Here is a 61910-nt window from a genome sequence, read left to right on the forward strand (position 1 = left end):
GCCTACAGTACCAGCCAATGTGTGGTGTTCAATGTAGGCCTACATTCCATCAGACTTTTGAAAAAAATATACAGGGCTTGACATTAACCTGTTTATCCACTTGTCCTTCAGATGAGGTGACTGAAAATGTTGTGTTTGATACAAGAAACTACTTTACAAAATAAAATGCATTATTATTCTCATTCCATTATTACAAAGAATCAAACAAATTATGCTACTCTCTGCCTATTGGCTACTTAGCTTATTTAAGCCTGCCTCAAAATACAACACTGCCCCTTTAAGACATAACAAAGCTCTTTACCAGACTGGCTTTTCAAAGATGTCTAGAAATGCACAAGTTGTGTGCTCTTGTAGGAAGCAATTACTCCCCTATTGTTGACTATTAATGATCTATAACTGGGTTAATAAATAACTAACTAGCAAAGGATATAAACAAATGTACACACGTGGCTACATGCAGCTCTCGCTTTGATCTGAAAACGAAACACATCTACTCAAGACCACTCATGCTGTAAACACAGTCCAGTTCAAAGTGAACGGCACAGATCCATATATGGCAATGGTCTATTTGCATGTAGGCCTACTGGCAGCTCTGATTGGTTAGGCCTCACCGGTCTGTGTGTAGAGTATGGGCGGAGTGGTGCTTGTCAATTAAATAGAATCCTACACTGATGTGTTCTGCCTACAACACAATGTCTTGACTAGTTAATTTTGTTTCGGTATGTTGCATTGAAAGTGGCTAATATTGCATTGATTCAATCACAATTCCCACAGTAAAGGGAAATGTTGATAGTGTTAACTAAGGGAGTAAACTTGACAAAAGTTGAGTGAAGTTCAATCTCATGCATCTCTGCGCAGGCTGTATGGCAGTCATGGGGAGTGGGGCGCCCGCCCACGCGCGCAGTTTAGAGGGAACATTGGTTATGGGTACGCTTGTCGTCGGCAAGTACTAGGGACTTTTTTTAGGATAAAAATAAATGGCCAAATATATACGGGAGTTGCTTACCGAAGGTGGGAGAGTAACAATGGAAGCGGAGGTGATGATTAATTATTTTGGCGTGAGTGAAGATGGAGGAAATCACCGGAATACTGTAACATCTAATGGAGATAAAAGGCCTGAAGTAGTAAATCAATATAAGCCATGGTATGATAATGCCTCATTCCTTGTTCGAGTGCGATTCATGAACAAGGATGTTTTTTTTTTGGGGGGGGGGACCCATTTATGGTCACAAAGTAGATGAAGGATGCATTGGGAGAAGTCGAGTCAGTCAGAGTGACCAGGAGTGGTGTGTTGTTGATTTCATTTGTGTAAAAAGAACAAAAGCAGAAAGCACTGTGAATGCTATGATTATTGGAGTAGGACACTGATAAGCAAGATGGCGCCGATAGAGATGGCAGCTTCGCTTGAAGTCCATATAAGCATTTCGCTACACTCGCAATAACATCTGCTACCCATGTGTATGTGACCAATAAAATGGGATTATTGGTGTCATATCTGGTGTGTCGATGGAGATTGAGGCTTCATGGTTTAAGATGAACATGCCAGGCATAGTTGATTCACGTCTCTTAACCCACACTGTGAATGGAAAGAAGGAGAAAGGGCTTTGTATTATTGATGTTTGATGAAGAAGTTCTCCCGAACCATGTAAGGCTGGGATATATGAGATATGTGGTGGGTCCTGATGTACAAAATACACTTTAATGTCGTAAATGTAAAAAAATAAAAAAAAGGCCTCTTGTCAAAGGGTTTGCAAACGGAATAGAGTCTGAGGATGCACGGTGTTGCCTTTGTGATGGGAATCACGTTCCAGGGTTCCCTGAGTGCCCTGTTAGGGTGAAGGTGGTCAAAGTAGGAAGGGCCAGGGCTGTCGAGAAGGTGTCCTGTGTAGAGGCCGTGAAAATTGTCAGAGCAGCGGGTAGAGATGATGTAGCTATGGCAGAGGATGATCTCCAACAGTCTGTGGATGTCGGTCAATTGAGAAATCCTGAAATACTAATCGTATAGAAGGTGGATTTGGTTGTGTTTATTGAGCAGGTGATTAATTGTACATGACAGAATAACAACAAAAAATTCGAAGAAATTGTGAAAGCGGCTAATAGGTTCTTAGATCTCCAGGATTTCACAGCTGACATTTCCCAGAAGGGAGCGGGATTATCCAGTGTTGACGAGTGGGAAGGATGTGGCAGTAACAGATGAGAAGAAGGCAGAGATGATGGCCAAAGCATTTGTCCAACTGCAAAGCTCTGTAAATGTGTCAGAGGATGAGGCGAGAGAGAACAAGAGAGTGCTGGATAGGAGGGAGGATGTAAAGGATGAGTTGAATGCACCATTTACCATGGCAGAGGTGAAAAGGGCAATAAGTAATGCTGGGTTAACTTCACCTAGGAAAGATGAGATGTGCAATGTTATTTTTTTTAAACCTTTATTTAACCAGGCAAGTCAGTTAAGAACAAATTCTTATTTTCAATGACGGCCTAGGAACAGTGGGTTAACTGCCTTGTTCAGGGGCAGAACGACAGATTTGTACCTTGTCAGCTCGGGGGTTTGAACTTGCAACCTTCCGGTTACTAGTCCAACGCTCTAACCACTAGGCTACCCTGCCGCCCCATGTTGGCCCATCTTAGTGATGAAGCACTGGATAAGGTATTGGTGTTGTTCAACAGAGTGTGGGAATAGGTGAAACTACCAGACAGCTGGAAGGAGCACTAGTAGTACCAATCTGGGAATAGGATAAACTACCAGACAGCTGGAAGGAGCACAAGTGGTACCAATCTGGGAATAGGAGAAACTACCAGACAGCTGGAAGGAGCACGAGTAGTACCAATCTGGGAATAGGAGAAACTACCAGACAGCTGGAAGGAGCACTAGTAGTACCAATCTGGGAATAGGAGAAACTACCAGACAGCTGGAAGGAGCACTAGTGGTACCAATCTGGGAATAGGAGAAACTACCAGACAGCTGGAAGGAGCACTAGTAGTACCAATCTGGGAATAGGAGAAACTACCAGACAGCTGGAAGGAGCACTAGTAGTACCAATCTGGGAATAGGGGAAACTACCAGACAGCTGGAAGGAGCACTAGTAGTACCAATCTGGGAATAGGAGAAACTACCAGACAGCTGGAAGGAGCACTAGTAGTACCAATCTGGGAATAGGAGAAACTACCAGACAGCTGGAAGGAGCACTAGTAGTACCAATCTGGGAATAGGAGAAACTACCAGACTGCTGGAAGGAGCACTAGTAGTACCAATCTGGGAATAGGAGAAACTACCAGACAGCTGGAAGGAGCACTAGAGGTACCAATCTGGGAATAGGAGAAACTACCAGACAGCTGGAAGGAGAACTAGTAGTACCAATCTGGGAATAGGAGAAACTACCAGACAGCTGGAAGGAGCACTAGTAGTACCAATCTGGGAATAGGAGAAACTACCAGACAGCTGGAAGGAGTACTAGTGGTACCAATCTGGGAATAGGAGAAACTACCAGACAGCTGGAAGGAGCACTAGTGGTACCAATCTGGGAATAGGAGAAACTACCAGACAGCTGGAAGGAGCACTAGTGGTACCAATCCGGAAGCCAGGGAAGGACAGGACATACTGGGTCAGCATTTGTAGTGCAGGAATGTGGGGTGGCAGTCAGGAAACGCAGTACAGATATTCTGTCAGAGCTGATGACCATACTGTTGGCCTTTCAGTGGGTGGAGGAAGACAAGCCAGACAGAGTAGTTATTTGCTCTGATTCATGTGCAGTGTTAATGAATATTCAGTCCTTTAGGTCATGTAGAAGACAAGACCTGCTGTATGAGGTGCCACAAACCCCATGGCAGGATTAAACAGATGGGAATACAGATAAGATTTACTTGGTCCCAGCCCATGTGGGGGTGGAGGGGAACGAGGCAGTTGATGTACTGGCTAAACAAGCATTTAGTAGTGGGGGATGTTAATGTTGTAGTTTCAATGAGCAAGGCAGAGGCAAAAAGCCTGATATGGACAGTGATGGTGTAGAGATAACAGGTTAAAGTCTGATATGGACAGTGCTGGTGTAGAGATAACAGGCTAAAAGCCTGATATAGACAGTGATGGTGTAGAGATGACAGGAGCAGGTTAAAAGCCTGATATGGACAGTGATGGTGTAGAGATGACAGGAGCAGGTTAAAGCCTGATATGGACAGTGATGGTGTAGAGATGACAGGCTAAAAGCCTGATTTAGACAGTGATGGTGTAGAGATGACAGGAGCAGGTTAAAAGCCTGATATGGACAGTGATGGTGTAGAGATGACAGGAGCAGGTTAAAGCCTGATATGGACAGTGATGGTGTAGAGATGACAGGCTAAAAGCCTGATTTAGACAGTGATGGTGTAGAGATGACAGGTTAAAAGCCTGATATAGACAGTGATGGTGTAGAGATGACAGGAGCAGGTTTAAAGCCTGATATGGACAGTGATGGTGTAGAGATGGCAGGTTAATAGCCTGATATGGACAGTGATGGTGTAGAGATGACAGGAGCAGTGGAATAGAGATACTAAGGGCAAGCATTTATTTCAGGAAAGTCGGGGGAGGGGAGGATGGCAGGAAGGGACAGAAAATAGCAGGCTATTTTTACAAGATTACGGGTGGGCACAGCCGGTTGAATAAGACCTTAAACGTGATGGCATCCTGTTGGATGAAAGCATCCAACAGGAAAGTGTGATTATTGCCAGGAAACAGAGACCGTGGAGCATGTATTGCTAGTGTGGGCAGTATCAGAGGGAAAGAGAGGCTGAGATCTAGTATGAGGGAGAAGGGGATACAGGAAATTAGTTTAAAGAGTGTATTGTGTAGAACATCATTAGATATAGTCTCAAATATTTTCGATTTTTTTTTTAAAGAGTAATGGGGCTGGCAGGTAAGATTTAGTTTCTCCGTCTCTGGCTCACACTCCAGTACAGTAGGTGGCGGTAATGCATCATCATGTTGGATGCCAACTGTCGATAAACCCCCACAGAAGAAGAAGAAGAAGAAGAAGAAGAAGAAGAGCTGTGACTTGGCCTCACACTTCTGTACAGTGGGTGGCGGTGATGCACCTTAAAAGTTGGATGCGATCTGCCAACCCGATCTCAAAAAAAAGAAGAAGAAAGAGTTGCTTACAAGACGTCAATGAATCAAAGAACCCTCTCGTTTCCAATGGGAACAATTGAGCCAAGCATGAGCTAGCGAGATCCTATTGGCGTGTTCTTGCACACATCTGCATTATTTCGGTTAGGGACCCACTACCCTGTGAGGTGCGCGTGTGCCCCTTCTAAAAAACGCAATTTAAAAAAAAACTTTTGCAAAGGGCAAAGTCTGCAAAACCTAGGACACTCTTTTCATAACATATAGTTTTGGGAACAAAAAACTGTATTGAGATCAAACGTTTCATCGATAAGAAAATGTGTAGAATATCGGCTAAAATCCATCTGGTTCCATCTTCTCCCGCTGCCCGCAATCGGGCTTCCTTACTACCATATATTGTACAATCCAGGTGTGCAAAACTCTTACAGATTTACCCAGAAAGACTCACAGCTGTAATCACGTCCAAATGTGATTCTAATTTGTATTGACTCAGGGATGTGAAGATTTATGTAAATGAGATATCTGTATTTTTATTTTCAATACACTTGTAAAAATGTCTTAAAACATGTTTTCATTATGGGTATTGTGTGTATAAAAAAAAAAGTTGACAAAATCAAGCGGTATGAATACTTTCTGAAGGCACTGTATGTTTGTCTGGTTGAAGCTAGTTGCAACATTGTTCATCAGGAAATTACAATTTATAGTTATAGATGTAATACTATTTTGAAAAAAAAAAGAAAAATAATCTATTCAGTACTTTCAACTACTGACATATGAAGAGGCGAGACAATCTTTGCTGAACTGAAAACATTGCAAAACACAGCTACAGGTCAAATCAAGACACTGACTGCTGTGATATTTGATACCATGTCGGCCACCGTAGAAGACGATAAACATCCAGGATTACGTTGGGAGTGCCCGGTGGTTTTCTACATCATTTGTAAACTAGAAAGATTGATAATCATCAATTCCGACGTAAGTATTTTATATGAAGATATGGGGGTACTAACAATATAGTGTTCGAATATATTTATTCTAGCTTTTAGCTAGCTTGCTAGATTTATAAGCTGAACGACACGTCTGCATGATTTAGCTGTCAAGCTCTAGCAGAAGCCAACGACACGTATCGGTAACTAGCCTAGCTAGCTACCATTAGCTAACTAAAGAAACTGGTTGAACCAGGGATGGTTTATAGCTAATAGCTCAACCAGCATGAACTACCTATCTATTTATAGAAAATATACATTACGGCGAAGAAAAGCCGTTGTCAGACGTGTATTACTAGCTAACCAAATTATTTATGTTAGCTAGCTCAACGTTTTCTCATCACCCAGCAGCTCTCCATCTAACGGCTCGCTTCCTTCTCGTGTTGTTGATTCATGAGACGTGATTGAAATTGATTCTTCTAACGTTTAGTAAATTGTTTCAGCTTATTAACCATCCCGACATGTTACGTAGCTAGCTACTGTGACGCCCTACGATATGTTGTTTTGATTATTCAGAAACTTAACGTTTGCTAGTTAGCTGTAGGTAGGTGGGTTCATAGTGTTTAGAAATCGGCTATCCCCATATGACGTCCATTACTGCCCAATGCAATGCGCTTACCTTGGGTTTATTCCTTACGTCTTGCAACGGAAACTTTGTACCGTTTACGAAGTCAACTGAGACAGACCTACCTGAGTTTTTCAGATAGAATCTCTCATTTTCGTTGCAAAACTTTTTCAGTTTGGAGGAAACGTTTTGCAACAGAATTTGCGTAATGAATACACTCAAGGGTTCATAACGTATGTTTAATATGACAAAACTTTGTTCAACCTAGCCAAAATATTTCGAAATGTTTTTGGCTATGCTCAACGTTTTAGTCAATGGAAACGGTGCTGAAGAGAAGAACGGTGGCTCAGAGGGCTATTGTGTATGGTTGGCTGCACAATATTGTGCGATTAGCTACAAATGGTCACACTGGTGATTTATGTATCTCAATGTGTCACACCCATATTGATCAGGGTACACCCACCAAACAGAAGCAAACAGACCTCAAAAGTTGTTGAAGAATGCTGCACACGTTGAACTGAACTGAATGCACCCCAGTATTGAAACGTAATTAAAAGTGCTTGTTTTCCATTTTTTTTAGGACTTTGATAGAGGCATCCTAGCCCAATAGAGGAAAGATGAGGCTGAAAGAGATCCAGAGGACCGCTCATCCAGCATGGAGCCCTGCCCCCCACCACCCTATCTGCCTGGCTTTAGGTAGGGCACAAATGTTACCTGTATCAGGCCTGTCCATACCTGTCCTACACTAACTCTAACCCTTCTACCTAATCTTAGGTAGGGTATAACTGTTACCTGTATCAGGCCTGTCCATACCTGTCCTACACTAACTCTAACCCTTCTACCTAATCTTAGGTAGGGTATAACTGTTACCTGTATCAGGCCTGTCCATACCTGTCCTACACTAACTCTAACCCTTCTACCTAATCTTAGGTAGGGTATAACTGTTACCTGTATCAGGCCTGTCCATACCTGTCCTACACTAACTCTAACCCTTCTACCTAATCTTAGGTAGGGTATAACTGTTACCTGTATCAGGCCTGTCCATACCTGTCCTACACTAACTCTAACCCTTCTACCTAATCTTAGGTAGGGTATAACTGTTTTATGTATCAGGACTGTCATGCACTTATACAGTAGATAGTTCCAGATGTTTAGGCATTCTTGCCAGTATCCTCCCAGATCTGTTTATATTATCTAGCCAACTTGCCTAACTTGGCAAGCATGCATAAACAGACTTGGGAGCAAGCTTCTAAAAATCAGGAGTTGTGTAACTGATGATAACAGGCTTCACTTTTAATTCTGAATAAATATACTTCTTGAGTTCTTGTGATTTATTCGATTTCTTTGTTGGTCTGTTATTTGTTGTTGTTGAGGAACAGGCACGTCAGCTCAGCAGCTGGATGCGTCATTCAACACCACTGCCGCCTTGGAAATATTCCAGGTGGATTTTGCCGATCCTTCCCTGGGCATGAAGCTCAAGGGGTCCCTACCTACTTCTAACAGGTAAGCAACAACAATGACCTGCTAACCCAATACTATACGAGTTATCAAGTTAATATATTATTCTATCAATACATACGATTCAACCTATAACATTTTCATTTTTGACATCTGTGCCTTAGGCTCCATAGTCTGGTGTGGGTAAACTTTGGAGCAGGAGAAGACGGTTTGGGAGGGAGACTGATTGGAGGCAGTGATAATGGCACGGTAACGGTGTATAGCCCAGAAGCCATCGTAACATCAGGGGCAGAGGCAATAATAGGACAGTCTGACAAACACACTGGGCCTGTCAGAGCACTAGACTTCAACCCCTTTCAGGTAATGCTGGTAGCAGCCAGTCAAGGCTTTGGCCCATTTCTCACTTGTACTTTGACCTGCAATTTAAAATGGCTACTAAATTACATTAAATTAAGCTTTTAATATGAACACTTAAAGGATATGTTCAATCCAATGTTCTGTATCATATTCCTCACCTGTATTTTTTCTCTCATTTGAATGTTCTCTCTCTCTCACACTCACACACACAGAGTAATCTGTTGGCGTCAGGTGCAAACGATTCAGAGATCTACATCTGGGATTTGAACAATTTCAGCAATCCAATGACACCCGGTACGAAGTCACAGGTAAATGTCTCTGGGGGGAAGTTTGTCCCGTTCTCTTCTATTTCCATTCAACTTCTTCTCTAAATCAAAATGGTGGGTAATTCCAGGTGATTTAAATCCCTGGAATGAGTCTTAATTTAATTTTGAACCATTTTCTCCATGTTTTCCCCTCTTTGTAGCTTTGTGAGGTAAGCGTGAAAGCCTGTGTGTGTGTGTGTGTGTGTGTGTGTGTGTGTGGTTGTTGTATGGTGTGTGTGTGGTTGTTGTATGGTGTGTGGTTGTTGTCTGGTGTGTGGTGGCTTTAACATGTGTGGGCTGATGGGAAGGTTAAATAACCTAACACTTCCCCCTATCAAGATATTACTGAAGTCTCAGAGGAATAGCCTGTGACGGTAGTCTTCCACAGTGTTGGGAATTTTGGCTTTGTTTTTTGATGTTTTGTTAATCTCTAAAATGTGTGCCGTAATATTCTCCACTCAATAATTCCTGTTACAAATCTATATTTGTAACAGTGCTGTTCCTTCTCTCCCCATCCACCTAGCCTCCTGAAGATATCAGTGTAGTGTCGTGGAACAGACAGGTGCAACACATCCTGGCCTCTGCAAACCCCAGTGGGAAAGCAGTGGTCTGGGACCTGAGGAAGAATGAGCCCATCATCAAGATTAGTGACCACAGCAACAGGGTGAGTACAGTAGACTAGTGAGTACAGTAGACTAGTGAGTACAGTAGATTGGTGACCACAGCAACAGGGTGAGTACAGTAGACTAGTGAGTACAGTAGATTGGTGACCACAGCAACCGGGTGGGTAGAGTAGACTAGTGAGTACAGTAGACTAGTGAGTACAGTAGATTGGTGACCACAGCAACAGGGTGAGTACAGTAGACTAGTGAGTACAGTAGATTGGTGACCACAGCAACCGGGTGGGTAGAGTAGACTAGTGAGTACAGTAGATTAGTGACCACAGCAACAGGGTGAGTATGGTCTGGTGTGTTGTTGTAGATGCTCTGGTGTGTTGTAGATGCACTGTTCAGGGATGCTCTGGTCTGATGTAGTGTGGTGTTGTAGATGCACTGTTTAGGGATTCTCTGGTCTGATGTAGTGTGGTGTTGTAGATGCACTGTTCAGGGATGCTCTGGTCTGATGTTGTGTTATAGATGCACTGTTCAGGGATGCTCTGGTGTGTTGTAGATGCACTGTTTAGGGTTTCTCTGGTCTGATGTTGTGTTGTAGATGCACTGTTTAGGGATGCTCTGGTCTGATGTAGTGTTGTAGATGCCCTGGTCTGATGTAGTGTTGTGTTGTAGATGCACTGTTCAGGGATGCTCTGGCACCCTGAGGTGGCCACCCAGTTGGTCCTGGCCTCAGAAGATGACCGCATGCCAGTCATTCAGATGTGGGACCTGCGCTTTGCCACGTCCCCTCTCAAAGTTCTGGAGAACCACACAAGGTGAGCCTCTGGGACATTGTGCCACACATCACTTTAACTGGGATTGTTATGTGTGATGATGATGGTGATGATATGGTCTGTTATGGCAGGTGGAGCTAAGTACTTCATGTTTCTAGCTCCAACAGTGCAGTCATATCTCACCATAGTAATGCACATAATCAAACATCATTATTTTTTATTATTTTTATACGTTGGTGTTGTGCCACTTTAATTGTCTGTATGTCGTTGGTTGTGTTTTTATTGGTGTTGTATGTGCTACGTGGTTCTATTGGTGTTGTATGTGCTACGTGGTTCTATTGGTGTTGTATGTGCTACGTGGTTCTATTGGTGTTGTATGTGCTACGTGGTTCTATTGGTGTTGTATGTGCTACGTGGTTCTATTGGTGTTGTATGTGCTACGTGGTTCTATTGGTGTTGTATGTGCTACGTGGTTCTATTGGTGTTGTATGTGCTACGTGGTTCTATTGGTGTTGTATGTGCTACGTGGTTCTATTGGTGTTGTATGTGCTACGTGGTTCTATTGGTGTTGTATGTGCTACGTGGTTCTATTGGTGTTGTATGTGCTACGTGGTTCTATTGGTGTTGTATGTGCTACGTGGTTCAATTGGTGTTGTATGTGCTACGTGGTTCTATTGGTGTTGTATGTGCTACGTGGTTCTATTGGTGTTGTATGTGCTACGTGGTTCTATTGGTGTTGTATGTGCTACGTGGTTCTATTGGTGTTGTATGTGCTACGTGGTTCTATTGGTGTTGTATGTGCTACGTGGTTCTATTGGTGTTGTATGTGCTACGTGGTTCTATTGGTGTTGTATGTGCTACGTGGTTCTATTGGTGTTGTATGTGCTACGTGGTTCTATTGGTGTTGTATGTGCTACGTGGTTCTATTGGTGTTGTATGTGCTACGTGGTTCTATTGGTGTTGTATGTGCTACGTGGTTCTATTGGTGTTGTATGTGCTACGTGGTTCTATTGGTGTTGTATGTGCTACGTGGTTCTATTGGTGTTGTATGTGCTACGTGGTTCAATCACATTTTCCTTTTTTTTATGGATTAATAAAATACAATGAGTTCTTCTAGCTCGGTGGCTGTTGTTGTTTCATAGTTGAAGTTAAAAGAGAGAGCCTCGACCGTCGGTGATGAAGGTGTTTGTCCTCCTCAGGGGACTTCTGTCCATAGCGTGGAGCCAAGCAGACCCAGAGCTGTTGCTCAGTAGTGCTAAAGACAACAGGATCCTCTGCTGGAACCCAAACACTGGAGAGGTACCTGCTTTTCTGCTCTGTTCTATAGGCCTCATGGTGTCATGTGGTGCATATGGCCTCCCATCACAAGGTCCCCGCCATCTTTCCCTGCCCAGGGCTTCCTCAGATGCCTCTGTTGTCTAGGTGATCTGTTTCTACAATGTCGTGGTGATCCAATCTCTCTCTCTCCTGTCTCTCTAGGTGATCTATGAATTACCAACGACCAATCAGTGGTGCTTTGACATTCAGTGGTGTCCCAGGAACCCAGCGCTGCTGTCGGCGGCCTCGTTTGACGGCTGGATCAGTGTGTACAGCGTGATGGGAGGAAGCCTGGAGGCCCAGCAGCAGAGCAGGGCTGATCAGGTAGAGAGCCTCCATCTGTCTTACAGCTCTATCTGTGACCCATGTCTGTTTACTGTCTAAAGGAAACCACCCACAATCCAGTGTTGCCACTGGGAGTCGTTCTGGATAAGAATGTCTGCTAAATGCTAAAACGTCAAAGGCTTCCTGTTTCCTATGTAGTGCACTACTTCTGACCAGGGGACAAAAGTAGTGCACTATTTATGGAATCGATATGATTGTAGTAACATTTTGGCGTAGTCAGGTGTCTATCCTGGTATGGTTGTAGACCTCATTTGGGCGGAAGCGTAGCCTAGTGGTTAGAGTGTTGGACTAGTAACTGAAAGGTTGCAAGTTCGAATCCCCGAACAAATCTGTACAAATCTGTCGTTCTGCCCCTGAACAAGGCAGTTAACCCACTGTTCCTAGACCAGTTAACCCACTGTTCCTAGACCAGTTAACCCACTGTTCCTAGACCAGTTAACCCACTGTTCCTAGACCAGTTAACCCACTGTTCCTAGACCAGTTAACCCACTGTTCCTAGACCAGTTAACCCACTGTTCCTAGACCAGTTAACCCACTGTTCCTAGACCAGTTAACCCACTGTTCCTAGACCAGCTAACCCACTGTTCCTAGACCAGTTAACCCACTGTTCCCAGACCAGTTAACCCACTGTTCCCAGACCAGTTAACCCACTGTTCCCAGACCAGTTAACCCACTGTTCCCAGACCAGTTAACCCACTGTTCCCAGACCAGGTAACCCACTGTTCCTAGACCAGTTAACCCACTGTTCCTAGACCAGTTAACCCACTGTTCCTAGACCAGGTAACCCACTGTTCCTAGACCAGTTAACCCACTGTTCCCAGACCAGTTAACCCACTGTTCCCAGACCAGTTAACCCACTGTTCCCAGACCAGTTAACCCACTGTTCCTAGACCAGTTAACCCACTGTTCCTAGACCAGTTAACCCACTGTTCCTAGACCAGTTAACCCACTGTTCCTAGACCAGTTAACCCACTGTTCCTAGACCAGTTAACCCACTGTTCCTAGACCAGTTAACCCACTGTTCCTAGACCAGTTAACCCACTGTTCCTAGACCAGGTAACCCACTGTTCCTAGACCAGGTAACCCACTGTTCCTAGACCAGCTAACCCACTGTTCCTAGACCAGCTAACCCACTGTTCCCAGACCAGTTAACCCACTGTTCCCAGACCAGTTAACCCACTGTTCCTAGACCAGTTAACCCACTGTTCCCAGACCAGTTAACCCACTGTTCCTAGGCCGTCATTGAAAATACGAATTTGTTCTTAACTGACTTGCAGAGTTAAATAAAGTTAAAAATATAATAATAATTTAAAGACCTCTGCTCATTTATCTTTCCTTTTATATAATATTTAGATTGGAATGCAGTCTTTCTGTGGTACTTTCCCACAGATCTCCTCGTCCTTTGACACTATGGATCCGTTTGGGACAGGCCAGGTGCTGCCCCCTCTGCAAGTTCCCCAACCCACCCCTCAGACCACCCTCGTCGCTCCGCTGAAGAAGCCCCCCAAGTGGGTTCGTAGGCCCGTAGGAGCCTCATTCGCTGTAAGTGCAATGTACTTGACCTTTTTTTAATACACACTTTTTTTGTATTTCAGAAGGTAAATAACATCAGTGAATGCCTATTGTGAGGAACCCCAATATGTTTAAGCAGTAAGGCATGACAACCCGTGGATTATGGTGGAAACATGCGGTTAAAGTCTATTCTTAGGCATGACAACCCGTGGATAATGGTGGAAAACACACGGTTAAAGTCTATTCTTAGGCATGACAACCCGTGGATTATGGTGGAAACACACGGTTAAAGTCTATTCTTAGGCATGACAACCTGTGGATTATGGTGGAAACATGCGGTTAAAGTCTATTCTTAGGCATGACAACCTGCGGATTATGGTGGAAACATGCGGTTAAAGTCTATTCTTAGGAATGACGTAAAGTGCTACTCTTTGGTCACGCTCTACTCTTAAAGGGACAATAAGTGCTTATGACAAGTCTTACAATGTATTATAACTGCATCATAGTAATAGTACCCCCCCCCCCCCCCCCCATCCTCTTCTCCTTGTAGTTTGGTGGGAAGCTGATCACCTTTGAGAGTCCTAAGGCTCCAGTCCAGAGCCCACAGCCCGTCCCTGTCCCCAGGCAGGTGTTTGTGAGCCAGGTCACCACGGAAACAGAGCTCCTTCAACGTTCCAGAGAGCTGCAGGCTGCTCTGCAATCTGGATCCTTGTCAGACTACTGCCAGGCCAAGATCCACAAGGCCCCCACAGACTCTGAACAGGACATATGGAGGTTTCTCCTGGTAGGTGTTATCACACTGCACAGTGGCACGAAAGGTTCATTTTAAAGGAATAATGGACGATTTTGGCAATTAAGCAACTTTTCTACATACCCCAGGGTCAAACAATGTAACATTATAGAGACAGTGTGACATTTTTGTCATTTAATCCCTTTTCTACTCACCCAGAGTCATATGATCTCATGGATACCATTTTTTGCCTCTGCATGTGGTTTTGAAGGTAGTTTCGGAAGCCATTGCTAACTAGCGTTAGCACAATGACTGGAAGTCTCCTGGAACTGTTAGCATGCTAAAATTAGTATCCATGAATTGATCTGACCCTCGTTAAGTAGAAAAGTTGCTTCATTGCCAAAATGTTTTTAAAAAAGTCCAGTTATCTGTGACATCTGTGTCCCTGTCTGTCCTTCTGACTGGACAGTAGTAGGACTCACAGAACACCTATGGAGATGGCGCATTTCCATGAACAGTAGGCTTCTCTGTACAATGTATTTGGATAGAAAGGCACTCAGGAGCCAAGACCGACATATGATGAACACCAAGTTCTGCAAGTGTTGTTTAGGTTTCTAATGTTGTCCACCTCCTGATGTTTGCAGGTCAACTTTGAAGATGAAGCCCGGGTCAAATTCCTGAGACTTTTGGGTTTCAGCAAAGAGGATTTAGAGAGGAAGATATCCACCTGCTTGGGGAAGAACCTGCAGCCTAACGGACACGGAGTGGATGCCAACGATCTGGCTGAGAAGATACAGCTGCTCTCTACTCAGGTCAGTCCAGGAACAAACCTCTTCATAGCCCATTCTCTTTTATAGTAGTCCTACTTCTCGTCTAGACTGCAGTTCTTCCACCGTCCACTAGAGGGCAGTGACTAGTTTCCGAAGTGATATGTGGTCTCTGTTCATAACAACATGAATCCTGTCACCTTTTTTATATTATTATCACCACCAACCTTCCATAAAAGTACGTTGTCCTCGTTTCGTTTCCAGAGGTCAGAAGAATCCGGGGATGAGGTTGACTCCACCAAGACTCCGGGTTCATCCTCGCCCTCTGACTTTTTCAGTCAGATCCCACCACAACCACAAGACAAGGAGAAGAAGATCAGCTTCCCGATCCCTGTCTCAGCAGGTACTGCTAGTCTTCTGTTCAGTATCCCAGCAGTAGGATGTAACTTCAGCTCTCTCTTCCTGTGAAATCTAAACAGTACGGACTGGTTTCCCGGACACATAACAAATAGAATGTTCAACGTAAAACCTTCTTTTTTTGTCTTAATATGAATCTGTTGTCCTGGTAACTGGCCCTGTGTATGACTGTAACTCTCCCGTATCTCATTCAGTTGCTTTATGCTCCTGTTGTATTAGATGCAGATGGTCTGATCAGCCAGGCTCTGCTGGTGGGAAACTTTGAGGGAGCGGTGGATCTGTGTCTGAACGAGGGGCGCTACGCTGAGGCCATCCTGCTGGCGATCAGTGGAGGACAGGAGCTACTGCAGAAGACCCAGCAGACATACCTGGACGAGCAGAGGAACAGCATCTCTATGGTAAGACAGGGGGGACCAGCATCTCTATGGTAAGACGGGGGGGGGGACATACCTGGACGAGCAGAGGAACAGCATCTCTATGGTAAGACGGGGGGGGGCATACCTGGACGAGCAGAGGAACAGCATCTCTATGGTAAGACAGGGGACATACCTGGACGAGCAGAGGAACAGCATCTCTATGGTAAGACGGGGGGGGACATACCTGGACGAGCAGAGGAACAGCATCTCTATGGTAAGACGGGGGGGGGGGGGGCATACCTGGACGAGCAGAGGAACAGCATCTCTATGGTAAGACAGGGGACATACCTGGACGAGCAGAGGAACAGCATCTCTATGGTAAGACAGGGGGGACCAGCATCTCTATGGTAAGACAGGGGGACATTTGGGACTTACCCTCACGGCTATTTTGATTTATATCATATTTGTATGACTTGATTACTAGCTAGCAAAGTTACTTTAGTTCAGAATATAGTTATTTTATATCAACAGTGCAAAATAATCTGATTTTACTGAGTCCGCATGAATACATACAACCTGGTTAAGTTTACTATCGACCGTCCTCAGCTGATCTCATCCGTGGTGACCCAGAACTGGGGAGACATCGTGCAGAGCTGTGCCTTGGAGAACTGGAAGGAGGCTCTCGCTGCTCTCCTAACCTACGCTCACCCCAAAGAGTTTGCTCATCTGTGTGGTAAGAACAAGATGTTGAGGATCGTAAACAAAGGCATCAGTAAACCCCGGCTTGCTTTTACCTTGAGTTCAGCACTTATTTCTGCAAGTCACTAGAAATCTATTTCAGAAAAGAGACCTGATTGTACCTGATGGTCTCTTCTACTTCCTGTTCCTAACCCCTCCCTCCCTTTCTCCTGGTAGGACTATAACTGATCTCTCTGCTGTGTAGCTCTTCTGCTTCCTGTTCCTAACCCCTCCCTCCCTTTCTCCTAGTAGGACTATAACTGATCTCTGTTACATCTTCTATCTAACCTCTCCTCCTCTCTCTCCCTCTCCTCCTTGCTCTCCCACCCTCTCCTGGTACTGTAGAGACCCTGGGGTCGCGTCTGGAGGGGGAGAGGACAGAGAAACGCTGTCTGCAGGCATGTCTCTGTTACATTTGCTCTGGGAACATTGAGAAACTAGTGGAATGCTGGGCCCTGCAGAGGGACTGCTCATCTCCCCTGGTTTTAGAGGTAAGAAATCTTTTTTTAATTTTTATATCTATCTATATATTTATCCTTAATTTAACCATGGAAGTCACTTTTCCAAGTGAACCCAAGCGTTATGATGATGTGATCTGATAACTGGCCACAGATACCATCTGTATTGACGTGGTAGTAACCAGATGGTAACATTATGTCGTCTGTGTGATTGACCTCCAGGACTTGGTAGAGAAGATGATGGTTCTGCGTAAGTCTGTGGAGCGTCTGAGGAACAGCGAGGTGGCTGTACAGAGTCCTATCCTGGCTGACAAGCTGACTCACTACGCTGGTCTCCTAGCTTCACAAGGCAGCCTGGCTACAGCCCTGTCCTACCTGCCAGACACCTCAGACCAGGTAAACACAACCTCCCACTCCTCTTCAGATACCTTATCAACCAGGACGTGTTTTAAATGTGTCCTCGTGTTCCAAAGACACTGTGTTTTCTCTCTCCTGGATCGTGTTCAGACCTGCAGTTTAATATGTAAGTTGTGCTTCGTTGATCTTGCCTGGTGAAAGAGAACTTAATGTTGTTGTCGTCCAGAAAGTTTTTTTTTTTCCTACCATCTGTTACTCCAGAGGGCTGTACTGCAGAGCAGGATCAATGAGTTAGCCAGCTTACTTTGATAAACAACCAGAAATTACTACACATTTTCTGGTTCATTAACAAAGCTAAACATCCATGTGTTCTTGGCTGTTGAGTCAATAAAACCATGCCTAAAATATTATTATTTATTATTATTATTATTATTGTGGTTTTTTTGATAAGCTTGAAATGGGCAAGTTAGCCTGCTAACTCCCTGGTTTATAGTTTACCCCCTCAGGCAGGCTGACGCATCAAACTGTTTGGTTTCCAGTACTATTTATAACTGTGTTGTTCTGTGGTGTTTGTCTTCCTGCAGGCTTGCATCATGATGATGAGAGACCGGCTGTTCCACGCCCAGGGAGAGGGAGGAGCTGCAGGGGGGCAACAGCCCCCACCGTTCCCTTACAACAGAGTCAGGGTGACTGGCGGCGACCCTGCCCCTGCTCAGGCCCCTGCTGCCCCCGTCCAAGCACAACCACCAACACAGACACCGGTATTTAGGAATGAATGCATTTTATTTGACACTTTTGCCTCAGCTTTGAGAATGCAACAATAAACACACACAAAAATGATTGAGGATTATAAAACACAAAGTAAACAGATCTATTTCCATTGATTTATACATCGATGAATCTAATCTCCACTTGAAGATATCATAGCAGTTGCTAGAGTTCATGTTGTGAAACATCAGCTTGGTATATTGTTATTCTCTCGTGTGTGTTTCTGTGGCTGCGTTCCAGTCTACTGTTGAAGTAGTTCACTATAAAGGGAATAAGGCACCGGCTGTGTGTAAATGATGTTCCTCTCCAGGGGCCCTACCAGCCTCCTCTTCCTGTGATGTCAGTGGGTGGCCAGCCTCCTCCTCCTGTGATGTCAGTGGTTGGCCAGCCTCCTATGACGACAGTCTTCACTCCTCAAGCTGCTGCTCTCTCCAGAGGGCCACCTCCTCCTTCCTATGGCGGTCTGCCACCCTCCTCCCCTGCTCCTCCACCTAGTGGGCTGCCACGTACAGGACTACGGCCAGCCTACCCTCAACATCCTGCCACTGCCCCAGGTAGGCACTCTCCCTCCGTCCAGGGCCGTGTTCAGCAGGTTCTGTCTGGAACTGACCCTGTGTGTAGTATGCTTACTGACTTCATCTTGTTGTTTTTCTATCCTGTGTTTTTGTTCTACCGTGTTATTTTTAGTGCTACATTTGATATTGATTGTTGTATTGTTGGGTTTTGAGCTTGTAAGAAAGGCATTTCACTGTATCAAATCAAATTTATTTATAAAGCCCTTCGTACATCAGCTGATATCTCAAAGTGCTGTACAGAAACCCAACCTAAAACCCCAAACAGCAAACAATGCAGGTGTAGAAGCACTGTACTTGTGTATGTGACATTGAAACGTGTTTGTTCTACATAATATATTTCTATCTGAACGTAATATACAAGCTGTGCCCTGCTGAACCAGGTACTACTCTGTCACCTGCCAGACACTACTCCAGACTGGTCTTGATGTAACATGTCTGTCTCCTGTCTGCTCAGGGTTCTCTCCACTCCAGCCATTCCAGCCACAACAGCATCCCATGTCTGCAGGACTAGGTGGCCCCGGCCTCTCTGCCTTCCCTCCAGGACCTGCTATGCCAGGCTCCAGCCTATCTGGACCCCCCCTGCCTCCGTTCTCTGCCCCTGGCGGCCTCCCCACCATGCCCAGCCCAGGGCCACCTCCGTCAGGCTTCACCCCCACCTCGCTCCCTTCAGGCCCCATGCCACCCAGCTACCAGCAGCCTGGGGCCCCTGTCGGCATGTACCCACCAGGGGGGTCTCACCTCCACAGCCAGGGCCCACCTGCAGGTCCCCCTTCTGGGCCGTACCCACCCCTGGGACCTGGGTACCCACAAGGAGGTCCTGGAGCCCCGGCCGTCAAGTCCTTCTCTGCTCCGTCGGTTGCTCCTCCTCCTACAGGTACTGACCATGATGCAATTCATGTGTTGCGTCCCAAATGCCATCCTATGCCTGGTATAGTGCACTACTGTTGACCTGGGATCGTACGGTCAGTAGGACCCTACTGTTGACCTGGGATCGTACTGTCAGTAGGACCCTACTGTTGACCTGGGATCGTACGGTCAGTAGGACCCTACTGTTGACCTGGGATCGTACGGTCAGTAGGACCCTACTGTTGACCTGGGATCGTACGGTCAGTAGGACCCTACTGTTGACCTGGGATCGTACGGTCAGTAGGACCCTACTGTTGACCTGGGATCGTACGGTCAGTAGGACCCTACTGTTGACCTGGGATCGTACGGTCAGTAGGACCCTACTGTTGACCTGGGATCGTACGGTCAGTAGGACCCTACTGTTGACCTGGGATCGTACGGTCAGTAGGACCCTACTGTTGACCTGGGATCGTACGGTCAGTAGGACCCTACTGTTGACCTGGGATCGTACGGTCAGTAGGACCCTACTGTTGACCTGGGATCGTACGGTCAGTAGGACCCTACTGTTGACCTGGGATCGTACGGTCAGTAGGACCCTACTGTTGACCTGGGATCGTACGGTCAGTAGGACCCTACTGTTGACCTGGGATCGTACCGTCAGTAGGACCCTACCGTTGACCTGGGATCGTACCGTCAGTAGGACCCTACCGTTGACCGGGGATCGTACCGTCAGTAGGACCCTACCGTTGACCTGGGATCGTACCGTCAGTAGGACCCTACCGTTGACCTGGGATCGTACCGTCGGTAGGACCCTACTGTTGACTTGGGATCGTACCGTCGGTAGGACCCTACTGTTGACCGGGGATCGTACCGTCGGTAGGACCCTACTGTTGACCGGGGATCGTACCGTCGGTAGGACCCTACTGTTGACCGGGGATCGTACCGTCGGTAGGACCCTACTGTTGACCGGGGATCGTACCGTCGGTAGGACCCTACTGTTGACCGGGGATCGTACCGTCGGTAGGACCCTACTGTTGACCGGGGATCGTACCGTCGGTAGGACCCTACTGTTGACCGGGGATCGTACCGTCGGTAGGACCCTACTGTTGACCGGGGATCGTACTATAAAGGGAATGGGGTGTAATTTGGGACACAGGCCTGTAACACCACTGTTTATCTGTTATGATAGTATCTTTAATCATATCTTTATTCATTTATGCTTAAACAAGAATCCACCATTCCTTCTTTAACACTTGTCTCTTTTATAAATACTAAATCATGTGTAGTGAGATTGGAGACGTGAATAACGTTAATTTATAAATGCTTCTGATTGAGCTGTCCCCCTTGTTTAACTTTCAGGGTACTTCCCTTGGCTGAGTACTCCCCTTGTTGACGATGATGAAGGTGACAGTGAGAGTGACAGACAGGGATAGGTTTGGATGTGGTGGGATAAGACTGTTAATGCAGACAGGGATAGGTTTGGATGTGGTGGGATAAGACTGTTAATGCAGACAGGGATAGGTTTGGATGTGGTGGGATAAGACTGTTAATGCAGACAGGTTTATGGTGGGATAAGACTAATGCAGACAGGGTTATGGTGGGATAAGACTGTTAATGCAGACAGGGATAGGTTTAGATATGGTGGGATAAGACTAATGCAGACAGGGTTATGGTGGGATAAGACTGTTAATGCAGACAGGGGTATATGGTGGGATAAGACTGTTGATGCAGACAGGGATAGGCTTGGATATGGTGTGATAAGACTTAATACAGACAGGGCTAGGTTTAGATATGGTGGGATAAGACAGGGCTAGGTTTAGATGTGGTGGGATAAGACAGGGCTAGGTTTAGATGTGGTGGGATAAGACAGGGCTAGGTTTAGATGTGGTGGGATAAGACAGGGCTAGGTTTAGATGTGGTGGGATAAGACAGGGCTAGGTTTAGATGTGGTGGGATAAGACAGGGCTAGGTTTAGATGTGGTGGGATAAGACAGGGCTAGGTTTAGATGTGGTGGGATAAGACAGGGCTAGGTTTAGATGTGGTGGGATAAGACTGGGCTAGGTTTAGATGTGGTGGGATAAGACTGGGCTAGGTTTAGATGTGGTGGGATAAGACAGGGCTAGGTTTAGATGTGGTGGGATAAGACTGGGCTAGGTTTAGATATGGTGGGATAAGACTGTGTTAATGCAGACATGTAGAAAGGTGTTTGCTTGTGCCGTCACATGATTTTACAGGAACGTGTTAAGCCGGTCTTTGATTTATAACAAACAATGTAACAATGTAGTGAAATAATCCATGCTAAATCACTGGTGTTGGTGATTTACATTTACTAATTTAATACCGAAATATCTGTTTTAAGTTTATATTTGAGTACTAAAAAAATGTAAATTTACCACAGTATTAGGCTATGCCAAGTAGTGAAGATAATGCAACAACAATAATGTGTTATTGTCAGTCAGTGTGTCCAATCTAACTGCACTGTGATGCTGCCTGGCCGTGGCCTGCTGTCTGATGAAGTGACCTGCTGCCTGGCCGTGGCCTGCTGTCTGTTGAAGTGACTTGCTGCCTGGCCGTGGCCTGCTGTCTGTTGAAGTGACCTGTTTGTTGCTACTCAAGTGGAAATACCTTTTTTGTTTTTCAGAGTTGAAAGTGATTTTTAAGACTAATTTATCCTCCTAAGAGATTGAGAAATAACCCTGCTCAACTTAATGTTCCAGAACTTTCCATGGATCTCCAGGGCTCTTGGCTTTGGCTGTTGTCTGGATTCTTAAAAAGCATCAGGTATCTTGTGGCTGACTATTCATCTTTCACTATCTATAGGACAAGATGGCTGGAATGACCCACCAGCAGTACGAGGGGGTTCTAGGAAGAAAAAGGTATCTCCTCTGGATAAATGACCTTCATACCGGATTCCCCATCCTCTCTGATAACCTGGACTAGCTCAGACTGGAGAAATGTGGACCAGTTCCAATTTGTCCAACCCAGTCCAGGACCAGTAGACCATCTTGGAAATGTTAATAGCTACAATCTTAGTTGTATGTAAACCAGTAATCAGTGAATCTATGTTCTCCAGATGTTGTAGACGGTCTTGGCTATTTCAGTATCACGTGTTTAAACATGCAGTAAGATGTTAGCTTCACTGAATACTGGTTAACATACAGCTATGTTCTCCAGATGTTGTAGACGGTCTTGGCTATTTCAGTATCACGTGTTTAAACATGCAGTAAGATCTTAGCTTCACTGAATACTGGTTAACATACAGCTATGTTCTCCAGATGTTGTAGACGGTCTTGGCTATTTCAGTATCACGTGTTCTAAACATGCAGTAAGATCTTAGCTGTATGTTAACCAGTATAAGGTGAAGCTTTTATGTCTGTAATAAACATGCTAGTGTGTGAATCTGTGTTCTGTCCACGTCTCAGGTTGTCCCAGACAACTACACCCCTCCGGCTCCCATCACCGCCCCTGTTATGGGGGGTTTCCCCATGGAGGGCCATCATCATCAGCCCCAAGGACAGCAGGGCCACGACCCCAGCCACACGCAGCAGTTCCCCCCAGGGGCCCCTCAGGAGCCCAACGTACAGGTCCGTGACAACCTCGTCTGTGTTTCTCCATGCCAGTTCTGGAGCCAGAATACAGTGGGATTTCTGGTAGCATGAGACTAGTGCCAACCTAACCCAGTACCATTTACTTTCTTATTAAAGGCCTGGCAGCCTGACCTCTAACCCCTAAAGTCGGGATGCCATTTACTTTCTTATTAAAGGCCTGGCAGGCCGACCTCTAACCCCTAAATTCAGGCTACCATTTACTTTCTGGTCGGCCTGCCAGGCCGACCTCTAACCCCTAAAGTCAGGCTACCAGTTACTTATAGGTAGTCAGATCTCTAACCCCTAAAGTCAGGCTACCAGTTAGTTATAGGCAGGCCGACCTCTAACCCCTGTGTGTCCCTTCAGCTCCTCCAGGCGCTGCCGGCTGAGAGGGTGGAGCAGAGAGAGATCCCTACAGAGCACATGGTCCTCAAGCAGACCTTCGACAGCCTGGTTCAACGCTGCCAGCTAGCCGCACAAGACCCAGTAAGTCTTTACACAAGACGGCAGTATCGGCTCTTGTGATTCAAAAGACAGAATTTCTACCCGCCTATCTGCATAAGACACACAGAGCCATTCTGAAGGTGCTGCTGTTCGAGTCTGACGTCCTAATATTCAATATATTTATTTATTTTCCTCAGCAAACAAAAAGGAAACTTGAGGATGCATCGAAACGCCTTGGGTACCTGTATGACAAGCTGAGAGAGCAAACGGTGAGAACACAGAGCAGATACTCTACCACAGGGCCCCAGCCTTAGAGGTCACAAATCTGCTGTTTCAAAACACACACCTTCAAAAAAAAATCATCTGTGTTTTTTAAAACATTTCACCTGCGTTTTTTATATTGAAAGTCGGCTGTTTTTTTTTTTTTTTTGCTACAATAAAGTGATCAGGGACATGTAGCTATAGTTTTCCTTCACAGAAAATACATTAGTGCAACACGTTCTGGCAGAAAATAGCTTCGTTTTCATCAGATGACAACAGAAGTGGAACGCCATTTGCCTGGCAGCCACACAAGTAAATGAGTTTACAATTAAAAAGCACTGTCTTTTTTTTTTTTCAAAAACGATGCATGGCCATCATATATTTCTGTTTAGCATAGAGACAATGTAGCCAGCTACATTTCCCAATGTTTTGCTTGAAGTTAATCTGGTATTTTACCAGAGAAAAGTTGGCTACACGGAAAAGTAGCTACACATCAGTCAGAACGCTATCTGCTGATAGAATGATGGAGAACAGTAGCTACACATCAGTCAGAGTGCTGTCTGCTGATAGAATGGAGAACAGTAGCTACACATCAGTCAGAGTGCTATCTGCTGATAGAATGATGGAGAACAGTAGCTACACATCAGTCAGAGTGCTGTCTGCTGATAGAATGATGGAGAACAGTAGCTACACATCAGTCAGAGTGCTGTCTGCTGATAGAATGATGGAGAACAGTAGCTACACATCAGTCAGAGCGCTATCTGCTGATAGACTGCCGTTCCTGAAGTCTCATCCGAGTGGAGAAGTGCAACTGAAGCACAAAATTAGTCTGATGCAGAGCAGAAATTACAATAACAAGCATTTTAGATTTGCTGTACAAAACACAGCAAGATATTTCTTTTTTTTCTACAATTCTGTATTAACGCGACTCCTGTACCATGATGTCAGTTAGTTCTCATTTTAATCCAGTCAAGTTATTCCACTACATAACAGACCCAGTCATGGTGCTCCACTCCATAACAGACCCAGTCATGGTGCTCCACTCCATAACAGACCCAGTCATGGTGCTCCACTCCATAACAGACCCAGTCATGGTGCTCCACTCCATAACAGACCCAGTCATGGTGCTCCACTCCATAACAGACCCAGTCATGGTGCTCCACTCCATAACAGACCCAGTCATGGTGCTCCACTCCATAACAGACCCAGTCATGGTGCTCCACTCCATAACAGACCCAGTCATGGTGCTCCACTCCATAACAGACCCAGTCATGGTGCTCCACTCCATAACAGACCCAGTCATGGTGCTCCACTCCATAACAGACCCAGTCATGGTGCTCCACTCCATAACAGACCCAGTCATGGTGCTCTACTCCATAACAGACCCAGTCAAGTTGCTCCACTCCATAACAGACCCAGTCATGGTGCTCCACTCCATAACAGACCCAGTCATGGTGCTCCACTCCATAACAGACCCAGTCATGGTGCTCCACTCCATAACAGACCCAGTCATGTTGCTCCACTCCATAACAGACCCAGTCATGGTGCTCTACTACATAACAGACCCAGTCAAGTTGCTCCACTACATTACAGACCCAAAGGAAATGTGTACATGCCTATAGTAACTTTAAATTCTCCCCTCATCCTGTAGCTGTCTAACAACATCCTGGGGGGTTTACATGAGATCAGCCGCTGTGTGGCGGGCCAGAACTACCAGCGTGGCCTAGAGGTCCACACTGCTGTGGTCACCAGCAGCAACTTCAGCGAGATCCAAGCCTTCATGCCCATCCTCAAAGTGGTCATGACCATCGCCAACAAGCTGGGCGTCTGACCACTGATCCCACACCAAGGCAGGCTTCTAGAATAAACCTGATTTCCTATAATGCTCTACTTTTGACCAGACCCTATGGGCTCTTTACGGGCCCCGTGGGCCCTATGATTTATGAGGGCCCCGAGGGGTCTATGAGGGGCCCCCGAGGGCTCTTGTCAAAAGTAGTGCTCTATATAGGGAGTAGAGTGCCATTTGGAACACTCAAAAACACACCAAGATAAAAACAGCCTTCAGTGTTATCATATGGATGGATCACAATGTTATAGATTACATATTTATTTCTTTTTCAGCTGTTGAAATGTGCTTTGATAAAGAGAACATGATTGCAGATGTGTGGTTTTCGCTTGACTAAAGCCGACTCATTGAAAAGGTTTCAGACTTGGCTGATGACGAGAGGTTCTCTCTGAGAAGACGAGTCACTGTGGTGGTTATCAACAGCAAAACACCCAATAGTATTAAAGAAGTTGAGTCCTTTTAGCTTTTCGATGGGAAGATACCGGATGTTAAATATTAAAGAGGTGGGGGTTACTGGTGTGGGAGGATTGTAAGATAGTTGAGGATTTTAATGTCATATGTTTGAGAGTGGAGAAAGATACGCAAATGTCTCTGAACAATGTGGGCTTGGATTCTCTGGCTGTCAGTAGTTCTTAACATGGTAACACATCCAACTAAGGGAAGACTTTGGAGAGCGAGGTTGTTTTTGTCCACCTTCCTACCTCATCTTTCCTTAACAAACCACACAACGTCCAGCTGATTTTTACAATAGTTAGGAAGAGTGAATGAGTTATATACACTTTTGTAATGCATACTGTACCACAGCGCTGAAATTGTTACTTTTTTCACTGACAGACCAGTGTGTTCTAGAGACCAGTGTGTTCTAGAGACCAGTGTGTTCTAGAGACCAGTGTGTTCTAGAGACCAGTGTGTTCTAGAGACCAGTGTGTTCTAGAGACCAGTGTGTTCTAGAGACCAGTGTGTTCTAGAGACCAGTGTGTTCTAGAGACCAGTGTGTTCTAGAGACCAGTGTGCTCTAGAGACCAGTGTGCTCTAGAGACCAGTGTGCTCTAGAGACCAGTGTGCTCTAGAGACCAGTGTGCTTTAGAGACCAGTGTGCCATCTCTTACTTTGTTTTACATTTTCAGGCCAAAGCACTGCAACGACTAGCTCTGATCCAGGGTGTTATGTGCAGCTTGTTGACTCAGAGCTGTGTCAGAGCCTGCACATTACACCCTGGTCCAGAGCTATGCAACAACAGAATGTCATTGGATGATTCTTGTGGAGTTGCTGGATGTTTTTATAGTCAGTCCGCGTTAGTCACTATAGAGCGGCCCGCTGCTGTCAGCTAGCTTGTGTGATTGAGATACTGTATGAGAACTGTGTGTGTCCTGGTTGTTGGCTTCGCCCCCTGTTTATAGTGTGCTGGCTTCTGTTGTGTATAAACTGTAATGAGCACACCAATGTAAACAGCTTCGACGTGGTTACACTTGACATTTCATGCTGATTGAAGAACGTGGCAGTTATCGACTGAAATATGAATTATGGCAAAGAAACCCATGAATAAATCTCTTGAAATATTTTTGTGAATTGTAAGTGGTGCGTAAGCTACACTCCCCCTATTTTTTTGTTGTCAAGGTTGACGATTTCCCTGTTTAATAATTAATTCATATTTCCCCATTTTTAATCATGAATTAGTAATTCCCTGTGTTTAAGGAATTAGACACTTCTTATGTGACTTGTTGCATCCTATATTTAGTTTCTAATTGTGCGTAGCCATAGAAACGACCTTCCCACGCCACCTTGTTCTTTTTCAGGAGGGGGGGGGGGGGGGGGGGGGTTGTGCACACCAAAGCTAATCCATTCTAGTGTTTTGTTCTCATTGGGAGTGGTCTATGCTTACGTATGTACTTAATATTAGTCAAGATCTAATGTGCTAAATCAAATGTTTGAGAGCTGGAGCAGTGGAAATGTGTTCTCTAGAGTGATGAATCACGCTTCACCATCTGGCAGTCCGACAAACGCATCTGAGTTTGGCGGATGCCAGGAGTACGCTACCTGTCCTACTGCATAGTGCCAACTGTAAAGTTTGGTGGAGGAGGTATAATAGTCTGGGGCTGTTTTTCATGGTTCGGGCAAGGCCCCTTAGTTCCAGTGAAGGGAAATCTTAATGCTACAGCATACAATGACATTCTAGACAATTCTGTGCTTCCAACTTTGTGGCAACAGTTTGGGGAAGGCCCTTTCCTGTTTCAGCATGATAACAAAGCCCCTATGCATAAAGCGAGGTCCATACAGAAATCGTTTGTCGAGATCGGTGTGGAGGAACTTGATTGGCCTGCACAGAGCCCTGACCTCAACTCCATCAAACACCTTTGAGAAAAATTGGAACGCCGACTGGGTGCCAGGCCTATTCGCCCAACATCAGTGTCAGACCTCACTAATGCTTTTGTGGCTGAATGGAAGCATGTCCCCGTATTAATATTCCAACATCTAGTGGAAAGCCTTCCCAGACGAGTGGAGGCTGTTATAGCAGCAAAGGAGGGACCTACTCCATATTAATGCCCATTATTTTGGAATGAGATGTTCAACAAGCGAGTGTCCACATACTTTTGGTCATGTAATTTACTATCTGATGTGCTATGTTACACCCTGTTGTGTATTGGTTTAGTTCTGTACTATAGGTTGGTTGAAGAGATGTCAGTCAGTTAAACAGGTTGGCCAGAGAGAGCAAACAGAGAACATCATGTGGCAACAGAAGGCATTGAAGTACCTCACCCAGTGCTCATTATTTGTTGCACAAATCCATTGATGCTTACATTGCCATCCTTTGCTGTATATATTTTTGTTTTGAAATAAATAAATAATTCAGACTTGTATAAATAAGGAAGTGTCAATGTTTAATGCAGAAAGTGTATAAAGGGATTTATGATTGTGTAAGGTTGATTCCTCAGCAGAGTAGGCTGATGTACATGTGGGCCTACAGGAGAGAAGGCGAATGAATGAATGGCACGAGAGACTTAATAACAGCAGGTCAGGCTGAACTGAGTGGTGAGTATGGAGCAGACCAACAGCATGGAACCAACCAGTGTGGAACCGACTAGTGTGGAACCAGGCAGTGTGGAACCGCTTGTAGTGTGAACTTAACATAAGGAATATATTTTTTTCTTTAAAAAATAAAATCCCCAAAATTGACCTGAGGACAATGGAAATGCCCGTAGTTGCAAAAAATGATACTACGAATGTTCTGCCTTGTCATGTTGTGTCTTGCCAGGTAGGTGGCGCCAAAACTCAGCTATAGCCATACAACAAAGCTGGAGGTTTTAAGGTGGGAACACGTCACCCCACTATCAAAGATTTCTATAACTAACCCAAGATATACCAGAGCCTGTCCTTTCCAATGAGAGCAAATTAATCATAGTGGGCAGAACAAGGAAGGAGGTGGCCAGAGCCAAGCACGAGCTAGTGAGATCCTATTGGCGTGTTCTAGAGTTTATTTGCATATTTCTGTTAAGGGAACGCCTACTCTGACGTGTACGTGTACAATATCAAAATTCGCCCTTGCACTCCTTTTAAACAACGCAATTTTTAAAACATTTGGCAAAGCGTAAAATCAACAAAACATCTACTATGTTTGTTACAGACTCTAGATTTGGAAACAGAAAACCGTATGGAGATCAAATGTTTCATCGATGAGAAAATGTGCAGATTGTAGGCCAAAATCCATCTGGCTCCATCTTCTCCCACAGCCGGCTATTGGGGTTTCCTCTTATCACCATATTTGGTAGTGAGTGGAAACTCCAACCTGTTTCTTCACATTTATACAGCCAGTGAAAGATCTGGCTCATTGTTCCATCTGTGCCACTATCATCTAAGGGGAATGTAAATTATAGGTAAAGTTCGGGTTTAGGGTAGGGACGTCCCAATGAGCTCATATAGGAATGACCGTAATTTATAGGTTGGATTCTTTTTTCATTTACTTCAGACGTGATGCCTTGCTAAGGTTTTCACTCACTTTGAAAGCATGTCGTAGGATTGGTCAGAGGGGAACACATGTTGAATAACTGCATGCTGATTGGTTGTGTTGAATCAGACGACGTAAGCTGTTGTGCGGGTGATTTTACCAGGTGAACCGCCCTAGTGCCATTATGACCTAAAGTAACCTCTTCTTGACAAGGTGACGTAACCATAACCTCCATCAAACACAATGCATATGTAATTATCCTACATTCACCAATGGGAAATGAACACAGTCTTATTGTGTTGGTGGGGTGTGTCAGAGTCATATGGGATATATCCCAAATGGCTCCATATTCCCTATATAGTGCACTACTTTTGAAAAGAGGGCCCTGGTCAAGTTAAGCACTATCTTGGCAATAGAGTGCCATTTGGGGAGCAGGTTATATCTACATTCATAGTCCTACCCAGACATGATTCCTAGAGCTCTAGCCAGCTTTGAATTTTAGGAAAACCCTCCACTTGCAATTTACTGAGAGCTTTGGCCTCAAAGACAAAGATGGCACAGCCATGGATCTGTTAAGTAATCAAGTAAAAATGTATTTGCGGCGAATACAACAGGTGTAGGTAGACCTTACCGTGAAATGCTGAATACAACAGGTGTATGTAGACCTTACCGTGAAATGCTGAATACAACAGGTGTAGGTAGACCTTACCGTGAAATGCTGAATACAACAGGTGTAGGTAGACCTTACCGTGAAATGCTTACTTACAAGCCCTTAGCAGCTAGCCCAGTGGTTAGAGCATTGTGTTAGTAACCAAAAGGTTGCTGTATCAAATCCCTGAGCTGATGTCACGGTGTTTAACACGGTGTCTGATCCCCTGTAGGCCGTTGTGCCTTTGATCAAGGCACTTAACCTCCACAATGTAGACCTGCACTCTTAGTCGCATGTTGTCAACATGTGGTCAACCCTCCATCTGGAGAGCTTCTGGGTGTTCAGGCTTGACTTTTGATCTATCCCTGAAACACCCAAGTCTGCTTATCAAGGTCCTGTTGAGCAGCTGATGTTTAGGCTACAATGTGGTTAGAGCAGGGCTGGAACAACAAGTCTGCACACCCAGTAGCTATCCTGCAGTGGTGAAAAGTACTTAAGTAATAAATACTTTAAAGTACTACTTAAGTAATAAATACTTTAAAGTACTACTTAAGTAATAAATACTTTAAAGTACTACTTAAGTAATAAATACTTTAAAGTACTACTTAAGTTGTTTATTGGGCTACTTTATTATGTATTATTTTTTAACAACTTTTTTACTTTTACTTCACAAAATTCCTAATGTACTTTTTACTCCATACATATTCCCTGACACCCAAAAGTACTCATTACATTTTAAATGCTTAGCAGGACAGAAAATGGTCCAATTTGCACACTTATCAAGAGAACATCCCTGGTCGTCCCTACTGCCTCTGATCTGGTGGACTCACTAAACAGAGAACATCCCTGGTCGTCCCTACTGCCTCTGATCTGGTGGACTCACTAAACAGAGAACGTCCCTGGTCCTCCCTACAGCCTCTGATCTGGTGGACTCACTAAACAGAGAACATCCCTGGTCCTCCCTACAGCCTCTGATCTGGTGGACTCACTAAACAGAGAACATCCCTGGTCCTCCCTACAGCCTCTGATCTGGAGGACTCACTAAACAGACAACATCCCTGGTCGTCCCTACTACCTCTGATCTGGTGGACTCACTAAACAGAGAACATCCCTGGTCATCCTTACTGCCTCTGATCTGGAGGACTCACTAAACAGAGAACATCCCTGGTCACCCCTACAGCCTCTGATCTGGTGGACTCACTAAACAGAGAACATCCCTGGTCATCCTTACTGCCTCTGATCTGGAGGACTCACTAAACAGAGAACATCCCTGGTCACCCCTACAGCCTCTGATCTGGTGGACTCACTAAACACAAATGCTTTGTTTTAAATGATGTCTGAGTGTTGGCGTGTGACCCTGGCTGTATATAAGGAATTTATATAAGGAATTTTGTATTATTGGTACTTTTACTTTTGATACTTAAGTATATTTTAGCAATTACATTCACTTTTGATAGTTAAGTATATTTAAGAATACTTTTAGACTTTTACTCAAGTAGTATTTTACTGGGTAACTTTCACTTTTACTCAAGTAGTATTTTACTGGGTAACTTTCACTTTTACTCAAGTAGTATTTTACTGGGTAACTTTCACTTTTACTCAAGTAGTATTTTACTGGGTAACTTTCACTTTTACTCAAGTAGTATTTTACTGGGTAACTTTCACTTTTACTCAAGTAGTATTTTACTGGGTAACTTTCACTTTTACTCAAGTAGTATTTTACTGGGTAACTTTCACTTTTACTCAAGTAGTATTTTACTGGGTAACTTTCACTTTTACTCAAGTAGTATTTTACTGGGTAACTTTCACTTTTACTCAAGTAGTATTTTACTGGGTAACTTTCACTTTTACTCAAGTAGTATTTTACTGGGTAACTTTCACTTTTACTCAAGTAGTATTTTACTGGGTAACTTTCACTTTTACTCAAGTAGTATTTTACTGGGTAACTTTCACTTTTACTCAAGTAGTATTTTACTGGGTAACTTTCACTTTTACTCAAGTAGTATTTTACTGGGTAACTTTCACTTTTACTCAAGTAGTATTTTACTGGGTAACTTTCACTTTTACTCAAGTAGTATTTTACTGGGTAACTTTCACTTTTACTCAAGTAGTATTTTACTGGGTAACTTTCACTTTTACTTGAGTCATTTTCTTTTAAGGTATCTTTACTCCAGTATGAGAATTGAATACTTTTTTCACCACTGTTATCCTGGAGGATGGTTGCCACCCTTGATATAATATATTGCAGATGGATATATTGATCAGATGGATAAGGTAGGATACTTCAAAGCAAGGTATCTAAAGCCTTGTTCCTGCAGGCTTTAATGCTCAAATCAGTTTTGTTTTTCAAATCCGTTTTGGACTACTGACTGTTCAAACAGCGTGGCCAAATCGGATTTGGACTACTGACTGTTCAAACAGCGTGGCCAAATCGGATTTGGACTACTGACTGTCCAAACAGCGTGGCCAAATCTGTTTTGGACTACTGACTGTCCAAACAGCGTGGCCAAATCGGATTTGTGTGTGTTCAGACAGCAGTCATTTGCAGACAAGGCTACCCTAGTCGTCATAGTAACAACAGGTGTATGCCATAGGGGTGTAGGCTGATTAGTGGTGGTGCTTGTGCTTCCTATCACTCAGACGTTATGTAGCAAGCTAAGATTATGCAAATAAATAGGATTTGAGTCACTTCAAACTGCCAATGTGAACACGGCTTAACTGTTTATATATAAGGCTCAAATATTCATATTTCAGGAGATATCTATCCACAGCACAGGAGGCCGCTGAGGGGAGAACAGTACATAATAATGACAGGAACGGAGCAAATGGAATGGCATCAAACACCTGGAAACTATGGAAACCAGGTGTTTGATACCATTCCATTGATTCCACTCCAGTCATTACCATGAGCCTGTTCTCCCCAGTTGGGGTACCACCAACCTCCTGTGATGCACAGCAAGTCATTTGTCAATTCTTACCATTTTTTGTTGTCGCAATTACACGGCTACGGTTTAATAGAGGGTAATCCCAGTTTTCCAACGGTGCAGATTTATTTAGGCTAGTGCGGCTGGAAAGGCAACAACAACATTAGTTATAATTAACTAGCAAGAGATAACTGCTACACGTTGTTTTGAATTGGCTATCTACACTGAACAAAAATATGAATGCAACATGTAAAAGGTTGGTGCCATGTTTCATGAGCTGAAATAAAAGATCCCAGAAATGTTCCATACGCACAAACATATTATTTCTCTCAAATTTTGTGCACAAATTTGTTTACATCCCCGTTAGTGAGCATTTAACCATTGCCAAGATAATCTATCCACATGACAGGTCTGGCATATCAAGAAGCTGATTAAACAGTATGATCATTGCACAGGTGAACCTTGTGCTGGGGACAATAAAAGGCCACTCTAAAATGTGCAGTTTTGTCACACAACGCAATGTCACAGATGTCTCAGGTTTTGAGGGAGTGTCCAATTGGCATGCTGACTGCAGGAATGTTCACCAGAGCTGTTGCCAGAGAATCTAATGTTCTCTACGATAAGCTGCCTCCAGAATTTGGCAGTAAGTCCAACTGGCTTCACAACCGCAGACCATGTGTAACCACGCCAACCCAGGACCTCCACATTCGGCTTCTTCACCTGCGGGATCGTCTGAGACCAGCCACCTGGACAATTGACTGTCAGAAACCATCTCAGGGAAGCTCATTTGTGTGCTCGTCGTCCTCACCAGGGTCTTGACCTTGAATCCCGGTTTCAACTGTACTAGGCAGATGTCAGACAACGTGTATGGCGTGGTGTGGGCGAGCCGTTTGCTGATGTCAACGTTGTGAACACAGTGTCCAATGGTTGCGGTGGGGTTATAGTATGGGCAGGCATAAACTGTGGACAACGAACACAATTGCATTTTATCAATGGCAATTTAAATGCACAGAGATACTGTGAGGTGATCCTGAGGTCCATTGTCGTGCCATTCATCCGCCTCCATTACCTCATGTTTCAGCATGATAATGCACAGCCCCATGTCACACGGATCTGTACACAATTCCTAGAAGCTGAAACTGTGTTTGTTCTTCCATAGCCTGCATTCTCACCAGACTTGTCATCTATTGAGAATGTTTGGGATGCTGTGGATCTATGTGTACGACAGCGTGTTCCAGGTCCCGCCAATATCCAGCAACTTCGCACAGCCATTGAAGAGGAGTGGGACAGCATTCCACAGTCAACAGCCTGATCAACTCCATGAGAATGAGATGCGTCTTGCTGCATTAGGTAAATGGTGGTCACACCAGATACAAGGGGCACAACATTGGTTTTAGAAGTGTGGGGGGGGGGGGCATACAGTTGACGTCAGAAGTTTACATACACCTCAGCCAAATACATTTCAACTCCGTTTTTCACAATTCCTGGCATTTAATCCTAGTAAAAATTCCCTGTCTTAGGTCAGTTAGGATCACCACTTTATTTTAAGAATGTGAAATGTCAGAATCATAGAAGAGAGAATGATTTATTTCAGCTTTTATTTCTTTCATCACATTCCCAGTGGGTCAGAAGTTTACATACACTCAATTAGTATTTGGTAACATTGCATTTAAATTGTTTAACTTGGGTCAAATGTTTCAGGTAGCCTTCCACAAGCTACCTGCCAATGGCCCAATCCTCTTGACAGAGCTGGTGTAACTGAGTCAGGTTTGTAGGCCTCCTTGCTCGCACATGGCTTTTCAGTTCTGACCACACATTTTCTATAGGATTAAGGTCAGGGCTTTGTGATGGCCACTCCAATACCTTGATTTTGTTGTCGTTAAGCCATTTTGACACAACTTTGGAAGTATGCTTGGGGTCATTGTCCATTTGGAAAATCCATTTGCGACCAAGCTTTAACTTCCTGACTGATGTCTTGAGATGTTGCTTCAATATATCCCCATAATTTTCCTCCCTCATTGCCATCTATTTTGTGAAGTGCACCAGTCCCTCCTGCAGCAAAGCACCCCCACAACATGATGCTGCCACCCCCGTGCTTCACGATTGGGATGGTGTTCTTGCAAGCCTCCCCCTTTTTCCTCCAAACATAACGATGGTCATTATGGCCAAACAGTTCTACTTTTATTTCATCAGACCAGAGGACATTTCTCCAAAAAGTACGATCTTTGTCACCATGTGCAGTTGCAAACCGTAGTCTGGCTTTTTTATGGCGGTTTTGGAGCAGTGGCTTCCTCCTTGCTGAGCAGCCTTTCAGGTTATGTCGATATAGGACTCGATTTACTGTGGATATAGATACTTTCGTACCTTCCTTTTCGCAACAAAGTACGTTAATCTCTAGGAGACAGAACGCGTCTCCTTCCTGAGCAGTATGATGGCTGCGTGGTCCCATGGTGTTTATACTTGCGTACTATTGTTTGTACAGATGAACGTGGTATCTTCAGGCATTTGGAAAATGCTCCCAAAGATGAACCCGACTTGTGGAGGTCTACAATTTTTTTCTGAGGTCTTGGCTGATTTCTTTTGATTTTCCCATGATGTCAAGCAAAGAGGCACTGAGTTTGAAGGTAGGCCTTGAAATACATCCACAGGTACACCTCCAATTGACTCAAATGATGTCAATTAGCCTATCAGAAGCTTCTAAAGCCATGACATCATTTTCTGGAATTTTCCAAGCTGTTTAAAGGCACAGTCAACTTAGTGTATGTAAACTTCTGACCCACTGGAATTGTGATACAGTGAATTATAAGTCTGTAAACAATTGTTGGAAACATTACTTGTGTCATGCACAAAGTAGATGTTCTTACCGACTTGCCAAAACTATAGTTTGTTAACAAGAAATGTGTGGAGTGGTTGAAAATCTAGTTTTAATGACTCCAACCTAAGTCTATGTAAACTTCCGAGCATAAATATATATATATTTTTTTTGTAAAATCCAGACAGATAAACACTCCAAACGTCTGCATGGTCCTAAAGCACACCTTTTCCTAGGTTTGTATCACATTCCAATGATGAAATAGGGGAATGTGGTGGGGACTTGTTGCGCCGCTGCCAGATACTGGTTTTCTGATCCACACGGTATCTGTGACCAACAGTTGCATATTTGTATTCCCAGTCATGTGAAATCTATAGATTCGGGCCTAATGAATGTATTTCAATTAACTGATTTTCTTATATGAACTGTAAACTCAGTAAAAAATATTTTAAATTGTTGCATGTTGCGTTTATATTTTAGTTCAGGGTAGTTAGTCTGTTGTCTGTCATTATGTTATACCTGCTGCTGAATTGCCGCGCTCTCTCCCCTCGGGCAACAGACCACTCATACTCTCACACGTGCAGCGTACAACAGTCACGCAATGAATGGTCTTTCCGGTAATGGCTGATATGTCGATTTTTAAGTGATTGATCATATTTAAAAGTGTGCCTTCATTAATTAATTATATTAACAAAAATTATTCAACTCATTTCAATTACCTTTCATGACCTTAAAAACCCTAATTTGACACCATGCCATTTCAGGCTGGTGCATTTTCAATCTGCACAATCTGGGACAGCCTACAGTCATGCATAGTTTCACAGACTAGCGGCAAATCAATTTCAACAAAGCGGAATCAGGAAATGAATGCCCAATTTTCATTGCTATTCAATACAGATCCCGCCTTCCATTCCGTTTTGATCACCGTGTTTTGCCTCGGTGTGTGAATCTGCGCCGGCGACATGCTACTTTGTTTTATAGAGGAGCTGGTTTGCAATTACCAAAAAATGTGAAGTCCGGGTACGGAGCTCGAGACAGCTCCGGCCCAAATCAAGCAATCTTAGACATCATCTCTCACTGCATTCCCATCATTGCAGGGCAACCGTGTGGGTGTGGGTGTGGCTGTATCAATGGACGAAGTATTCTTCTCCTCTTTCTTCAGTGTTTGAATGAAAGTGGTGATATTAAAAAAATATATGATGAATTAATCAAGCACATTAAAGACATGCCTATTATCACAAAGCGCATGAACCACCGAAGCCACTGAAATGTGGTGTGACATTCTGAGGCTTCCTGTGGAATTCAACATATAGGTGTGGGAAGCACAGCACTAGACGTGGTAACATCACATGGCAAAGCTGAAACAGAGAGCGGAGGAACGACTAGCCTATCTACTATCTAATGGCTGAAGATAGTCCCATCATGCTGACAGTGTCGCTATCACTGACGATCCAAACCAACCGTTTGATGTTTTTAGCATGGGCTACTGGTATTGTCAGTATTGCATTACATTTCTAGAGTGCCAATCCAATAAAACATCTAAACTATTTGTGTAAACCTGTACAATAGATTATTATTGATCAATATCGTATTAATGAGATGTGACTAAAGTAGGCCTACACTTTCTCCATCCAATATTCATCTTTGAGGTAGGGGGGGGGGGGGGGGAGTACAGAACTGTACTGTAGTCATTTATCAAATCCAACTTTATTTGTCACATGCGTCGAATACAACATGTTTAGACCTTACCGTGAAATGCGTATTTACAAGCTCTTTTAACCAACAGTGCAATTCAAGAAATAGTTAAGAAAATATTTACCAAAAAAACAAACAAAAGTAACACAATAAAATAACAATAACGAGGCTATATACAGGGGGTACCGGTACCGAGTAAATGTGCGGGGGTACAGGTTAGTCGAGGTAATTTGTACATGTGACTATGCATAGACATGAAAACCAGACTGTAGTATATTATTATGTAAATGATGAGAATATTCTATTAACAAGTTCTTATAACAACGTGAACATCAGATAACAGGGCAACCAATGAAACGAGGCGAGAAAGGTGGTATCAAACCCAGCTTGTCCAATTACAGTCTCGCAAATATCTTCTCCAAACCCCGGAGCACCTAGCAAGGTAAACGGCTTCAGCAACACTGGAACTTAGGTCATCACAGTGTTATTATATGATTTTCAATTCAGTGCCGTTTACCACCATTTGAAACTGGATTCTGTCATATTTGTTCGCATCAATTAACAGAAGTAGTCTTCATAAGGTACGTTTGATATTTAATTTAATATAATACGGGGATGTTTCATCCAACATTAGTTAACTGACGTACGCGGTGTCTTGATGCCAGTGTTCAGCATCACCCAGCAACAGACAGGTTTTTGTTACCATCGTGCAACGTTTAACCACAATTTCGAGTGACATTAGTTACAAATGTCAATTTCTGCAGAAACATTACATTTAATTCACATTCACGCCACTATTTTATGACTGTTGTGTTGTCTCGTTATTTTGAAGGTAACAAAATGTCTGCTTTCGTTGCCAGTTTCATTCATCAACAAAATCACGGCGAGGATGACTGACACGGAGATAGAGGGTCCGGGGAGACACAGGAACGGTGATGTGCTCGCAGAATCGGCGACAAAAAGAGATGATGTGTTTGATGAAACGTACAAAGAGAAAGAAGGTCCTAAACCTTCAATGATAATCGTGTGGAGAAATATCATATTGATGACTTTATTGCACATTGGAGCCGTGTACGGCATCACCCTCGTCCCATCTGCTCATGTTTTGACCTGGGCTTGGTGTAAGTATGATAAAGCTAACCCACTTGTTATTTCAAATGAACTGAGTTTTCATATTGTTTTTATTGCGTAGTTAATTTTCACCTCGGATTGGGCACACAGCACAGCTGGATTCGCCAGTCTTCAGTGCTGCGTAGCGCAAACTCCCTGCCTCTTTCTCTCTCCCCTGCTGGTGAACACGGATGGTTGTCATTTCTCAGCAAATGTAATACTATAATAACCAGACATGTAGAAAGTTCTAGATACAATTGTTATTATGCATTCATTAAAAAAAACTCTTATTCCAAATATGACGTACGCGGTCATTTCGCTACACTCGCATTAACATCTGCTAACCATGTGTATGTGACAAATAAAATGTGATTTGATTTGTATCCCGGAGATAAACTCCAAATGAATGATTCTATGGAAAAGAGACATTCTAATCTGTTGACCCTTCCACTCTGTTTGACGGTGTATATTATTATTCACTATCGCTCGTTTATACTCTGTTATGGAATAGCAGACCCTTTTTCTGGATTAGATGGCAAACAAATGAATGAATGTTTTTGGGAAAACCAGAGAGTACAGGACCCATTCTCTGCCACCTGATGCTATTCATGTTTATTGTCGTGTTTCCTCGGTTTAATCATGCAAATGATTCTGCGCAAGGAGCTGTTGTCATCTGACCATTGAAATATATTTTGTTCCTCTTATCTTCCTTGTTCTCTCTCTTTCCACACAGTTGTGTTTTGCTTTTTAACAAGTGCTTTAGGAGTGACTGCGGGGGCTCACCGGCTATGGAGCCACAGGTCCTACAAGGCCTCGTTACCTCTCAGAATCTTCCTTGCCACTGCCAACTCCATGGCCTTTCAGGTACAACATGGGTCTTTCTCACTTCACCTTTATTGAACCGGGTTGAACATCAGAAGACAGACAATAGCGGTACACACACAAAAACCTCTTCCATTGTTATGATGAACAAACTTTCCCCGAAGTATCATTCTGTTAGCCTGGTCAAGCAGACGACTGCATGCAGTCAGAATGTGAGCTGCTCGTGAGATCAGGCTGTAATGTAGAATGTTCATTCAAATTATGCTAATTTACAGTGCCTTTGGAAAGGATTCAGACCCCTTGACTTTATACACATTTTGTTACGTTACAGCCGTAATCTAAATTGGGTTGAAATATATTTGTATACACACAATACCCCATAATGACAAAGCGAAAACAGGTTTTGAGATATTTTTGCTAATGTATAAAAAATAATTATAATATATAATATATATATATATACTTATTTACATAAGTATTCAGACCTTTTGCTATGAAACTCAAAATTGAGCTCAGGTGCATCCTGTTTCCATTGATCATCCTTGAGACATTTCTACAACTTGATTGGAATCAACCTGTGGTAAATTCAATTGATTGGACATGATTTGGAAAGACCCACACCTGTCTATATAAGTCCCACAGTTGACAGTGCATGTCAGAGCAAAAACCAAGCCATGAGGTTGAAGGAATTGTCCTTAGAGCTCCGAGACAGGATTGTGTTGAGGCTCCGATCTGGGGAAGGGTACCAAAACATCCCTGCAGCATTGAAGGTCCCCTTAAACACAGTGGCCACCATCATTCTTAAATGGAAGAAGTTTGGAACCAACAAGACTAGTTGTAGCTGGCCTCACGGCCAAACTGAGCGATCGGGGGAGAAGGGCCTTGGTCAGGGCTGTGACGACGAACCTCGATGGTCACACTGACAGAGTTCCTCTGTGAAGATGGGAGAACCTTCCAGAAGGACAACCATCTCTGCAGCACTCCACCAATCAGGCCTTTATTGTAGAGTGGCCAGATGGAAGCCACTCTTCAGTAAAAGGCACATGACAGCCCTTTGTGCTGTTGTCTGTGCCCAATAATGTTTGTACCATGTTTTGTGCTGCTACCATGTTGTGTTGCTACCATGTTGTTTTGTCATGTCTTGCTGCCTTGCTATGTTGTTGTCTTAGGCCTCTCTTTATGTAGTGTTGTGTCCTTTTGGTAGGCCGTCATTTTAAATAATAATTAGTTCTTAACTGACTTGCCTAGTTAAATAAAGGTTAAATAATAAACAAATAAATAAAAACAGCCTGCTTGGAGTTTGCCAAAAGGAACCTAAAGACTCAGACCATGAGAAACAAGAATCTATGATGAAACCAAGATTATTAAACTCTTTGGCCTGAATAACGTCTGGAGGAAACCTGGAACTATCCTGACAGTGAAGCATGGTGGTGGCAGCATCATGTCTGGAGGAAACCTGGAACCATCCCTACGGTGAAGCATGGTGGTGGCAGCATCATGTCTGGAGGAAACCTGGAACCATCCCTACGGTGAAGCATGGTGGTGGCAGCATCATGTCTGGAGGAAACCTGGAACCATCCCTACGGTGAAGCATGGTGGTGGCAGCATCATGTCTGGAGGGAACCTGGAACCATCCCTACGGTGAAGCATGGTGGTGGCAGCATCATGTCTGGAGGAAACCTGGAACCATCCCTACGGTGAAGCATGGTGGTGGCTGCATCATGTCTGGAGGGAACCTGGAACCATCCCTACGGTGAAGCATGGTGGTGGCAGCATCATGTCTGGAGGAAACCTGGAACCATCCCTACGGTGAAGCATAGTGGTGGCAGCATCATGTCTGGAGGAAACCTGGAACCATCCCTACGGTGAAGCATAGTGGTGGCAGCATCATGTCTGGAGGAAACCTGGAACCATCCCGACAGTGAAGCATGGTGGTGGCAGCATCATGTCTGGAGGAAACCTGGAACCATCCCTACGGTGAAGCATGGTGGTGGCAGCATCATGTCTGGAGGAAACCTGGAACCATTCCTACTGTGAAGCATGGTGGTGGCAGGATCATGTCTGGAGGAAACCTGGAACCATTCCTACTGTGAAGCATGGTGGTGGCAGCATCATGTTATTGGGATGTTTTTCAGGGACTGGGAGAATAGTCAGGATCAAGGCAGAGATGAACAGAGCAAAGTACAGAGAGGTCCTTGATGAAAATCTGCTCCAGAGCGCTCAGGACCTCACCTTCCAACGGGACAATGACCCTAAGCACAGCCAAGACGACGCAGGAATGGCTTCGGGACAAGTCTCTGAATGTCCTTGAGTGGCCCAGCCAGAGCCCGGACTTGGACCCGATTGAACATCTCTGGAGAGACCTGAAAATAGCTGTGCAGCGACACTCCCTATCCAACCTGACAGAGCTTGAGAGGATCTGCAGAGAAGAATGGGAGAAACTCCCCAAATACAGGTGTGCCAAGCTTGTAGCGTCACACCCAAGAAGATTCGAGGCTGTAATCGCTGCCAAAGGTGCTTCAATAAAGTACAGAGTAAAGGGTCTGAATACCTATGTAAATGTGATATTTCCGTTGTTGTTTTTTTCATACATTAGCAAAAATGTTTGTTTTTTAAAATCTATACACTGTATATATATTTTTGCTTTGTCATTATGGGGTATTGTGTGTAGATTGATTAGAATTATTTTTCAAATCCATTTTAGATTAAGGCTGTAACCTAACAAACGTTTGGAAGAAGTGAATGGGTCTGAAAACTTACCCAAGGCCCTGTATATGTCACATGCAATGGAATGTAATTTGAGTTGACAACACAGCAAAGATTGAAAGGTACACTTCCTGTTTTTATTTCCTGGATAGGTCTAGTTTGAAACTAACAACGTTTAGGCCAATGTAATAATTCCATGCAGAAGCGTTTGAAAATAAACAAATTCATTGGACCAGCGTCGCGTTGCTGATTCTACAGGATTAGCGATTAAAAAGGACTGCAAGTGAATTTTAGCCGTACTGAAAGTTCGCCATGAAAGTGGAGAATAAACACAATCGTAGTTCATTTCAGCTAACTACTCAGTAAACACAGAATAACTGTCGTTCTGGTCATTTAAACGTTTTTCAAATGATCGACATCCACTTTTATTACTTGATGTCCCGACCGCTGGTCACGTGTTCAATGCTCATCCTGTAGAATCAGCACCGGTCCAATGAATTTGTTTCCTTTTCGAACGCTCTGCATGGAATTATTCCGCTGTCTTAACCAGTATGTTAACGACCTAGACATGGGTACACTCAAAATGGCTGCCAAGTCCACCCATTATGCCATCAGGCCCGTTCTATGGATTCTATGTATTTGTCTTTGTGCCCCCCACTACAATGGTACACTCAAAATGGCTGCCAAGTCCACCCATTATGCCATCAGGCCCGTTCTATGGATTCTATGTATTTGTCTTTGTGCCCCCCACTACAATGGTACACTCAAAATGGCTGCCAAGTCCACCCATTATGCCATCAGGCCCGTTCTATGGATTCTATGTATTTGTCTTTGTGCTCCCCACTACAGAATGACATCTTTGAATGGGCTCGGGACCACAGAGTTCACCACAAGTTTTCAGAGACCGATGCCGATCCGCACAACGCCGTCCGAGGGTTCTTCTTCGCCCACATCGGTTGGCTCCTGGTGCGTAAACACCCAGACGTCATTGAGAAGGGGAAGAAGCTGGAGCTCAGTGACTTGAAGGCTGACAAGGTCGTCATGTTCCAGAGGAAGTAGGTGTTCCTTCCTGACGATCCATTTCAACCGTATTCCTTGAATTCTCTTTTTCATAACTTTCTGTTCACTTCATAATCTGTGAAGACACTCCCCACTAAACCTGTCCTGTTCATAGTTACAGTGCCTTGCGAAAGTATTCGGCCCCCTTGAACTTTGCGACCTTTTGCCACATTTCAGGCTTCAAACATAAAGATATAAAACTGTATTTTTTTGTGAAGAATCAACAACAAGTGGGACACAATCATCAAGTGGAATGACATTTATTGGATATTTCAAACTTTTTTAACAAATCAAAAACAGAAAAATTGGGCGTGCAAAATTATTCAGCCCCTTTACTTTCAGTGCAGCAAACTCTCTCCAGAAGTTCAGTGAGGATCTCTGAATGATCCAATGTTGACCTAAATGACTAATGATGATAAATACAATCCACCTGTGTGTAATCAAGTCTCCGTATAAATGCACCTGCACTGTGATAGTCTCAGAGGTCCGTTAAAAGCGCAGAGAGCATCATGAAGAACAAGGAACACACCAGGCAGGTCCGAGATACTGTTGTGAAGAACTTTAAAGCTGGATTTGGATACAAAAATATTTCCCAAGCTTTAAACATCCCAAGGAGCACTGTGCAAGCGATAATATTGAAATGGAAGGAGTATCAGACCACTGCAAATCTACCAAGACCTGGCCGTCCCTCTAAACTTTCAGCTCATACAAGGAGAAGACTGATCAGAGATGCAGCCAAGAGGCCCATGATCACTCTGGATGAACTGCATAGATCTACAGCTGAGGTGGGAGACTCTGTCCATAGGACAACAATCAGTCGTATATTGCACAAATCTGGCCTTTATGGAAGAGTGGCAAGAAGAAAGCCATTTCTTAAAGATATCCATAAAAAGTGTCATTTAAAGTTTGCCACATGCCACCTGGGAGACACACCAAACATGTGGAAGAAGGTGCTCTGGTCAGATGAAACCAAAATTGAACTTTTTGGCAACAATTCAAAACGTTATGTTTGGCGTAAAAGCAACACAGCTCATCACCCTGAACACACCATCCCCACTGTCAAACATGGTGGTGACAGCATCATGGTTTGAGCCTGCTTTTCTTCAGCAGGGACAGGGAAGATGGTTAAAATTGATGGGAAGATGGATGGAGCCAAATACAGGACCATTCTGGAAGAAAACCTGATGGAGTCTGCAAAAGACCTGAGACTGGGACGGAGATTTGTCTTCCAACAAGACAATGATCCAAAACATAAAGCAAAATCTATAATGGAATGGTTCAAAAATAAACATATCCAGGTGTTAGAATGGCCAAGTCAAAGTCCAGACCTGAATCCAATCGAGAATCTGTGGAAAGAACTGAAAACTGCTGTTCACAAATGCTCTCCATCCAACCTCGAGCTCGAGCTGTTTTGCAAGGAGGAATGGGAAAAAATTTCAGTCTCTCGATGTGCAAAACTGATAGAGACATACCCCAAGCGACTTACAGCTGTAATCGCAGCAAAAGGTTGCTCTACAAAGTATTAACTTAAGGGGGCTGAATAATTTTGCACGCCCAATTTTTCTGTTTTTGATTTGTTAAAAAAGTTTGAAATATCCAATAAATGTCGTTCCACTTCATGATTGTGTCCCACTTGTTGTTGATTCTTCACAAAAAAATACTGTTTTATATCTTTATGTTTGAAGCCTGAAATGTGGCAAAAGGTCGCAAAGTTCAAGGGGGCCGAATACTTTCGCAAGGCACTGTAGATCACCAGTATGACTCCCCACTAAACCTGTCCTGTTCATAGTTAGATCACCAGTATGACTCCCCACTAAACCTGTCCTGTTCATAGTTAGATCACCAGTATGACTCAGAAGTAAACCTGTCCTGTTCATAGTTAGATCACCAGTATGACTCCCTACTAAACCTGTCCTGTTCATAGTTAGATCAACAGTATGACTCCCCACTAAACCTGTCCTGTTCATAGTTAGATCACCAGTATGACTCCCTACTAAACCTGTCCTGTTCATAGTTAGATCACCAGTATGACTCCCCACTAAACCTGTCCTGTTCATAGTTAGATCACCAGTATGACTCCCCACTAAACCTGTCCTGTTCATAGTTAGATCACCAGTATGACTCCCCACTAAACCTGTCCTGTTCATAGTTAGATCACCAGTATGACTCCCCACTAAACCTGTCCTGTTCATAGTTAGATCACCAGTATGACTCCCCACTAAACCTGTCCTGTTCATAGTTAGATCACCAGTATGACTCCCCACTAAACCTGTCCTGTTCATAGTTAGATCACCAGTATGACTCCCCACTAAACCTGTCCTGTTCATAGTTAGATCACCAGTATGACTCCCCACTAAACCTGTCCTGTTCATAGTTAGATCACCAGTATGACTCCCTACTAAACCTGTCCTGTTCATAGTTAGATCAACAGTATGACTCCCCACTAAACCTGTCCTGTTCATAGTTAGATCACCAGTATGACTCCCCACTAAACCTGTCCTGTTCATAGTTAGATCACCAGTATGACTCCCCACTAAACCTGTCCTGTTCATAGTTAGATCACCAGTATGACTCCCCACTAAACCTGTCCTGTTCATAGTTAGATCACCAGTATGACTCAGAAGGTTAGGAATAGGAATAATGTGATCATCTGTCAAAGAAGAGGCTGCCAGCCGAGACAGTGTTACTGTGTTGGGTCCTGTAGAGAGAGGTCTGTTAGACTGATAGTCTATCTACTGTGTTGGGTCCTGTAGAGAGAGGTCTGTTAGACTGATAGTCTATCTGCTGTGTTGGGTCTTGTAGAGAGAGGTCTATGTGCTGTGTTGGGTCCTGTAGAGAGAGGTCTATGTGCTGTGTTGGGTCCTGTAGAGAGAGGTCTATCTGCTGTGTTGGGTCCTGTAGAGAGAGGTCTGCCAGACTGACAGTCTATCTGCTGTGTTGGGTCCTGTAGAGAGAGGTCTGTTGGACTGATGTGTGGTAGTAGAGTAGGGGCCTGAGGGCACACACTCAGTGTGTTGTAGATATGTGGTAGTGGAGTAGGGGCCTGAGGGCACACACTCAGTGTGTTGTAGATATGTGGTAGTGGAGTAGGGGCCTGAGGGCACACACTCAGTGTGTTGCAGATATGTGGTAGTGGAGTAGGGGACTGAGGGCACACACTCAGTGTGTTGTAGATATGTGGTAGTGGAGTAGGGGCCTGAGGGCACACACTCAGTGTGTTGTAGATATGTGGTAGTGGAGTAGGGGCCTGAGGACACACACTCAGTGTGTTGTAGATATGTGGTAGTGGAGTAGGGGCCTGAGGACACACAGTGTGTTGTAGATATGTGGTAGTGGAGTAGGGGCCTGAGGACACTCAGTGTGTTGTAGATATGTGGTAGTGGAGTAGGGGCCTGAGGACACACAGTGTGTTGTAGATATGTGGTAGTGGAGTAGGGGCCTGAGGACACTCAGTGTGTTGTAGATATGTGGTAGTGGAGTAGGGGCCTGAGGACACACAGTGTGTGGTGAAATCTGTTATGAATGTATTGTGATGTTTTTCACAATTGTATAACTGCCTTCATGTTGCCGGACCCCACGGAGAGTAAATGCTGTTACACTGACAGTTTGAATAGACATGTATCTTCTGTTGCTGCCTCCGTACCACAGGTATTACATGATGTCATAGAGGATATGTCTCTGTTCTCTGGTCTTCTCCACAGGTATTACAAGATGTCAGTGGTGCTGATGTGCTTCTCCATCCCCATGTTTGTTCCTTGGTGCCTGTGGGGAGAGAGCCTGTGGCTGGGCTACTTCGTGCCGGGTCTGCTGAGGTACACCCTGGTACTGAACGCTACCTGGCTGGTCAACAGTGCTGCCCACATGTGGGGAAACCGGCCCTACGACACCAACATCAACCCCAGAGAGAACAAGTTTGTCACCCTTAGTGCCATAGGTATGTTAGCTACCTCTTGCCATTTTAAAAGATCTTAAGATCTTTCATTAAGTCGCTCCTTTATAACATGGTAGTTATATCATAGATGACTCTATACTGGGGTCTCCTGAGTGATGCAGTGGTCTAAGGCACTGCATCGCATTGCTAGCTGTGCCGCTAGAGATTCTGGGTTCGAGTCCAGGCTCTGTCGCGACCGGGAGACCCGTGGGGCAGCGCACAATTGGCCCAGCGTCGTCTGGGTTAGGGGAGGGTTTGGCCCAGCGTCGTCTGGGTTAGGGGAGGGTTTGGCCCAGCGTCGTCTGGGTTAGGGGAGGGTTTGGCCCAGCGTCGTCTGGGTTAGGGGAGGGTTTGGCCCAGCGTCGTCTGAGTTAGGGGAGGGTTTGGCCCAGCGTCGTCTGGGTTAGGGGAGGGTTTGGCCCAGCGTCGTCTGAGTTAGGGGAGGGTTTGGCCGGCAGGGATATCCTTGTCCCGTCATGCACTAGCGACTCCTGTGGCGGACCGGGCGCAGTGCACGCTGACACGGTCACCAGGTGTACGGCGTTTCCTCCGACACATTAGTGCGATTGGCTTCCGGGTTAAGTGGCCGTTTTGTCTAGAAGCAGTGTGGCTTGGCCGGGTTGTGTTTCGGAGGACGCACGGCTCTTGACCTTCGCCTCCCCTGAGTCCGTAGGGGAGTTGCAGCGATGAGACAAGACTGTAACTACCAATTGGAAACCATAAAATTGAAAACGGGGTAAATAACTAAATAAATGACTCTATACTACACAATTATCGCAGACCAGTAGCCTAACAGAACGAGCGTTGACTTCTGTGCTTGTAATTACCTTCCTGGGTGATATTAAACACGTGATATGTTTTTAACCTGCTGTCAGTTTACTTTGATTCCACCTGTTTGTCAAAGAGATCCAAAGGGGATTGGTTGTTCATTGTCGATGAAGAGCAAGTTTATGAACTTTTGGTTTTTGAGTTGACAGAAAATAATATTTATAGTAGCTCTATATCAAACCATGTGTGGGTGTTCACATCTTACAAGATATCTTGAATATATGATTCTGTGTAAATAACGGCCAACGGTTATCCTGACTGTGGTTTCCTGTCACTTTCAGGTGAGGGGTTCCATAACTATCACCACACCTTCCCATATGATTATGCATCAAGTGAGTTTGGCTGCAAACTGAACCTGACCACCTGTTTCATCGACTTCATGTGTTTCCTCGGCCTGGCAAAGGACCGCAAGAGAGTGTCCACTGAAATAGTGCTGGCCCGGGCTCAGCGCACTGGGGACGGAAGCACCCGGAACCGGAGTGGCTAGGAGGTTGTCCCCAATCTCAAAAAAGCTCCAAAACAAAAACCGATGTAAAAAATAATAAAAAGAAATACATATATATAAAACCGACAAAAGTTTAGTTTGCAGTGTAATTTTGAGAGATGCTTCTCTATCTTGTAGCTACAGTCACAGCTTCACTCTTCTCCTTTGTGAGCTTTTTACAGATTTCCTAAAGAGTTCTTAAAGATTCATGTTAGCTTTTAAAATAAGGACTTTAATCACCTTACGTTTTACTGTTTCATTTCTTCTTCGCTGCAGCAAATAGTCTGTTGTGTGAAATGGTCCAAATCTGTCTGTTGCCAAAGCTGGTATGCTGCCATTGGTCGAGCCTCCCTCAGTAGGCTGGAGGAGGTGTTCATGAGCTGTGAATTCTTCTTCTGCTGCAATGTTACATTGATGTTGCCTAGGCAATCAATCCAGAGTTTCTCTTTAATACTGCTGTCAAGTATTAAAGGAGAGATTGGAAAAATAAGAAAGCTTTAAAAAATAAGAAATAAGAAAAAATAACATTTTAAACTTGTTTGTTGTGACACCTTTTAAATCTCCCGTCTTGAAGTGAAGCTGTCAGTTGTGTCCATAGCTTTCATGTAATGTGGGTCGTGCAACCAACACAGATACTTTTCTATTCTCAAAGTAACTGTCCAGTGAAAGTCTCACTTTTAAAAGGTCATATTCTGTTTACTCAAACCCAAATAATGTTGTGGACTCGTCCTATACTTGTATTTGTGGCCAAAGCAAAAACTCCAATTCAAAGTTATATCTCAAACAGACGGTTTAAAAAAGCCTTGCTATTTCCTCATAGAGTATGAAGTGCTGGCCAATCAGCGGTTTACTCACATGAATATTTTTAATGACCGGTAGATACGCCCACACCATTCCAACACAGAAAAGCTGCTTTTGAACAGACTTCTTTTTTTTTAATTGGAAGGGAAACTAATTCATAAAAATCTGGAAGTTACTTTAATACTCAATGATTTACTGGATATTAATGAGGAATAGAGTCCTGAAATGTGGAAAACCATGTTCCATTTCATAGAGTATATGAGATGTATTAGGTTTCAACTGACTTGGTTGTTATTCAACATTGTTAGAGTTTACAGCACAGTGTTTAAATCTTAGTCTTACTTTATTGAGAGGGGTCGCAGTGGAACTGGATAAATGAGAGGGGTCGCAGTGGAACTGGATAAATGAGAGGGGTCGCAGTGGAACTGGATAAATGAGAGGGGTCGCAGTGGGACTGGATAAATGAGAGGGGTCGCAGTGGAACTGGATAAATGAGAGGGGTCGCAGTGGAACTGGATAAATGAGAGGGGTCGCAGTGGAACTGGATAAATGAGAGGGGTCGCAGTGGAACTGGATAAATGAGAGGGGTCGCAGTGGAACTGGATAAATGAGAGGGGTCGCAGTGGAACTGGATAAATGAGAGGGGTCGCAGTGGAACTGGATAAATGAGAGGGGTCGCAGTGGAACTGGATAAATGAGAGGGGTCGCAGTGGAACTGGATAAATGAGAGGGGTCGCAGTGGAACTGGATAAATGAGAGGGGTCGCAGTGGAACTGGATAAATGAGAGGGGTCGCAGTGGAACTGGATAAATGAGAGGGGTCGCAGTGGAACTGGATAAATGAGAGGGGTCGCAGTGGAACTGGATAAATGAGAGGGGTCGCAGTGGAACTGGATAAATGAGAGGGGTCGCAGTGGAACTGGATAAATGAGAGGGGTCGAGGTAGAACTGGATAAATGAGAGGGGTCGAGGTGGAACTGGATAAATGAGAGGGGTCGCAGTGGAACTGGATAAATGAGAGGGGTCGAGGTAGAACTGGATAAATGAGAGGGGTCGAGTGAACTGGATAAATGAGAGGGGTCGCAGTGGAACTGGATAAATGAGAGGGGTCGCAGTGGAACTGGATAAATGAGAGGGGTCGCAGTGGAACTGGATAAATGAGAGGGGTCGCAGTGGAACTGGATAAATGAGAGGGGTCGCAGTGGAACTGGATAAATGAGAGGGGTCGCAGTGGAACTGGATAAATGAGAGGGGTCGCAGTGGAACTGGATAAATGAGAGGGGTCGCAGTGGAACTGGATAAATGAGAGGGGTCGCAGTGGAACTGGATAAATGAGAGGGGTCGCAGTGGAACTGGATAAATGAGAGGGGTCGCAGTGGAACTGGATAAATGAGAGGGGTCGCAGTGGAACTGGATAAATGAGAGGGGTCGCAGTGGAACTGGATAAATGAGAGGGGTCGCAGTGGAACTGGATAAATGAGAGGGGTCGCAGTGGAACTGGATAAATGAGAGGGGTCGCAGTGGAACTGGATAAATGAGAGGGGTCGCAGTGGAACTGGATAAATGAGAGGGGTCGCAGTGGAACTGGATAAATGAGAGGGGTCGAGGTAGAACTGGATAAATGAGAGGGGTCGAGGTGGAACTGGATAAATGAGAGGGGTCGCAGTGGAACTGGATAAATGAGAGGGGTCGAGGTAGAACTGGATAAATGAGAGGGGTCGAGGTGGAACTGGATAAATGAGAGGGGTCGCAGTGGAACTGGATAAATGAGAGGGGTCGCAGTGGAACTGGATAAATGAGAGGGGTCGCAGTGGAACTGGATAAATGAGAGGGGTCGCAGTGGAACTGGATAAATGAGAGGGGTCGCAGTGGAACTGGATAAATGAGAGGGGTCGCAGTGGAACTGGATAAATGAGAGGGGTCGAGGTGGAACTGGATAAATGAGAGGGGTCGAGGTGGAACTGGATAAATGAGAGGGGTCGAGGTGGAACTGGATAAATGAGAGGGGTCGCAGTGGAACTGGATAAATGAGAGGGGTCGAGGTAGAACTGGATAAATGAGAGGGGTCACAGTGGAACTGGATAAATGAGAGGGGTCGCAGTGGAACTGGATAAATGAGAGGGGTCGAGGTGGAACTGGATAAATGAGAGGGGTCGCAGTGGAACTGGATAAATGAGAGGGGTCGCAGTGGAACTGGATAAATGAGAGGGGTCGAGGTAGAACTGGATAAATGAGAGGGGTCGCAGTGGAACTGGATAAATGAGAGGGGTCGAGGTGGAACTGGATAAATGAGAGGGGTCGTAGTGGAACTGGATAAATGAGAGGGGTCGAGGTGGAACTGGATAAATGAGAGGGGTCGCAGTGGAACTGGATAAATGAGAGGGGTCGCAGTGGAACTGGATAAAACACAGGCATGGCGGTACTGTCACAAAAATAGATTTTATACATCTTAGAAAACAAAAGAAGAATACACGCTCCCCCTCCCTAGATTGGCAACCACATATACAGTAAACACATATTTTTTTATGTGCTGTTTCTTATAGAAGCAGGGCTGATTAACCACATCTGGGGCCCTAGGCAATAATATTTTGAAGCCTCCCCCCCCACTCATGGCAGTGGAGCAAGACATTTTTTAAAGCTAACTTCCTGCAATTGTACACATTTAGCCATGGGGCAGAGATAGCTAATTTCCCAGTTGGTAATCCGGCCATGAATATGAAACAGTTCTCTGTCTATGCCATGGCCATTCTACTGTAGGCTGTGTGTACTCTTTTCACAAGCTATTTGTAGTCTACAGCACTTTTTAATTGAATTGACAAAAAGACAACTCAATAAAAAATTATTTGTTGATACAAGTAAACTAGTAAAAGGTGAATGTAAAATGTAGTTGTTAGGATTATGGCCATAAAATGTACTTCTGAATCCCTGAAGAGGGACCTGCAGTATTTCTTTTAACCTTTATTGAACCAGGCAAGTCAGTTAAGAACACATTCTTATTTACAATGACGGCCTGGGAACAGTGGGTTAACTGGTCTAGGAACAGTGGGTTAACTGGTCTAGGAACAGTGGGTTAACTGGTCTCGGAACAGTGGGTTAACTGGTCTAGGAACAGTGGGTTAACTGGTCTAGGAACAGTGGGTTAACTGGCCTAGGAACAGTGGGTTAACGGGCCTAGGAACAGTGGGTTAACGGGCCTAGGAACAGTGGGTCTAGGAACAGTGGGTTAACTGGTCTAGGAACAGTGGGATAACTGGTCTAGGAACAGTGGGATAACTGGTCTAGGAACAGTGGGTTAACTGGTCTAGGAACAGTGGGTTAACTGGTCTAGGAACAGTGGGTTAACTGGTCTAGGAACAGTGGGTTAAATGCCTTGTTTAAGGGCAGAACGATAGATTTTTACCTTGTCAGCTCTGGGATTTGATCTAGCAACCTTTCAGTTAGTTACTGGCCCAACGTTCTAACCACTAGGCTACCTGCCCCAGTATCCCCAGTCTCATAATATTTAACTTATTGATAACACGGTTATATAAGGAGTTAACCCACATTTAGTTTAAAACATTCACCAACTACTTTACGGTACATTTCTTCCATACCATCCTCTCTGCCATAGCATGAAAATGTTAGTTGATTTTCTCGTAATATTTGATAATAAATCTAACTGCTAAAATAATACCACTTGAGTAAATGAGGGATACAAAGTGTATTGAAGCAGGTGCTTCTACACAGGTGTGGTTTCCTGAGTTAATTAAACAATTAACATCCCATAATGCTTAGGGTCATGCATACAAATGGCTGGGCAGGCCATTATTATGGTTACCATGGCTACGTCCCCATAAGATGACAATGCCCCCATCCACAGGGCACGAGTGGTTTGATAAGCATGAAAACGATGTAAACCAAGTGCCGTCTCAGTCACCTGATCTCAACCCAATTGAACACTTTTACGGGAGATTCTGAAGCGGCGCCTTGAGACGGCATTTTACACCGCCGCCAACAAAACACCAACTGGTGGAATTTCTCCTGGAATAATGGTGTCGCAAGCCTCCCAACAGAGTTCCAGACATGTGTAGAATCTATGCCAAGGTGAAGCTGTTCTGGCTCGTGGTGGGCCAGCGTTCTATTGACACGATGTTGGTGTTGCTTTTATTTTGCCAGTTACCTCTATGTGCCCATAACGTGCCATTGGTTGGACATGTGTAGTGCAGCCTTACCATAGAGCCATTATTAACCCCTTGTAGCTGGATAATGCTGTTTAGCTACTTAGGTCATAAGATTGTACAAGATTTTAAAACTTTTTCAGACATTTAGCAGACGGCTCTTAACCAGAGCAACTTACAGGAGCAATTAGGGTTAAGTGCCTTGCTCAAGGGCACATCGGCATATATATATATTTTTGCACCTAGTCAGCTCTGGGATTCGAACCAGTGACCTTTCAGTTACTGGGCCAACGCTTAAAAGTGTGGTCTTTGTCATAACCTAAACAACTGCCCTGATTTCCCTGCCACTAGCTAAATAAAGTCAATTAGTTGTTACCCGAGACAGTCGTAGAGCATGCAAAAGATAACATTGACACGGAAGCATTCTTGGTGATGTGTTTTTCTCAGTAAGGTAGTAACACATGCAGTAGGCCCAGGTGTTATTTGGACCATAGAAGATCTAGGGGCCTTTGGATGTTCTACAGAGGCTCAGATTGTGACTTAGGATCTTGTTCAATAAAAGGGAGTTACTTTTCATTCAACTTGAAAGATTCTGTTTGTATGTTAACTTGACAAAATGTTCTTTATGCATTTATTGTGTATTTTTTCGCCATTTGTGGTTTTCATTTACTGAAAGAAAATGGCATGAAAATGTATTGCTTTAAGGACTTTTTTCCTTTGGCAGTAGCACAGAACTTCTAAAAGGAATTATTTGAGCACCTTTTTTAAACAATTTTAAAGGTTCGAAAGCAGCTATTTTTATCGCAATGTCTAGCATTTCTGGGTAACAATTAACTACCTTACTGTGATTGTTTTCAATTAAAAAGGTCAAAAAGAAAAATAGCTTTGTAGCAAAGAGCAATTTCTCAAGCAAATGTTTAGCTTGAACTGTCTGGAAGTGGTTCTGAGTGGGGAGGGGGAAACTGAAAACGAGCTGTTATTGGCAGAGAGGTCTGGAACTCTCTTTCTTATTGGTCGATTAACTCATTTACCACATGGTGATGTCACCATGTGAGGCCAAAACTCCCTCTCACCAAAACAGGCTGAAATTTCAGGCAGTCTTTTCAAACAGCTCTTACATTAAAAGGATATATATATATATATATATATATATATATAATATTATATATATTATATATATATATTATATATATATAATAATATATATATAAAACACAGGAAATCACATTGTTGACTGTACTTAAAAAGACTGAGTCAGGATACTCTACTACTGCCCAATGCCTTATGATGACTTTAATCCATTCCTGATCCTTTCTGTGTTCACATCCCGTTTAGTTTGGTTAAAAACAGCCAAAGGCAGTGAAAGGCAGAAATGACAGGTACCACAATGCAGATCTAAGTGTTTTAGTTCCATCAGATATGAATGAATTGGTGGTTTACTGTATTTAATGTACTTTAGTGGACCGTGGCTGAGTCTGATAGACGTGCCAACCTGAAGGAGGTACAGAGACAGGACATGACATCTACATGGAACTTTTGAACAAAAAAGGGTCTTTAATGTTAGCCTGGTCCCGGATCAGTTTGTGCTGTACATCAAAACAGCTGTAGGAGTTGGCTATACAGCACACGTTGATCTGGGAACAGGAATACTTTAATGTGAAATGTTACTGAGAACTAATCGTAGAGTTTTACTGAACTGCAAATTATTACAACAAGTCATTCAAATACTTCTCTTGCAGTATTATTCAACAATCCAAAAAATAAATATTGTTAATTCTGTCATGTTGAGGGAAGCAAAACTGTTATCATTCTTATGTTCTGGTATATGTAAAATGTGAAATATATTCTGAAGTAAAATTCAGAGATATTTTCAATAAATGTATAATTAAATGAATTGTTGTTGCTCTACTGTTTTGCAGTGCAGTTATTTTTCCAGTATTCTTGAAATGACTTAGCAACAGTCTGACACATTTTGCCTTAGCAACAGTCTGACACATTTTGCCTTAGCAACAGTCTGACACATTTTGCCTTAGCAACAGTCTGACACATTTTGCCTTAGCAACAGTCTGACACATTTTGCCTTAGCAACAGTCTGACACATTTTGCCTTAGCAACAGTCTGACACATTTTGCCTGAGCAACAGTCTGACACATTTTGCGAGGAATGTTGTAATGCACTGTAAATAGAAGATTTTCTACAGGTGGGAAATATACCGTGTTGAAGATACTGTATGTTCCTGTATTTAAATGCCACATTGATATGAATTAATATATTGTTCAAATGCCCAGTCAAATAAAAAATACATTGTACCTTTTGCCTAATCTGTAAGTAAAGTTGTAAATATTATATAATAATCTCAATAATAACAGACCTGATAATAAGCCAAAGCACAATCAACACGTCAAAGACGAGGGGAAATTAACTGAGTCGTGTATTCACCAGTGCACACTGTTTCAAAACGTTTTGCAACAGAAAAGGAAAACAAACGTTTCTTATTGGACAAGTTACGGTAGATCAGTGGTCTCTAAACTTTTTATAGTCCCGTACCCCTTCACATATTCAACGTCCAGCTGTACCCCCTCTAGCACCAAGGTCAGCCCACTCTCAAATGTTGTTTTTTGCCTTCATTGTAAGCCTGCAACACACACACTACACGATACATTTATTAACCATAAGAATGAGTGTGAGTTTGTCATAACCCGGCTCGTGGGAAGTGACACAGAGCTCCGATAGGACCAGGGCACAAATAATAATATAATAATAATCAATAATTTTGCTCTTTATTTAACCATCTTACATATAAAACCTTATTTGTTCATCAAAAATTGTGAATAACTCACCACAGGTTAATGAGAAGGGTGTGAATAACTCACCACAGGTTAATGAGAAGGGTGTGCTTGAAAGGAAGCACATAACTCTGTGGTGTTGGGTTGTAGTGGAGAGAGTCTCAGACTTAAATCATTTCCCACACAGAGTCTGTGCCTGTATTTAGTTTTCATGCTAGTGAGGGCAGAGAATCCTCTCTCACATAGGTACATGGTTGTAAAGGGCATCAGTGTCTTAACAGCACAATTTGCCAAGACAGGATACTCTTGAGCACAGCCCAATCCAGAAATCTGGCAGTGGCTTCTGATTAAATTCAATTTTCACCGAACTGATTGTTGCAATTTCAATGAGGCTCTCTTGTTCAGATATCGATAAGTGGACTGGAAGCAGGACATGAAAGTTATATAATGAATCCAGTTGTTTGTGTCATCCATTTCGGGAAAGTACCTGCGTATTTGCGCACCCAACTCACTCAAGTGCTTTGCTATATATCACATTTGACATTGTCCATTTGCTATATATCACATTTGACATTGTCCATTTGCTATATATCACATTTGACATTGTCTGTAAGCTTGAGTTCATTTGCACACAAAAAAATCATACAATGATGGAAAGACCTGTGTGTTGTCCTTGTTAATGCAGACAGAGAAGAACTCCAACTTCTTAAAACTTCTTTGGGATTGGTGTCCCTTCCATGGGACGGTTGAGCTAATGTAGGCTAATGCGATTAATCTAACTGCACTGTCCAATTCACAGTAGCTATTACAGTGAAAGAATACCATTCTATTGTTTGAGGAGAGTGCACAGTTTTGAATATGAAAAGTTATTCATAAACAAATTAGACACATTTGGGCAGTCTTCATACACCATTTTGAACAGAAATGAAATGGTTCATTGGATCAGTCTAAAACGTTGCACATGCAGTGCTGCCATCTAGTGGACAACATCTAAATTGCACCTGGGCTGGAATAATACATTATAGCCTTTATTTTGCATTTCAAAGATGATGGTACGAACGGTTGGTTTTTTCTTTGCATCATCTTTTACCACATATATTGTGTTATATTCTACTACATTCCTTTCACATTTACATAAACTTCAAAGTGTTTCCTTTCAAATGGTACCAAGAATATTCATATCCTTGCTTCAGGTCCTGAGCTACAGGCAGTTAGATTTCGGTATGTCATTTTAGGCCAAAACATTTTTTTTAAAGGTGCGGATCTGAATTCATCATAGCCTCAATTTTGTCCTGCACATTGAATATAGTTGCTGAGAGTCCCTGTAATCCCTAGATTCACATCATTCAGGCGAGAAAAAAATATCACCCAGATCGGCCAGTCGTGTAAGAAACTCGTCATCATGCAACCGGTCAGACAAGTGAAAATTATGGTCAGTAAAGAAAACTTTAAGCTTGTCTCTCAATAAAAAAAACGTGTCAATAGTTTGTCCCTTGATAACCAGCCCACTTCTGTATGTTGTAAAAGCCTTACATGGTTGCTGCCTACATCATTGCATAGTGCAGAAAATACACAAGAGTTCAGGGGCCTTGCTTTAGCAAAGTTAACCATTTTCACTGTAGTGTTCAAAACGTCTTTCAAGCTGTCAAGCATTCCCTTGGCAGCAAGAACCTCTCCGTGGATGCTGCAGTGTACCCAAGTGGCGTCGGGAGCAACTGCTGGCACGCACGTTACGACTCTACTATGTCATGGCTTTTGCTCCACCATCATCGGGGGGGTGTAACGGATGTGAAACGCTATTTAGCGCGCACCACCGCTAAATAGCGTTTCAATCGGTGACGCCACTTGCTCTGAGACCTTGAAGTAGTGGTTCCCCTCTGTTACAGGGGCAGTGAAACGAGGCTACTTAGGCGAGAAAAAAACTCACCCAAATGTTTAGCCCCGTTGGAAAATATTATAATTATTTTTTTAAATGTGAATCACATTTTTATTTTGCGTACCCCCGACGGCATTGCGCGTGTACCCCAGTTTGGGAATTCCTGCCTGTTTCAGCCCAACATTAAGCCACGGTATCTAGGATTTCATAACGCGCCTCTGTTAGCTATCCCAACCAGACAATTCTCATCGGACCCGGGATTCAAACCTGCAACCCGTATGATTTTATTAAAGTAATAATAAGGGATTCAGGTTGAAATCCATAGACAAATATACAGGTCAGTTTGCTTATCTCTCCCTCAACGTCAACAAAAGGAAGGAGATGATCGTGGACTACAGGAGACAGCAAAGAGACCAGGTCATGAGATCAGGAAAAACTTCAGGCCCGAGAAAAGACACTTGCTAATTTTTCCACACCACTTTTGAACACGTGGTGCCACCTCTGGCTCATTCTGACGTCTTAATATCTTGTTCTTTATTGTTATTATTATTATTTTAAACCTTTGGATTATGTGCGTATTGTTATTTTGTATTGCTAGATATTACTGCACTACTTGAACTAGATACATAAGCATTTTGCTGGAACTGCGATAAAACGGTACGTAGCCGTACTTCAATGAGATTTGATTCCACTTAAAACATCATCTGGCTCAATCATGGGTCCCCATAAGGGCAATTCAATTCAAAGGGCTTTATTGTCAAAGCAAGTGAAATAGATCATAAACAAAAGTGAAATAAATCATATAAAATGAACAGTAAACATTACACTCGCAAAAGTTCCAAAGGAAATAGAGACATTTCAAATGTCATATTATGTCTATATACAGTGTTGCAACGAATACAAAAGGGAAAATGAATAAAACATAAATATGGGTTGTATTTACAATGGTGTTTGTTCTTCACTGGTTGCCCTTTTCTTGCTGCTGTGATGGCACACTGGTATTTCACCCAATAGATATGGGAGTTTTCAAATTCTTTGTGGGTCTGTGTAATCTGAGGGAAATATGTGACTGACTTGCCTAGTTAAATAAAGGTAAAGAAAAAAATAAATAAATATGGTCATACATTTGGCAGTTGGTTCGGAAGTGCAGCTCAGTTTCCACCTCATTTTGTGGGCAGTGAACACACAGTCTGTCTTCTCTTGAGAGCCATGTCTGTCTACGGCGTCCGTTCTCAATATCAAGGCTATGCTCACCGAGTCTGTACATAGTCAAAGCTTTCCTTAAGTTTGGTCAGTCACAGTGGTCAGGTATTCTGCCACTGTGTACTCTCTGTTTAGGGCCAAATAGCATTCTAGTTTGCTCTGTTTTATGTTAATTCTTTCCAATGTGTCAAGTAATATATTTTTGTTTTCTTATGATTTGGTTGGGTCTAATTGTGTTGCTGTCCTGGGGCTCTGTTTGTGTTGTCAACAGAGCCCCAGGACAGCCTGCTTCTCCAGGTTCATCTCTCTGTAGGTGATGGCATTGTTATGGAAAGTTTGGCTCCATCTAGTAGGCAATACCAGCGTGACCCCCACCACCTCGTCCCTACTTACTGCGTGGCGTCATTAAGAAAGCGCCCTACAACGGCTATTATAGCATTATTTTTTATTTACCTCAAGCTGCGTCCCGCAATGGAAGTAAACAGGGACGAAGCAGAGCGTTGCATTGACATTGCAACTGCTGCATTAACAAATAATCAAGCAGAGAAGGCTGTTAGGTTTCTAGAAAAGGCACAGAAACTTTTTCCGACGGATAAGGCGAGAGGTAAGAGACGGCCGCTTGAGAAGCGAAATGAATGCCAGCTAGCATCCAGGCTATATTTTTTCTTGGGAAATTGAGGGCCCTCTATAGTTACGAAAATACGTTACCCATCTCGTTGCTATAGCTAGCTAATTATCGCAGAGTTTTCATATAAAACATCTAATCTGTCTGGATTTTGCATTGTCACTGTTGTAGTATACACAGTCCGTTTAATTCTGCTGGTTATATTAGCGAGCTACCTAACGCTAGTTATGTAGTCAGTACATTCAGTTGCACCCACTCATGTTGCTAGTTAAATACAAACGGTGTAGCTGCATAGCTAGCGGTCTTTGACGCTGTTACTTCGAATAACTCACTCCGTGTGCTTCTGACTGTACAAGAGGGAGATGTCATCAGAGATTTGCCCCAATGGGCCTGCTCAGTGGAGACGTTTCTCTGTTAATGTTCCTCTAAATGTTACTCTATCTGTATTTCCAGCACTGCTGGACTTGATTGCAAAAAATGGTTTCACCCCTGGTCATGACAACCAGTCAACCAGTGATGGCACTGGGCCAAGGCAGCGAAGACCAGGGGAGGAGGACCAAGGAGAGAAGGCCTCGCAGACAGCCAAATCCTACACCTCAGATCAACTGGATGCTGTCAAGAAGTAGGATGCATGGATTTTAGTGTCATTGCAATTATTATCATATAAAATGTAATTGCAAGGAAAATGAAGGAAAAACTTAGTCAGTTGCACAACTGAATCAAAATGTGTCTCCCCTCATTTAACCCTCTGAATCAGAGAGGTGCGAGGGGTTGCTTTAACCCAACCCCTCTGAATCAGAGAGGTGGGGGGGGGGTTGCTTTAACCCACCCCTCTGAATCAGAGAGGTGGGTGGGGGGGGTTGGTTTTAACCCACCCCTCTGAATCAGAGAGGTGCGAGGGGTTGCTTTAACCCAACCCCTCTGAATCAGAGAGGTGAGGGGGGTTGCTTTAACCCAACCCCTCTGAATCAGAGAGGTGCGAGGGTTTGCCTTAATCGAAATCCATGTCATCCCTGCCCGGAGAACAGTTGTTGGGGTTAAATGCGAAAGGTCGCTGGCTTGGATTCGAACAGATTTTTCACCCAACGCTCTTACCCGTTAGGCTACCTGCCGCCCACGCTCTTACCCGTTAGGCTACCTGCCGCCCAACGCTCTTACCCGTTAGGCTACCTCCGCCGCCCACGCTCTTACCCGTTAGGCTACCTGCCGCCCAACGCTCTTACCGGTAGGCTATCTGCTGCCCAACGCTCTTACCCGTTAGGCTACCTGCCGCCCAACGCTCTTACCCGTTAGGCTACCTGCCGCCCAACGCTCTTACCCGTTAGGCTACCTGCCGCCCAACGCTCTTACCCGTTAGGCTACCTGCCGCCCAACGCTCTTACCCGTTAGGCTACCTGCCGCCCAACGCTCTTACCCGTTAGGCTACCTGCCGCCCAACGCTCTTACCCGTTAGGCTACCTGCCGCCCAACGCTGTTACCCGTTAGGCTACCTGCCGCCCAACGCTCTTACCCGTTAGGCTACCTGCCGCCCCCAACGCTCTTACCCGTTAGGCTACCTGCCGCCCAACGCTCTTACCCGTTAGGCTACCTGCCGCCCAACGCTGTTACCCGTTAGGCTACCTGCCGCCCAACGCTGTTACCACCCGTTAGGCTACCTGCCGCCCAACGCTCCTGCTGAGCTGGGACCATATATATATATATATATATGTGTTGATAAAAGCATCTGCTAAATGGCATGTTATATTGAAACTGCGTCAAGGCTTCTAAAACATTAACATCAAACATCTGTTTAACTCCCACTTTCCACAATGAATCTTCCTTATCAGAACATGAAAATATCTTGAAACAATTTAGTGTTTTGTCTTTTATTAGTTGTCTTCTTTGTTTCCAGAATAAAACAGTGTAAAGACTTCTATGAGATTCTTGGAGTGAAGAAAGATGCGTCCGAAGATGATCTCAAGAAGTCATATCGAAAATTAGCGTTGAAATTCCATCCCGACAAAACCACGCACCAGGTGCCACTGAGGC

The 61910-nt window shown here is 43.9% G+C and overlaps 3 protein-coding genes across 10 annotated transcripts in view; all 3 read left to right on the top strand.

The window, feature by feature from the left end:
* Positions 1–5932: 5932 nt before the first annotated feature.
* LOC109878113 (protein transport protein Sec31A-like) lies at positions 5933–28330 on the top strand. 5 transcript variants are annotated; one of them, XM_031812987.1, is made up of 27 exons: positions 5933–6064; positions 7221–7336; positions 8020–8143; positions 8263–8458; positions 8668–8763; positions 8922–8930; positions 9284–9424; positions 10047–10189; positions 11347–11446; positions 11627–11788; positions 13199–13351; positions 13872–14105; positions 14696–14863; positions 15083–15221; positions 15455–15633; positions 16198–16324; positions 16675–16820; positions 17010–17183; positions 17729–17905; positions 18223–18466; positions 18942–19361; positions 20693–20737; positions 22155–22210; positions 22757–22918; positions 23288–23407; positions 23563–23634; positions 25278–28330. In XM_031812987.1, exons 2-27 carry the CDS (start codon positions 7258–7260, stop codon positions 25455–25457), a joined length of 3846 nt encoding a protein of 1281 aa, XP_031668847.1. In that variant the 5' UTR covers positions 5933–6064; positions 7221–7257; the 3' UTR covers positions 25458–28330. The 5 variants fall into 5 exon arrangements, with proteins under 5 accessions (XP_031668847.1, XP_031668849.1, XP_031668848.1 ...); XM_031812989.1 differs by lacking the exon at positions 20693–20737; XM_031812988.1 differs by lacking the exon at positions 8922–8930.
* Positions 28331–37904: 9574 nt separating this feature from the next.
* LOC109878110 (acyl-CoA desaturase-like) lies at positions 37905–48973 on the top strand. Of its 4 annotated transcripts, none has more exons than XM_031813187.1 (6): positions 37905–38076; positions 38328–38616; positions 39339–39469; positions 42983–43188; positions 46894–47126; positions 48233–48890. In XM_031813187.1, exons 2-6 carry the CDS (start codon positions 38385–38387, stop codon positions 48436–48438), a joined length of 1008 nt encoding a protein of 335 aa, XP_031669047.1. In that variant the 5' UTR covers positions 37905–38076; positions 38328–38384; the 3' UTR covers positions 48439–48890. The 4 variants fall into 4 exon arrangements, with proteins under 4 accessions (XP_031669047.1, XP_031669046.1, XP_031669048.1 ...); XM_031813186.1 differs by having other exon boundaries at positions 37906–38076; positions 38356–38616; XM_031813188.1 differs by having other exon boundaries at positions 37915–37937; positions 38356–38616.
* Positions 48974–59695: 10722 nt separating this feature from the next.
* Positions 59696–61910, top strand: part of LOC109878109 (dnaJ homolog subfamily B member 12-like) — a 21327-nt gene continuing 19112 nt past the window's right edge. Inside the window, 4 exon segments of the mRNA XM_031813054.1 lie at positions 59696–59861; positions 60336–60504; positions 61774–61880; positions 61883–61908. Of these exon segments, the coding sequence (XP_031668914.1) occupies positions 59729–59861; positions 60336–60504; positions 61774–61880; positions 61883–61908 (435 nt within the window). The 5' untranslated portion in view covers positions 59696–59728.

This window comes from Oncorhynchus kisutch, unplaced genomic scaffold (genome assembly GCF_002021735.2).
Source record: "Oncorhynchus kisutch isolate 150728-3 unplaced genomic scaffold, Okis_V2 Okis04b-Okis11a_hom, whole genome shotgun sequence".
Classification (NCBI taxonomy): Eukaryota; Metazoa; Chordata; class Actinopteri; order Salmoniformes; family Salmonidae; genus Oncorhynchus; species Oncorhynchus kisutch.

Coding starts and splice junctions, on each gene's coding strand:
- LOC109878113 (XM_031812987.1), top strand. CDS start 7,258: ATGAGGCTGAAAGAGATCCAGAGGACCGCTCATCCAGCATGGAGCCCT. Junction 8,144..8,262: donor TCCCTACCTACTTCTAACAG/GTAAGCAACAAC, acceptor TCTGTGCCTTAG/GCTCCATAGTCTGGTGTGGG. Junction 22,919..23,287: donor CTCAGGAGCCCAACGTACAG/GTCCGTGACAAC, acceptor GTGTCCCTTCAG/CTCCTCCAGGCGCTGCCGGC.
- LOC109878110 (XM_031813185.1), top strand. CDS start 38,154: ATGCCAGTGTTCAGCATCACCCAGCAACAGACAG. Junction 38,188..38,355: donor CATCACCCAGCAACAGACAG/GTTTTTGTTACC, acceptor TTTCGTTGCCAG/TTTCATTCATCAACAAAATC. Junction 43,189..46,893: donor GTCGTCATGTTCCAGAGGAA/GTAGGTGTTCCT, acceptor TCTTCTCCACAG/GTATTACAAGATGTCAGTGG.